The 60,948-nt window shown below is 47.5% G+C and overlaps 3 protein-coding genes and 1 long non-coding RNA gene across 6 annotated transcripts in view; 2 read left to right on the top strand and 2 right to left on the bottom strand.

Moving 5' to 3' along the window:
• The first annotated feature begins 4,725 nt into the window (after positions 1-4,725).
• Positions 4,726-15,015, top strand: Snrnp27 (small nuclear ribonucleoprotein U4/U6.U5 subunit 27). 2 transcript variants are annotated; one of them, NM_001108636.1, is made up of 6 exons: positions 5,457-5,524; positions 6,882-7,002; positions 8,131-8,243; positions 9,008-9,087; positions 13,820-13,884; positions 14,590-15,015. In NM_001108636.1, the coding sequence occupies exons 1-6, from the start codon at positions 5,491-5,493 to the stop codon at positions 14,642-14,644; spliced, it is 468 nt and encodes a 155-aa protein (NP_001102106.1). In that variant the 5' UTR covers positions 5,457-5,490; the 3' UTR covers positions 14,645-15,015. The 2 variants fall into 2 exon arrangements, with proteins under 2 accessions (XP_063142356.1, NP_001102106.1); XM_063286286.1 differs by having other exon boundaries at positions 4,726-5,524; positions 13,820-14,952.
• Positions 14,599-17,358, bottom strand: LOC134486607 (uncharacterized). Its single transcript, XR_010065859.1, has 2 exons — positions 17,223-17,358; positions 14,599-17,103 (listed from the first exon to the last, which is right to left on the bottom strand). It is a non-coding gene; the product is annotated as an uncharacterized LOC134486607 (long non-coding RNA).
• Mxd1 (max dimerization protein 1) lies at positions 17,097-41,338 on the top strand. 2 transcript variants are annotated; one of them, XM_063286285.1, is made up of 6 exons: positions 17,097-21,145; positions 21,448-21,547; positions 26,986-27,015; positions 37,027-37,087; positions 37,194-37,308; positions 38,795-38,954. In XM_063286285.1, the coding sequence occupies exons 1-6, from the start codon at positions 21,073-21,075 to the stop codon at positions 38,800-38,802; spliced, it is 387 nt and encodes a 128-aa protein (XP_063142355.1). In that variant the 5' UTR covers positions 17,097-21,072; the 3' UTR covers positions 38,803-38,954. The 2 variants fall into 2 exon arrangements, with proteins under 2 accessions (XP_063142355.1, NP_001094219.1); NM_001100749.1 differs by lacking the exon at positions 37,027-37,087 and adding an exon at positions 39,317-41,338 and having other exon boundaries at positions 20,940-21,145.
• Positions 41,339-59,803: 18,465 nt separating this feature from the next.
• Asprv1 (aspartic peptidase, retroviral-like 1) overlaps positions 59,804-60,948 on the bottom strand; it is a 1,473-nt gene continuing 328 nt past the window's right edge. The window contains exon 1 of the mRNA NM_001399078.1: positions 59,804-60,948. This exon is cut by the window's right edge and continues 328 nt beyond it. Within this exon, the coding sequence (NP_001386007.1) occupies positions 60,312-60,948 (637 nt within the window). The 3' untranslated portion in view covers positions 59,804-60,311.

Genomic DNA, 60,948 nt, shown 5'->3' with positions numbered 1-60,948 from the left:
GTTACCCAGTCTCTGCTATTATACTCAATAGACTGCGACACCACCCAGATAAACGTCCTTATCTCCAGGTGTTTTTCTTTTAATTAATCTTTCTGTGTTACCACAAATTGTCCACTGAAGTACCCCAAAACTACTACTCTCCCACCCCTAAGGCTCTACAGAGGCTCGACATGTGTCCTCAGGTGACCCTAGGTGTCACCTCCCTATCCCCCTCACCTCTTGCTCTTACCCTTAGATGTGCAGAGACCCTCCCAACCCCCAGCCCAGTTCACATTCCCTTCTTGTTTTCAGGCTGGTTCCTACTCACATCTGTTCCTTCTGGAAGTTCTCTGTATGACCCTCCCCCTTATTTGTGCCTTCCTGGTGTCCTGTTCCTTGTGGCTACACTTCTGAAGTGCGTCTTTGTCTGTATCCCTCTCACACCTAAAGCCCCTCAGACTTGTGTATTTGATATATAGGTATGCAATACATGTGAATAGTGTGACAGTAGTGATGTTTTATTTTCTGATGTTTTCACACCTCGTGCATTGCTGAGAGGTCAACAACCTTTTTTTTTTTTTTGTCTGGAGCTGAGGACTGAACCCAGGGCCTTGAGCTTGCTAGGCAAGCTCTCTACCACTGAGCTAAATCCCCAACCCCGAGGTCAACAACCTTAAAACTCAGTGCCAGGGCACCAGTGAACTCCTTCACATGCGCGTCTACACAGAGCAGCCAGTTCAAAACTTACTTCCCCAACCACTTCTTTTAATTTTTTTTAAAGATTTATTTATTTATTATATACAAATACACCGTAGCTGTCCTTAGACACACCAGAAGCAGGCACCAGATCCCATTACAGATGGTTGTGAGCCACCATGTGGTTGCTGGGATTTGAACTCAGGATCTCTGAAAGAGCAATCAGTGCTCTCAACCACTGAGCCATCTCTCCAGCCCAACTTTTAATTTTTTTGAAAGTTGATACATGTGTATGAATGTTTCCCCTGCATGTATGTGCACAATGTGTGTGCCTGATGTTGGGCATTGGATCTTCTGAATGGAATCATGAATGATTGTGAACCACCATCTGGGTGACTGGGAACAGAACCCCAGTCCTCTGAAAGAACAAGTGTTCGTAATTGCCCAGCCATCAATGCTAGCCTTGTTGTCTCTTTCAGCCAACTATCAAGCCAGGCCAGTGTTCCCTGCTTTAATCGCTAATGGACTAGGTACCAGTTGACACACATCACGTGTCCCAGGGCCTGCTATGATGATTTAAAATCTAGCTGTTCGTTGCATGACTCAATTGTCATCTTGCTGGGATTTAGAATCACTATGGAAACTAATCTCAGCAAATCTCTGGGGGAGATTATGTCTATGTGAGGTTGGGGTATGGGGTGACCTGTCCTAAATATAGGTCGTACTATTCTGTGACTCAGAGTCTTGGACTGTACAAAAGGAGGAAGACTGACCTACAGCATTCGACATTCTCTGCTTCCTGACTACAGATGTGGCTGTAACCAGCCACCTCAAGATCCTGTTGCTACGCCCTACCTGCCATGCTAGATTCTGCAGTAGAACTCTGAGCCAAAATAAAGCACCTTCTGTAAGTTGCTTGTGGTAAGCATTTTGTCACAGCAGCAAACAAAAATAAAAAAGTAATACAGACAATGAGCTGAGCAAACAGTTGAGCGCAGGTACAGGTGAGGCACTTACAGTACACCAAAGATTCTACCAGAGTCTAGGTAGACCCCAGCGGTTTCCCAGGGTTACCTGCAGGAGCATGGGTGACAGCTCAGGAAAGCACTACATCCCTGGATCCCCCTGCACAACTCACAGCCAGCACTCAGGAGACTGAGGAGGACCTGCCTCCAGTTCAAAGCCAGCCTGTGCTACAGAGTGAGGAGAGAAATACCCAGTTAAAAACCTCATAGCTGCTGATGAGATTGGATCTGCTTCCCAGGCAGAGCCAAAAATGCAACCCAAAAGGAATGGGAGGAAACCGGACCATACACACAGCAAGCAGTGGATCGTGGGGCAGCAGCCAGGATCCAGAGTCCTCACCAGACAGCCAGTGAATGAGCCTTACTTGGGACGTCCCAGCGTACAGAGCTGTAAGAAACAAATTTCTGTTTATAAGCCACCTTCAGGAGCCTGAACAGATGAGGATGGCCCGTGTTATCCCCTAACGTACCATACTTTGCATTCTGCATTTAAATCTGCAGTCGGTCCTGAGTTAAGGTGCAGTGGACAAGGTTTAGGGCAATACTCACCAAATCATTGGTGAATTTTGTCAAATGCTTTTCTACATTTTATTATTTTGGTTGTAGTTTTTCTTTGCCCTGTTTTTCTGATGAACTAGACTGAACTTGATCGGTTTGGTGTAGTTCTTTTGTATATTAGCCAGCAGCTCACTAGGATTCCTGTCCTACTCGGTACGTTGGCCTAAAACAAAAGGAATGTATTCCCTCACAGTTCAAGAGCCCCAAAGAGCCGGCTCCAGCGGCTGAGACCAGGGTGTCAGGCAGCGTTGCTTCCTCTCCAGCTCCCCATGAGGAATCCACTCCCTGCGTCTTGGCAGCTTCCAGTGCTGTCATTCTGCTGTCAGCCTCCCTGCCCCTGGAGACTCAGGACCTGCTCCCCATATCGACCTTCCTCTGCCTGCCTTTCTGCAGATCTTTGAAACAGCACTGAGGACCCTTATGGATCATCGAGGGCAGCAGCCTCATCTGTACGTCCTTCTGTCCCACAGGGCAACATCCACAGGCTCAGAAGATGAGGACCAGGCATGTGTGGTGGCCTGTCTACTGGCCAAACAGTTTTCTTTCCTCCTCAGAACCCTAGCCCTGTGAATTCTGATACTGGGCTCTAGCAGTGTTTTCATACTCTTGAACATACTTCTGTAATTTGGCTTCCTTTCAGAATTCTCTCTGTTTGAGCCAACATGTTCCCTGGGGCAAGCCTTAGTCTCCTCAGGACAAGCTTCTGATGCCTATAATTCACAAATTGCTTCCTGGTCTTTATTTCTCATCTTTCCTCCAGGTCTGTGTTCTGTCTGCATTTAGTCAACTGTCTGGCCCAAATATCTACTTGGATGTGTGTGTGTATTTGAAACAAGATCTTAGCATGTATCTGGCCTCTAATTTGATATGTGACAGGCTGGTCTGGAACTTGCAGAGGTCTCTACTTGTTAACTTCCTCGAGCATGCAAGTGAAAAGGATTTGCCAGCATGCCTGCATGTACTTAATAGTGTAACTATCAAAATAGGATTTGGGGGGCTGGAGAGACGGCTCAGCAGGTAAGAGCACTGACTGCTCTTCCAGAGGTCCTGGGTTCAGTTCCCAGCAACCACATGGTGGCTCACAACCATCTGTAATGAGATCAGATGCCCTCTTCTGGTGTGTCTGAAGACAACTACAGTGTACTTATATGTAATAAATAAATATTTAAAAATAGAATTTGGGTTTTCCTACAAGCTGAAGAAAAATCAGTTTCTCAGAATGGAATAAATGTACACAGAGGGAGCTCCATTGGATTAATAAGGTGGCACTCGGGCAAGAGAATGTCCCATGTTACTCCTTGGCACAAGCGCCCTCAAATAATAAAGGAAGCAGCCGCCCACTTTCTTCTGTGTGTCTTCCATATGGACACCATCAGTGTTATGACTGTTAGAGACAAACCCTGACTTTCTCAGTAACCAAAAGGTATATATATATATTCGAACTGGTGAGATGCCTAAGCAGGTAAAGAAGCTCGGCACAATGTTATATGCACCTATGTGTGTGTGTATATGTGTGAACAAACTTGTATTCATATCACAGTGAAGTAGGACATAGCACAGTAGGTAATCTCAACTCTTGGGAATATTATTTACAGAAACCCTCCTAGAAGATCAAATTAGGCTGAGTGGCCTTTTATCCTTCTGGAACACACTGGACACTATCCACACTGTGAAAATGTCCTGTCATCTGCTTCCATGATGAAGACTGCAAGCCTCTTGAGGCACAGACCACGTCATCCCTCCTTTTACCCTAGTGCTGCCTGAGTGCAGTATCCATCGTTCAGCAGGCACTCAGAAGTGGCCGCTAAACTAATTTCATCGTACTTCCCAACCACTTTTGATCACCCATAGCCCCCATGTTGCTTTGCTCTCTTCTCACACCTCGAACGCACAGTGCTTTGGCTTCCCCTAATTCCCCTCTTGCACTGGGGACAGTGACTTCAACTTTCTGTAGTGTTTATTCAAGATTATCCCTAAAACTGCCTTTTAAATGACGAGAGACTCCTAATGCTCTTCCACACCTTGACACACATTATGCCATAATCTCAAAAATATGGAAGTCAGGCCTCATGGTGGGAATTCTAGTTAAGTTGAGAACAGGTATTAAAGAAGCTTACAAAAATGTATGTATTTAATTGTGTTTACTTTTTTTTACATGATGACTTGTGGACCAAAGGTTTTCAAACTAAAACTAGCCTCTTCTGCCTCCTCCCAAGTTTTTGTTCTAAAAGCCAAGCCTCAGCCTTTGACTGGCATCACCTAGCATTGGTTCCATCAGTGGAGGCTGCACTTCCATTCACTCTGTGTGTGTGTGTGTGTGTGTGTGTGTGTGTGTGTGTGTGTGTGTGTGTGTGTGTGTGTGTGCATCATAAAGCCTTTCATTTGGAAAGTTATGGCAACATTCTGGAGGTTCTTTTCAGGAGTAGGATGGAGTCTTTTACTTAACAAAAGTAAAAAGGCTGAGAGATGGCAGAGTACAGTTGGTAAGAGCATTTGCTGCTCCTTTTCTCAGTGCCTACTGTCAGGAGGTTCTAAATGGCCAATTGCATGGAATACAAGCCCTCTTCTAGGCTCTAGGGACACCCACATACGTACAAAATTAAAACTTTCTCACACCGCCATAGTAGTCCAGGGTGCTATCATCTGAGAAAATTTAAAGCTGACTTAATAAGAATCACGTGCAAAAGTCAAAAATCAGCTCATGCTGATTAGAATTCATGCGACCTAAACACTGTGATGCACTCTTTTAATCCCAACACTTGGGAGGCAGAGGCAGGCAAATCTCTGAGTTTGAGGCCAGCCTGGTCTACAGAGTAAGTTCCTAGCCAGGGCTAGTGAAACCTGTCTCAAAAATCAGAACAAAAAAGAACTAGTGTGATGTATTTTCAATGTGTGGAGAAACGCTGGGGAAAACAGGAGAGAATTATGCTGGGTGGAGCGATGCACAGCTAGGTGAGTTCTCCAGAAGGACAAAGGGGTCAAAGTACTTTGCGACAAGAAGGAAGAAATCCTAACTTGAAGAAGCAGAATCCGCCACAAGTTCTTTCAGGAACTTCAGGCCCTGGGGCGACATCCGGGACAGGACCTAGGTAGTCGGTTTGCTGGAGCAGCCGGAACCCTCGCAACGCGTCCTGCTAGTTTCCAGTCGGCCAGGAAAAAAAAAATCAAGTTCCGGCTGCTCCGGAAGTTATGGAGTCGTTTCCGGGGCGGTCGGAGGAGGAGTAGGACTCCGATGGGTCGAAGTCGTAGCCGCTCCCCGCGCAGGGGTGAGTCCAGAAAATCTCGCGGCTTGGGACGGTGACCAGTGCTACCCACGTCCTCAGCCCCGAGGGACGGGGAGAATGTGGGACGGGGCGAGGCCGGGGCCTGCTCTCCTCAGCCCCGCCCTGAATTAAGAGTTCCACAGTCCTTCCCTTAGCTTCTGGGGGGACTGTGCTTAAATCATAAATCAGCCCGCCATTCTCTAGTTCAATTCTCGTAATCATCCTAGATAACTTTACCTTGAAATATTGGTGTGAGAATTAACATCACCCTCATAACATTCAGCAAGTGATTGCCTTGGCTTATAAATGCTTACTAAAAATATAAGTTCCCTGCCTAGGTCATTAGTTGAAAGTGTTTAGAGTTTGAGACAGGATATCCTAATGTCTTTTGTATCCCAGCCCCTAAGAGTACAGGACTGAGGCGGTTTAAGGTGGGATTTGGGGGCAAACTCAGAGGATTACTGTGACCTTGGTCCTGTTAAGGGATTAGAATTAGTCTCTAGATGTTTAGAACAAGGCTCACCTTCAACTGATGTATACTCAATTTTCTTACTAGGCAACCAGGGCCTCGAGCAAATTGAGCCGTCAAAGTGCTGTAAATTTTCAATAGATTGGTTTTCCTTTTGGGAGGAAAATACCAATTTTGTGTTATTATGCTTTACTTTGACCATTTTACTAATTTGTACGATAGTGGTAAATTGAACAATGCCCTCATACACAGCCATACTTTCAAAACCACAAAACTTTATGTTAAGAATATAATTCCTATTGGAGGGATAACCTAATTAGATATTAAGCCATTGTATAAGCAATCGAAATATGGGTGATTTTAAATATACCACATTGTTTGACTTTAAAGTAATTTAAGTGAAGTTATGTGTTGATGTGTTAGTAGGTTTTCGGTGTGTGTGTGTGTGTGTGTGTGTGTGCTTGTGTTGAAGAGAACCAAACCTAGTGCCTCGCACATGTCCCTGAGCAATACCCCAACCTTTGTTTCACACACACACAGCCAGGGCCTTACCATAATAGACATTAGTCTTGAATGATTACATTTTCTGCCTCCACTTCTCCAGTCCTGGTGTTACAGATGTGTGTCACTATGCACAAGAATTACTTCTTGTTTGTTTGTTTATTTTTTAAGACAGGGTTCTCTATCACTTAGATGTGGCTATTCTGGAACTCGTGGACTGGCCTTGAACTCACGAACAGGGCCTGCCTCTTCCCTGAGTACCATGCTCGGCAGACTTTTTTTTTTAAAAAACTGTTCATTGTGACTACTAGAAGTGACTTGCATTATACTTGAATAGGACAGCTCTAGGTGTTCAAATTAACCTGTAGCTCTGCTGTGTTTGTGTCTTAGAACGTAGGCGATCCCGGTCCACATCTCGGGATCGAGAAAGAAGACGCCGAGAAAGGTCCAGGTCCAGGGAGAGAGATCGCAGACGGAGCCGCTCAAGATCCCCACACCGAAGACGCTCCAGGTGAGTGTAGACATGAAGTAAAACAAGACGAGAAAAGCCAGAAGCTTGGCTACAGAGATGTCCAGAAGGTGCCCCTGACTTTGCCTTTATCCCTTAGAAGGGGGCTCTGGTTTCATGGAATGGCAAAGTTTAATCGCAGGATTCTAAAGTTGGCATTACTCTTGGCCAATGGTTTAATTACACTGCATCAGCATCGTCTTTTAAAAAAGTTATCCATCTTATTTTCTGGGTGTGAGTGTTTAGCCTTCGTATATGTTTGTACCTGGTGCATCAGAAACGTGTTCCAGACTGCCGTGAGCTGTGCTGCAGGTGCTAGAGCCCATGTCCTCTAGAAGGCCAGCCAGTGTTTTTAACCGCTGAGCCACCGCTCCAGCTCCAGGGAGTTTTCTGTAAGAGCAGCAGGAATAACGAATGAAATCCCCTTAGAATGGTATTTGGTAGAGTAAGAAATGTAAGTATGCGACCCACGGGGAGGGAGGGATTCTTCTAAGACATGTGTGTGTTCATTTGTAAATTTTTTTATTGCATTTGAAGGGATGTGCAGATGTGTAAGAGAACGTCAGGGACAACTTGGGAGTCACTTTTCTCCTTTCACTGCCTGAGTCCTTAGAATCAACTCAGGTCGTCCAGCACTTTTACCTCTGTAACCATCTCAGTGGCCCAATTTCAAACTTTTAAAATATTTTGTGTGTGTGTGTGTATGTGTGTATACATGCATGTATGTACACTTATATGAGTTTTACATGTACCACATACATGCCTGTATATGCCCATGGAGGCCAGGGGACGTCAGATTCCAGGAAGTGCTGTTGTTGGTGACTGGGAACCAGACCTGGGTCTACTGCTAAAGCAGTACTTGTTCTTAGCTACAGATCCTCTCTCTGTCTAATCCACCTCATCTTAGAAACACAGACTTTTCTAGACTTAGTCATATTGATAACTTTTGGATAAATATTTTTCTTCCGAGCATCAGAGAGCCCAGGTAGATCCTTCTTATATCTGCTCTAAAGGGGACTCTGGTCTCTGTAGCTTTGATGAGTCTTCCCTGACAGAAGCTCACAGAAGACTGTGCAGATGAACAGAATTGTCTTGCGTGTGTTTATAACATCTTTACTTCACAAACATTAGGTCTCCAAGGCGACATAGATCCACATCTCCCTCCCCTTCTCGGCTGAAAGAAAGAAGAGATGAGGAGAAGAAAGAAACTAAAGAAGTAAAGAACAAAGAACGTCAGATTACTGGTAATGGTGCTGGATAAGCAGCCTTGTTTAGATAATTTCAGTCTTGTTAAAAGTTTAAATTTGAAGCCAGGCAGTGGTGATTCACACCTTTAATCCCAGCACTAGGGAGCCAGAGGCAGGCAGATCTCTGAATTCAAGGCCAGCCTGGTCTACAGATTGTAATTTTGAGGATGCAAATATTAACCTTTTAAAGGATTCATTGTGTATGATCTTGAAATTTTATTTTAATTATACAGTAGTGAATGTCCAGTGTTTGTGTTGGTTCTGATTTAGGAAAGGCATTCTTTTAAAGATAATTTTTTTAAAGATTTATTTATTTATTGTATATGAGTACACTGTAGCTGTCAGAACACCAGAAGAGGGCATGGAATCCCATTACAGATGGTTGTGAGCCACCATGTGGTTGCTAGGAATTGAACTCAGGACCTCTGGAAGAGCAGTCCGTGCTCCTAACTGCTGAGCCATCTCTCCAGCCCTAGAAAAGGTGTTTTTAAAAATAAGAAAAAGCTTTCTTTGGAAATAATCTTCAAAACTTGATGGTGTTGCCTCTGATGTTAAAGGCTCTGTGATCACTCGATGGACACTCCGGCACGTCAGGGTTGATAGGAACTTTTCTTGTTGGATTTGCCTGCCTTTTGTCCGCTCTTTGCTGGTGAGGTGGAGCGTGCACACCTTTTGGCTACTCTTCTCATCTGCACAGATGCACATCTCTTCATCCACATGCGTAACGATAAGAGCTCAGACACTGGTTGTTTATTTTGCAGAGGAAGATCTGGAGGGTAAAACGGAGGAGGAAATAGAAATGATGAAATTAATGGGATTTGCCTCTTTTGACTCCACAAAGGTAAGTAAAGCATGGAGCCAGTGACGTGTTCGGGGTGGACTTTCCCTCACCTGTCCTGGGTTTCCGTATTCTTTTGCTATCACTAGTAACTTCTGCCAGAGGCACAACCTATTTGTTGCACAGTCTTTGAGGGGCATAAGCACATGCAGAGGAAGCTGCATTCAGGGAATGCCCAACACATTCCCTGGGCTTCAAGGGTGTGTAGCGGCAAGTGCTTTTCAAGCATGAGGGCACAAGGTACATGGTGGGGACTTCCAGTGTGCTGACCTACATAACCACTGTCCCTGAGGCTATCCGAGGTGGGGCTTTGGGGCAGTTTCAGGATTTCTCTGTCCTTATTCATACATCTGAAGGGGCAGAGCCTGAGGCCTCACAAATGCTATGCAAGTGCTCTACAAACAGAGGCAAATCTCTAAGCAAAGGCAAGGATTTTCATCAGGGGAGTGACATGAAACTGTTGCAGGAAGACGACTATGGAGGACAGATGAGAGGTACGGTAGATTGAGGACAGGGAGGGCAACTCAGTTATGCAAATAAACTATCAAAAAGAATCTACTGCTGGTCTGTGCTCATTAAGTTGTTGATAGGTGGTGTCATCTCAAGTGCTGTAAGGTTTCTTTCTAATTCCTGTGAGAGTCTGGAGCGCTCACCAGTGTCCATTTAGGAGTGCCAGGACACTGTTGAGAGACAGAAGTAAAGACCAGCTCCTCTTCCCTTTCTTTGGTGTCTGAGTAGTTGGCATGAGGGGTGGTTTTGTATGTTACTCCTCTCCCCTGCTCTTGCCCCGCCTGCCTGGCCCCTCCCCATTAGTCCCATTTGACTTTCCTATTACATATTGCTGACTTCTTTTTCCCCTTCTTCCCAAAGGTCTCTTCCTCTCTTATGATCCCCTTTCTAGTTTCATGACCGATCCACCCCCTAATACATGTACATGCATACACATACATAAAAAAATCAAAATTTAGGATTTGCATATGAGAAAACATAATTGTCTTTTTGAGTCTGATTACTTCTCTTATTCCAGTTCCATTCATTTTCCTATAAATGACTTGATTTGTTTATTTATTTTGGTTTTTTTTGATTTGGTTTGGATTGGGGGTTTTTTGTTGGTTTTGGTTTGGTTTGGTTTGGTTTTGGTCTTTCAAAGCAGAGTTTCTTTGGGTAGCCTTGGCTGTCCTGGTCCTGGAACCTCTGTAGATCCAGCTGACCTCACAGAGGTCGCCTGCCTCTGCCTCCCGACTGCTGGCATTAAAAGCGTGCGCTACCACTGGCTCCTTGGCTTTGTTTTTCGTGGCTGTATAAAGTTCCATTGTCACATTGTCTTTATCCATCTGCCTGCTGATGGACATCTGGGCTGGTTCTCTTTCCTGGCTGTGGTGAGTAGCATGGCAGTAGACATGGATGAGTTAGTACCTCTGACTCGAGGGTTGGAATTCATTGCCAAGCAGAGTAGGCTTGTAGTGGCTTTGGGAGCCTCCAGACTGACTTCCATAGTCCAGCTTACACTCCCACTAGCAACGAGGAAGGGATTCCTTTGCCTGTATTCATTGTTGTTTGTTTTATTGTTTTAAGATTGATTTTTTTCTTTGAATGTTTATGAGTGTCTTGCCTGTGGGTATACACTACTACATGCGTGTCTGCTGCCTGAGGATGTTAAAAGCCCATGCTAGATCCCCTGAAACTGGACTGCAGATTGTTGGGACTTGCCACGTGTGTGCTCAGAACCACACCTTGGCCCTCTGGAAGAGGAATAAGTGCTCTTAACTGCTGAGCCATTTCTCCAGCCTGTCATTTTGGCTTTTGTTCTGACTAGGGTAAGGTGAAGTAGTTTTAATTTACATTTCCCTGATGATTAAAGACATGGTTATTGGCCATTTGTGTTTCTTTCCTTTGGGGAATCGTCTTCAGTTCATTAGCTCACTTTTTGAGTAATTTTCTTCTTCTTTGGTGTTTAATTACTGCAGTTGGATGTCTCCTGTTGCTATGAATGCTCCGCTTCATGTAGATGGCAAGGACTCTCGTTTCTCAGCTCTGTAGGCTGTCTGTCCCTTCAGGAGAGCTTTCTGTGTCTATGCCCATCTGGCAGTGTCTTGGAATTATTTCCTATATTACTAAAGGCCCCTTTGGCTTCTGCCTTATAGCTGTATCTTGAAGTATTTTCCTCTCTAACCTCTTGCTTTTACAGTGGTTATGTAAACTCCATTTTAGAATTTAATACTATTAACGTCCCAACTTTTTGTCTTTAAATATACCAGATTCTCTGATCTGTGTCTTGTTGTTTGAGACAGTCGTGATCCCTCCTACTTCAACCTCCCAAGTCCTGTGATTCTGGGGATGTGGAAACACACCCAGCTCAAGTCTTCCTTTTATTCAGAGTATTTATAATATGTATTGTAATCATTATTTATATGTATCTAACAAATGTCAATACTTAGAGAGTGAAGCTATCATGATCTTATTGTTCTTAGAATAGTAGTGAAGGAGCTTGGTTTTTGGACTTCTCATTGCCTGGTTCATATTCGTAATTCCTTAGGGCTGTAAAGGTCTCCAGACGCTGGCTTACTATAGTCAGAAGAGCTTTGCTTGTAAAGGAGACATTAAGTAAGCATTCTTAGATGCTATAAAATGAGAGCAACTTGGGTCAGGGCTCTTCATCGGTCTGGTTTGGCTCAATGCATGATGGGTCATTTATGCACCACAGAGCCACAGCCCGACCCACATGTGGTTATTTCCTAACCACTTCACACAGGTGCTAATTTGGTTCATGTGCATTTGGCTTCGTGTCTGTCAGTTAAAGCCTCTCGGCCCGCTCATTTTTCTTTCTAAACATTCGTAGTTTCCTTATGTTTACTAATGGATAATTTTCTCTCCCCACACGTGGGAACAGCATAGTAACGCACAGCTCTGCACACAGTGAGGAGATGAACGTGATGTTCCGATGTAAGGCTGCTCTTCTGAGGTCTTGCAAACTGCCTGCTCTTGGGAACTCAAGTGACAACACCTCAGGAGTTTGTTCAGTGTCACTACTTTCTTGAAAAGTTTAGTGAAAATAGGAGTCCAAAATTAAGTCCAATGTGGGGCTTAGGAGCTGGTTCAGTTCATAAAGTGCTGACTGCAAGTGCAAGGACCTGAGTTGGATTCCCAGCAGCGACAGAAAACAAAACAAACCAGGTTCTGAGGCATAACATGTGTGTCCTCAGCAGCGGAGCAGGGACAAACACGAATGGATAGGGAAGATAGATGGCTGCATCGGGCTGGCAGCCACTCGAGCAGGTCTGATGAGTTCCAGGTAGAAGTCTCATCCCAAGTAAGGTAGAGAGCCAGTGAGATGGCTCAGCGGTGTGTATGTGTGCACAGCGTACAGGAGATAAGTGTAAAAACCTTTAAAAGATGGAGAGCAACTGAGGAAGACACCCAACATAGAGCTCTGGCCACTGCATAAATGCATGCACATGTTCATGTACACCTGCATGAGCATACCTGCACATGAGCACGCACACACACATAATTCCATGCACAAAAAGGAAGAACGAAAATTAACTGCAAATATTTATCTTAACTCCCATTTCAAATGTGTAGGCTCAGCTTCAGTGCTCAGAATCCCTGGTTTTGTCCTAATGCAGATGTTTAGTGACACGCCACACAGATAAGCCACATTCCTAGTGGAGGAGGGCTGGTCACTCATGCCAGCGTGTTTTGTTGCATTGGTTAGTGACATATTAAACTGACGTCTTTGTAAACTTTTGCAAGTAGAGTGACCTAGGGCCTGAGAGTACAGCCTCCACCAAGAAGCTAGCTACAACCTCAAGCCACATTTGGTGGCACATGCCTATAATCCTAGCATTTGGACAGAGGAAATCGGGAAGTTCAGGTAATCCTCAGTTACGTACTGAGGCTGGCCTGGGCTGCTAGAGTCCACCTAAAAAAAAGTCCATACAAGCAAAAAGCCACAGCCTGCAGTTAGGAGAAAGCACAGTATTGCAGGGTAACGTGTGGTGTCCCAAGGAAGGCACAGTTGACACTGATACTATTCAGGGATTAGAAAAGAGTGATGCTGACAGCATCCGGATCATTTGAATTAACCTCGACCAGTGGACAGCACCCAGATAGCTAACGGCTGGGTAGGGGTAGGGAAGGTAAGACAGACGTGAGGGACAGCATAGCAGCAAGTGGCTGCATAGAGTCTGGACCACAGTGAGAAGGGAGATAGACGTTTGGAAAGCCAACAGCACCAGCTCATCTTGTACCTGCTCCAAGTTCCACTTCCTGATTTAAGTGTTGAGTCAGTCTCTGCAAGAGATGGGAGTTAAACATAGAGAAAATTGACCCAGCTTGATTGAGAACATTAGGAGCCAAGGTTACAGTGTGTGTAAATGAGAACCTTGATCTCATTTCAAAAGAGGTCTTTGCAGGAAGTTCGAATCTGTTTCTGTGCCTTGCACATCATGAAAACTGAATGCATATTGTTTCTGCTTTGTGGTGCTGAGGTCCTCAAGGCAAACGCCCTGCCACTGAGTACCTCCCAACCCCAAATGTTTGCCTGTTGGCACATTGTATTGATACTTAGGTATGAACAGAGTTGCAACACTTGAAAGTTTGTGGGGTGTCCTCGGGGGCTGACTACCTCTCCTTCATTGGGCCTTTTTCTTGAATGGCTTTTGCCACCCAGGATGTACCCGCTGGACCCACTCTGTGAGCCAGGTATTTAATATGACCTTCTGTCTCTCTCCAGGGAAAGAAGGTAGACGGCTCTGTAAATGCCTATGCCATCAACGTGTCTCAGAAGAGGAAATACAGGTATGCACGTTCCAGGCCACGTGTGCTTATGCTTGGAAAAGAGAGTTATTACAGGATTATTGTGTTTAGGAATGTTTTCCACAGTTTGCACATGTGTGCTTGCTACCTCACTTGCGTACCCCCCACACCTCATCTTTTGAGCCATAGACGAAGATAAACATGACCCAGTCCTCGGGCCTCTGCCGCCCAAATGTTGGGATCACAATTATCCATCCGCCAAGATTGGCTCTATGAGGTGTACTGTCTTTGTTGTCTGCCTTCTGATGTATCACAGTGTCCTTCAGTTTACATGTTAGCAAACGAGCTCTGCCCATTATGCCATGGGGTGGGCTCTCTGCACGGGAAGCTCATAGTTCTGGCTGGACTGGTCAGTGAGCTCTTCTCCAACTGCTGGGGTTATAGGCTAGGCAGTCATGTCCAGTCTTTTACAACTCTCATGCTTGGAAGGCCGCTCTTACCCACTGAACCATCTCCTTGGCCCTGCTTTTGAGAACAGGGTCTCTATGTATTCCAGGCTGAGCTTGAACTCAAAATCCTTGCACCTCCACCACTGCAATACCAATGATTCTAGACACACACCATCACACAACAGATAAAATATTGCCATTTGAAAGATGCTGTGAGTTTGAATTCTTGAAATATGTTTTTATTATACTTTTAAAATGAGTCCAAAATTTAAAAAATACTTTTCTCTTTTTATCGTAGGCAGTACATGAATCGAAAAGGCGGATTCAACAGACCTCTGGATTTTATTGCATGAGCCTAGAGGTGTTGGATGGATGATTTTCCACCCCTCGTCTGGGTCAGAGAGTATTTTATATTTTGTATTTAATACACATCAAAACAGGATCTTGATTTTTCCTTCTTATAAAGTAAGAAAGTCTTATTTATGACACTCACCTTACTTACTTTTCAAGGCAGTGTCCCTGGGGTGGCCACCAGCCCATTTGTCTGTCCTTGTTCCTTTGAAACTATGTGTGCTTTCTTCTTGGATGCTTGCTAGGTATTCTTAAAAACTGAAAGTAAATTACATGTTTCCCCAATAAAACAATGTTTCTACCCATTTTATATTTATTTTACAAACATCTTTATTACTAGATTAAAGAGGCCCCCCCCCCTTTTTTTTTCCTACACATAGACTGGTTTTGTTTTGAGACAAGATCTTGTTATGTAGCCTGGATTAGCCTTGCAATTGGGACACACTGCCTTCCTCTAGCTCTGTGCTGCTGGGATCACCAGTATGTCCCCATGCCAGCTGAGACGGAAAAATGGAAAATACATAGCTTTGGATTTTTATACATTCTTCCTTTCACCCCAAAGTATCATTTACTATGTTCAGGAACAGAAGCCACACATGTTTGCTATAAAACTAATTTAGGAGAACCAGACAGCAAAAGAAAAGCCCAAGTTTCTTCCCTGCAATGTATAGCAGAAACATTTTGTGTGTCTTTCCAGGCTCTTATGGATGTATATTTCTTACCCACCCAAGAGATAGTGAGTAAAATATACAGCCCTCCTAACCTTCATTTACCATTAACATTGTTTGCTTGTTTGTTGTTTATTTTGAGACAAGGTTTTTTTGTGTGACCCTGGCTATCCTGAAACTCACTTTGTAGACCAGGCTGGCCTCGAACTCAGATCCACCTGCCTGCTTCTGCCTCCCAGTTCTGGGATTAAAGTCCTGTGCTACCTCTGCCAGGCTTTACAGTGAACATTTTTATGTTTACATTGTTGTTTAGAGATGTGGCATCTTGTGGCTTTTTAGTTGTACCATAATGAATCAGCCATTTCGGATGCCTTGATATTTAGTAATGGGTTGCATGTCGACTCAGAGATAACCTACAAGTGCATAGACAGGTCCTTCTATGCATCAGCTTCTGGTGGAAGTTGGCTGTGCCACTGCTCTTAGCAAAGCCTTCACTGGGCAGTGTGGGTTTAGTCCCTCTATTTTGTTGCAGGTGGACTGTTGTTTATCATAGCCCCCACTAATGCTAACATTCAGATTATTTCTAATCTTTTAGAATTTTAAACAGTTCTATAATTAATTGTGTCTCATGATTTTTTATTTTTTGACTGTATCTTTAATGTCCTTGTTAACTTTTTGGTTAGCATGCATGGAAATAGGTCTTTTTGGACATTTCCATGGGCTGTACCATTCTGCCTTGTTTTTATTCACTCACCCCATTTTCCTCCTCCTGTGGTCTCTATCTTCCCTCTGCTTAAGTCTAGAAAGAGAAAACATGGAATATCCAGGTAGCTTATTTCACTGAGCATAGTCATCTTCATTTCCATTTGGTTAGATTTTTTAAATCTAAGAGGAAATTGTGGGGAGCAGGGGAAGTATGGTTAGGACTTTTTCTTCTAATAGGCTGCTCTCTACCAGGGGCACACTTTGTGTCCAATCTTCTAAGAATCCGTGTGTTGGCATGCCCAGGACTTTGTCCTTTGACTCGCTATCTCCAGGGGCCATTAAATGTCTCCCACATGGCCTTGGATATGCATGCCAGTTGGACCTTCATACTCTAAAGCCTTGCTTGTGTCTACAGCATCGGGCACCCCAAATGTGAGAGCCCCCGCTTCCCTCCTGCACTCTTTCCTGAGGCTTCCCCGTTTTAGTAGATAGCTGTTTCATATACTCCTTCATTCAGACAAATTTTGGGGTCAGTCTCAACCTCTCTTTTATGCCCTGTGTGTGATTCGCTGGGAAATCCCTTTGACATTTATTTGACCATTGCTCACCACCACCACCAAGCTCGCAAGTCCAAAATTGCACTCTTGTCTGTACTGCTGCAGAAGCTCCAGATACGTCTCCTCTTTCTGCTCTTGTTGCCTACTTCCTCTCTACCCAACAGCACGCACCACCACGTTTCCCTGGTTTCAGTGATACTGTTAGAATAAAGTCCACGTGGCTGCAGTCTCCTGTGTAAAGCACACGGCTCCTGTGTGGTCTGTACCCACCCTGTCCCCATGCACTTGGTTGGACACATCTAAATTCATCATCTGTGCATATTGCTAGTCTTTGAGGCCAGGCTAGTTTTTCCACTTTCCTTTTCTTCCTTTGGAATGTTCCCTCTCCTCTAGATCCTTCTCATGATCCTTCTCTCTATTGAGATAAGAGTCATAGCTCAGAAAATATACTCAGATAGAGTTAACAGTAGTTTTAGTGTTCAGGCATTCATCTTAACATCTAGTGTCTTTTCATCATCCGAAAAAAGAAACCTTGAACTCTTTTTTTTTTTTTTTTTTTGGTTCTTTTTTTCGGAGCTGGGGACCGAACCCAGGGCCTTGCGCTTCCTAGGTAAGCGCTCTACCACTGAGCCAAATCCCCAGCCCGAAACCTTGAACTCTTAATGGTCTATCCCCAACACCTACTCCCACCAGTCACTCACATACACCATGTCTCTAGTGTGTGCCTGTTGTGGTGTTTTGTATAAGTGGAGCTGTGTGCTGTTTTGTCTGGCTGCTCACTCAGTGTCATCCACACTCTGGTGTGTATTAGTGTTCCCTTCCTTTTTACAATCCACTAATTCTCCATTCTGAGGTTATACCTTGGTTTTGCTTATACTTCAGCAACAGCAGATGGCATTTAGGATGCTTTGGTTTTGTGAAAAATAGTCCATGGATACTAGTGCATGTTTATATAAACACATATTTAATTAATTATTGAGACAAGGTCTGTCTCTGTAGCCTGGCAGTCCTAGAACTTAAACCCACAGAGATCTGCCTGCCCCTGCCTCCCCAGTGCTGGGACTAACGGTGTGCCCTACTACACCCAGCTACAATGAACACGTTTATTCTCAGTCCCTGGCCTGTCTATGTAAAAGTAAAGGACTGGGCTGTAGAATGATCTGTTTACGCTCGTCCATTCCCGCAGCGTAGGAAGGTCTCCTGCTCCCCATGCCTGCCTCTGTGTCTGCCAGCAGCTCCTCTTTCATTCTGAGACGTGGGTCTCGCCATGTTTGCTACTGTGCCTCCCACCCCACGGAGTGCCTGGTGCCTTTTGAATTGAAATGTAGTGCTGTTGGCCACTTCTGGTTTTTGTCTTAACCATATAATATTTTATTTTGGAAAGTATTTTAACATTAATTGAGATAAGACTGATTCCTTTTTAAAAGTTGCTGATTTCCAAGTTGTATTTATGTATATGTGACTGTGTTTCTGTGTGTGCACCATGTGATACAGAGACCAGAAGAGAGGCATTAGGTCATCAAGAACTGGAGTTACAGGCTGGTTTACAGGTTGTAAACCAGCTGATGTGGGTCCTGGGAACTAACCCAGGTCCTGTATAAGAGCCAGCATACTCCTAGCTACTGAGCCTGCTCTCCAGCCCCTAGTCCCCTTTGACATAGAAGTCACAGGCCTGTGCTGGCCCTGTGCTGAGTGCTGGGGTTACAGTTGTGCTTTCTCAGACCCCACTTATTCTTTGTTTTTGTTTTTTTTTAAACATGTAGAGATCATTTTACAGCTGAATTAATATGGAGCCTTGTATAACTTTCTGTGCCTGTGTAAGTTAAGTCTACCTTTAAAGAGCTCCGCTACCCTCTTCTGCGTCCTGTGCAATATATATTTCTCTATTAGAAAATTTGAAGATTCTAATGTCATGGTGAGAGAAGCCATGACACTGAAGTGTTTAAAGTGACAGCAGGAAAGGGTTGATATTAAAACAGAAATGTCCTCTTTGGATATTTGCTACACAAAGAAATGATATCAATTCCTCAAAAACATAGAAGACAAAATTCATCTCATAGTGGCTTTACAAACTTGGTTGTGAAGAGGGTTTCAGTTCCCACAGCCTTAGGCCTTTCAGGCAGTCAAGTGCTATGGAGGATCAAGTTCTGAGGTGCTCCACAAAGCAGCAGCCCCTTGGGTTCCTTGAGATGAGCTCAGCATTGGCCATGACCTTCCACCCAGCCGGAGCCGTGGGAGGGAGAGAGCCAGGCTGTGGGACTAAGAGACTAGATAACTATTCATCCCTTTGTGTTTCTCCATTTAACTACTCAGTTCCGAGTTTTATCTTGCATGCTGAAAAGCATCTTCCTTTGCTATCACATGCAGCTTTTGTATTAAAATTCTTGCCATAGAGTTGGGGCCCAAACATTTTAGAACTCTCATGTTTGGGAGGCCAGGCCTACTTACCAGTTCAGGAGAAGACTGAGCTGGAGCACCCTTTGTTTTTCACTGACGGCTTCACTGCCAGTAGATGGCGCCAGATACTCTGTTCTAATGTGGAGTCCTAGTTGGCATAAGCAATCTATTTCTTGTCACCAGGAAAGGAAATTGCCATATTTCTAAGTCTTACTCTCTGACGTTTATGTAATTGGGTATTTTTGTTTGGAGTTGAATTTAGACTTGTTGGTGCTTAACTTACTTGCTTTATTTATTCTCTCTGGCTTGGGTTTCAAACTCTGACCACCCTTTTTAAAAGAAATGTGTGGCTTTTCTGTTAGAGTGATTGTAGGGGTAGAATTATAATCCTGAAATAGGATTGAGTTGAAACAAATTGTTGACAGCAAAAAGGAAAGACTGAAAAGATGTCAGATATTCACAGTAAACTTGGGAGGAAATATGAAAGTGTGAAACCCATGATGTTAAAAATGGCTGAAACAAAGCATTTTATGAATATTAAGTTGGTTACTTTATAATGATCACATACAATACTTTATTTTTAAACTTAACAAACAGCATACAATTTAAAAATATTCCAAATGGTTCTTTTCCCCATTCTCATTTCCAAGTTCCATGCCTTCATGAAAAACTGCCTTCAGTATGTGTGTCAGCATAGGGCCCTTGATTGTATCCCTGGACATGCCAGGCAACATTGCCTCTCCATTGCAACCAAATCTGTTGTGCGATATGGCTGTTTGAATTGTGTTCTGTGGCTGTCTGTAGTTCTGTATACCTGCCATTTTGTTGTTGTCATTGTTGTTGGGATTGTTTGCTTTGTTTTTGTATAACTGTAAGTCAGAGGATTCCCTGGACAGTTGTGGATGATGACGGGTTCAGGTCTTTCTCCAAACTAAGGGGAACCAGGAAAGTTATTTGTCTCTGAGCCTCTTTCTTCATGTGCAAATGTAGCTAAGGAAGACAACTCTTGGGGTTGTCCCAAGGGATGAGAACCCTCTAGGTAGATTACATGACATATTCATACAAAGAAAGCTAAAACTATACTGACAACACTCATAAGTTTTATTTAAAAATACCCTGCTCATTTCAATTTTCAGGCCCTTTAGCTTCATTTCTGCCTTTTAAATTGGGCATGTTGACATTGCATTGTAGGTCTCAAATAAGCTCTCATTTCAAAAATCGCGATGCTCAAGGATCTGTGTTTACAAAGTGAGCTTTCCTTTCCTGTGGGTGCTTGTGGAGCACAGTTTGTGGCCTCTGGAAGAGGCCTGCTCTGGAGTGTTTTCCTTTGGGGTGGAAGGGGCGACCTCGGGTTCAGCCTTACTCTCTATGCACTGCGAGCGTGGTATAGGGGAGCCGGCTGTTTTGCCCCCAACCCCTAGGGTGGGAGCTAGGTGCCACCATCTGCTGAGGTCCCTAGCTAGGCCTGAAGTTCTCCCCAGAGACAGTGGGCAACAGGTCGGCGGCCAGTGGGCGGGCGCCCGCCCTGCCCTCCTGCCTTGTAACCAATCAGCGGCCCAGGAGTGGGCCGCTGCTTGGGCAGAGCGGTGACGTCATCGTAGCCGGGAGGTTTCCGAGGATTAGGCCAATGAGGCGCGGGCGCCGCGGCATTCCCTGTACTGTACTTGCCCAATACCCGCCGAGCCCAAGGGGGCCCGACTGTCGGCGTGGAGCCAATGGGAGGCAGGCAGAAGCACGAGGCGGAGTTGCGAGTCCTTCAGCCAATGGAGTGTAGGGGGCGGAGTCCGGGCCTTGTCAAGCCCGGCCAACCGGCAGGAGAAGCGAGCTCCTGGGGCGGGGCTGCGGGCACTTCCCCAATCGCGACGGGCCAGGGGCGGGCCGGGCCGCGGGCGGCCCAATGAGGCACGTCGCCGCCGCGGGCCTGTCAAGGGACGGGGCCGGGGGCGGGCGACGGCGAGTCGGGATAAACACTCGGCGGTGGCGGCTGGGCTCCGGGCTCCGTGCTGTCCCATCGCTGCCCCTTCTGGCTGGCCAGCGCGGCAGCTCCTCGGTGTTCCCGGCCGGCCGCCCGCGGGCACGGAGAGGCAGCCCGCCGGGTGCAGGATGGCGACAGCCGTCGGGATGAACATCCAGCTGCTGCTGGAGGCGGCCGACTACCTGGAGCGGCGGGAGAGAGGTGCACGGCGGGCTGCGGGCAGGGCGGGCGGCCGCTGGGGTGGTTGGGGCGCGGGCCGGCCGCGAGCGCCAACCCCCGGGCCCGCGCCCCAAAAGCCGAGCGCGGGGGGCGGCGAGCAGCTGGAACCTTCCACACCTGCTCCGAACCGAGGGCGTCCACGCCAGGAAAGAGCAGGCATTGTTCTCAGAATTCCGCCTGCCTGCGCCCGCCCGGTGTCCCGGACTCCGGCAGACAGACGGACGCGGGGACAGGGTGTCAGATGCTCTGGGCCCAGTTATTAATGGGACCCCTCGGTTTTCTAGAAGCTGAACATGGGTATGCCTCCATGTTGCCATACAGTAGCAAGGACAGAGATGCCTTCAAACGGAGAAACAAGCCCAAGAAGAACAGCACCAGTAGCAGGTAACTGTTCAATATTCTCCTTCTCTGTAGCGAACACGAGATGAAGGCTGATTGTTAGTTACTTACAGGATTCTAGCCCTATAGATACATTGAAGGTTCAGTAATGAGCACATGGTGCCAAGCAGCCCTTTTTAAGTTGAGAAAACTGAGGAGAAAAGCAGGAATATCTTACCTTTCATTGTGACTTTTAAAAGCAAAATTAATTCTACATTTTACCCTCTGAACAAAGCAGAACTCTGTAGAAGCTCCAAGAGGGGCTGGCAGCAGGGTCATTACTTTTGTCTGCCTTAAAGCAACAAGAGTTTCCACGTTTCCTTTAACTCAAAACGCTGCATGTTATCAGTTGATTTTGCTTGTGATAGAGACTCTATAAATGAAGTATCTGGCCTGACACAGGTGGTAGAAATTTATATTTAATGTGTACATTAAATGTAGTAGTTTGTCTGATAACCCAATTGTGACCTCTCTTCCTGATGGCTGAGCAGAGTGATTGAGGTTAGAACCCACTTCTGTAAGAAGATGCATGTTACATTAAGATGTCAGCAAGGTGCAGCCTTTTCTTTTTAGCCTCACAGATTTACCTTATAGTCCTCAAGAGCTGTGAATTTCACCACAGTGTTTAGTTAATGGCTGAGAATTCACAGTCCCTGATCCACAGTAGCATTTCATCTCTGCTACTGTCCTTGTGTCCCCCTCTTTGCTCATAAAATACTCGTTGTAGCTAGGGATGGTGGTGCCCATCTTTAATCTCAACTCTCAGGAACACTCAGAGACAGGTGGATCTCTGTGAGTTGGAGGCCAGCTTGGTCTACCTAGGGAATTCCATATGAGCCAAGGCTACACCGTGAGACCCTGTCTCAGAAAACAAAAACAACACTGCTAACGAGCTGCTAGGAGTCTGTGTATCTAGGGCCATTTGACTAAGTCTTTCATGCCTATCAACTAAAATAATTGACATTTCATCAGTTTAGAATCCTAGTCCCTCCCCCTCATGAATAACTTCCCACAAGCACTATATGTATAGCCTCTGTGGCTTAATACAGACCACTAAACCCCAGGAAGTTCCCACTCAACGCCTGAAATTGACCCACCTTGTCCTTGGTTCACCCCGTACCTAGTCCTTAGTGTTGGGATCACAGAATTGAGCAGCACACTTGGCCACGCTCCTGACTAAGGCACCGGAAGGGTGGACCTGACCTGGTAATTACCTGGTGGGTTTTCCTTGTCCTCTCATCTAGCATATCCTGGTAGTGGTAGTCAGCAACACTGTACACGGACACTGCAGCCTTGAAGGAGCATAAGCACACTAACGTGAGTCAGACAGGGGGCATCAGAAAAGGTTCTGCTGCCTTTGTAACTGTGTTGTTTGCACACAGAAGGACTTCAAAGGCTTGGTGTGTTGTCTGTTGTCTCTGTACTACTGTATCCTCTTTTGCCATTATTATAACCACTCCTTAAAGAGACTGTAGTTCCTGAGTTTTGGCAAAGCTGCAAACTCTTCTCTTCAAGGCTTGCTTTCCATTCTTAGAGACTAGGCTGTCGAAGCTGCTCATGTCCTTCCCTACCAGTGAACGGGTGTGATACAGTCAGTGGTCGAAGGGTCCCTCAGGTTCAGGATTAAAGTTTGGGCAGGTAGTTTGATATAGGTATGATTCCTTCCATGGCTGTTGGCACATCCCTCACCTGAGGAGGAGAGTGGCATCAGAGAGTGTCTGCGTGTCAGACACAGCCTTCTGCCCAGAGCTATGAGAACGTAAATGTGAAGTGAGAAGGCCAGGGAGACACTCCTACTTCACTGAACTCTTGGAAAAGTAACGTGTTCATATTCAGGTTAAAGTATTATGTTCTTTGCTTGTGGAGTCTGAGGGAATACTTTGCTTTGAACAAGAAAAAAATAAGATTCACCCATGATATCGAACTTCTTAGGAACGGAAATGCAGTGTGTTTTAAAACTGCTTGGGAAGAAAGAGAAAGAGAAAGAGAAAGGAAGAAAAGGGTGGTGGATGTCAGTTGCTTTGGGATCATCCAGATAACTGCATTACAAAGGGATCTTTCTTTCGGTTTTTAAGATCACTTAGCTATCATTTAGAATTGAAATTGCGACCTTTGTTTTTCTTGGTTTTGTGTGCTATTGTTTTTAAAGAAAATCTCAGGGCACAAGCTGCACCCCAGTGATAGAGTGCTTGTCTAGCATGTGCAAGGCCTTGGATTTAATCCCCACATTAAAGAAAGGAAAAAAAGGCAAAAGTCTTACATGGTTACCCCCAGACTCTTGGGTGCCAATGATCTTCCTGCCTCAGCTTCTTAAGTAATTGGAACTGTGTATACATGTCTCTGCCTGTGCTATTTTCTAGAAGTATATTTTGTTAATGTGAGTAAAACAGGCTCTGCCACTGATGTGAAAGAGGAAGTCGGGCACTTGGCCACTGCGCTCTTTTATAAGGAGTGCCTGTGAAGTGACCTAACATGTGGAGCCCTTTTTGACGTGCTGCATTAGACTGAGTTATCATTTTATAGTGTTTGCTGCTATAGGGTACAATTGACCTTATTGGCCATCCAGGATTCCCGAGTCCTCAGCGATTGCATGGAAAATGGTTTGACCCAGGAAGGTATCTGTGCATTCTTCCAGGCCTTACTTAAACCTCAGTGCTCACCTGGGGGCGGCTGCTGCTTATCAATGGCTCAGTTTCACCCAAGTCTCAAAAGCGCACTTCACTTACACTGTTAGATGGCTGTCCCCTTTTAAAAGGCACCACAGGTTCAACACTCCTTAAGTAATCAACAAAGCCTGTCATTTCTAAAACTTGAGTTAAAAATTGGAAGAGTTATGCTTCCTATAGGATTCGTAGATGAAATTTGTTTCAGGGGCTCGTATTGTTTAAATATAGATACAAATTGTCAGTTTGTCTGTAGCTCTTCAAAGAGTGGAAAAGTTGCTGTAGGAGTGCCCGGGTGCTTTTCCTCCTCCCAGCCTTCCACATCAGGGTGGTGCTCCTCTGTAGTTAAACAGGGAAGTCTTTTTTTTTCTTTTTAAGATTTATTTATTTATTATATATGATACACTGTTGCTCTCTTAGGATACACCAGATCTCATTACAGATAGTTGTGAGCCACCATGTGGTTGCTGGGAATTGAACTCAGGACCTCTGGAAGAGCAGTCAGTACTCTTAACCACTGAGCCATCTCTCCAGCCCAACAGGAAAGTCTTAACCACCTTAATTTATTAAAAACAAAACAAAAACTGTCAGACTTTGAACTTAGAATGTCCGGTTAAAGGTAAAATACCACGTGTTGAAAACCACGTTTTTTATTTGTCCCTGCCATTCCCTGAAGGATGTAAACCAGAAGACTGACGGAGAGCCTAGTGAACCAGCCAACAACTGGTTTGGAGGTCCTAGAGACAAAACGTAAAGCCAGCACTGTTTCCTCATGTGTAACAGAGAGTAATCTCCCAGGGCCTTATAGAAGAAAAGGTTGCCTTGATTACATTTTTACTTGTGTGTGTGTGGGTGGGTGCACACGAGCCATGGCCTGCCTCCCTGTGGATGTCAGAGGACAACTTTCAGGAGCTGGTTCTCTCCCTCCACCAGTGGGTTCTGGGTATCAAACTAAGGTCATCAGGCTTTGTGGTAAGCACCTTTATCTGCTGAGCCTTCTCACCAACCCCTAGAAGAGAAGTTTCAGTGCTGGGCTAGAAATTTCTTGTTTGAAGACAGCCCTCTGCCCCCACACAGGCCCAAACTATCCCTGATCTATGCTGTGAGTAAACGTGGCTATGGCCATTGCTGCCATATATAGCTGAACACTTGTCATGTCCACCATAAGGCTTTACCTCCTGGGTCACAGAATTCACAACCAGAGCCAGTTAGATTCCAGAGAATTCAGATTGGTACTTTTCCAAAACAGCTTCCTCACTGATGCCTGGTCATGGAGAAGCTGCTCTTAGATGTAGAAGGAATCCTGTTGACTTCCATAATTATGGAAACCTGTCCATGAAGTCCAAGGCAAGGCCTGGTCATTAGGATCATCTATGAACACTAATGCCTTTCATCTGAACCTTGCCAGTCACGTTTATAGCTGTTCCCTCATTGATCCTTGCTTCTTTACTAGATTATTAGCAACTATTTGTATTCCTATTTAACAGAGGGGTTAACCAAGGACAAGATAGTACACTTATTTCATCTACAGTACCAGAGAGGACAAAGCTGGACTTTTTTCATCTCAACTCCTGCTTTTACAGACTGCTGCCTTTGTGTTGAATTTGCAAACCCCTGCTTTACTTCACTGCTGCGAGGCAGCAGCATCTTTCTGGAGGTTGTGCCTGAGGCATTTATTTCAGGGAATTGAATTGGGAGGGATTTATTTTACCACTTAAATAGGGGGTTGTAATCAGACATCATGTGTTAGTATATGCTGCCCCTAGGAGGTAGGATGGGGGTATGTTGCCACCCCCATGCCTTTACAGATAACCTAAAGAAAGCTTCATGAGGTTATGCAACTGCAGTGTACATCACACTGTACAAGTGTGTGTTGTAAGTGACCCTCTTCCTCTTTACAAAGGAAGGCTGCATGCCTCTTAATAAGTCACTGGAGTTCCTTGAACTATATTTTTTGTTTATTTTATCTTTTAACAAGTATGAGTGTTTTGCATGCATGTATGTCATGTGCATCTTGTCTATAGCTGGTGCCCACAGAGCTCAGAAGAGAGGGTCAGATCTCCTGAGAACTGGAGTTACAGACAGTTGTGAGCTGCTATGTAGGTAATAGGAATAGAACCCTGGTTCTCTGAATGAACACCAAATGCTCTTAATCACTGAGCCATCTCGCCAGCCCTTGAGCTGTATTTTAGACACTTAAATTATCTGACTCCCAGGGAATCCCTATCCCCCATCCCCTAATCCCACCCCTGCTTATCTACCTTCTCCTACCAACTTTGTAGAAAAAAAGTTAAAATGGAGTTCAGGGAGATAGCTCTGTAGGAAATGTGCTAACAGTACAATCGTAAGTCTCCAACATTTATATAAAACTCAGACGTGTGAGCTCACATCTCTGACCTCAGCACAGAGGCTATAGAAACACAAGTCTCTCTGATCACAAGTCTAACCAAACAGAGCTTGAGGTTCACTGAAAAGTCTCTGTCTCAGAAAGTAAGGTAGAAAACATCTGCATGCTCATGCATGCCCGTGTACACACACACACACACACACACACACACACACACACACACACACACACACACACGCTCACATGGAAGTCTACGTCTCCTGGAACCCACTATATAGACCAGTCTGGCCTTGAACTCACAAAACTCCACCTGCCTCTGTCTCCGAGTGCTAGGATTAAAGGTGAGAGCCCAGCTAGAAATCATGGTGTAAAACAAGAATAATTGATTTTTTTTGAAAGACAAAACCAATCTTATTTTCTTACATCTCTTTCAGATCAACTCACAATGAGATGGAGAAGAACAGGTGAGCAGGGGGACCCTGGAGGAGGTGCTCTGGGAGTCTGGGGGGAACTTGGAGGAGGTGCTCTGAGAGTTTCACCCATATTTCTCGTCACATTTTCAATCCTCCCAAACCCACCCCTGTTCTCAATGGAGAGACCCCTGAGTTAGGAGCTCACTCAGACGGGCTAACCGGTAGTGCCCATGCACCATCACTGGGCAGATGAAGCACTTGCTTCCCCTCCCCAATCCACTCCTAGAGAATACCTTCGGAGGACTCCTGCAGACAGTGAGGTGTGCACATTTGGGCTCTCTCTGCAGCCCTGCCTTAGTTACGTGTATGTGAGTATGTGCAGTGTGTGTGCACATGGATATGCACCTGCAGTTACCCTGTGGATGGGAGTCTGTTCAGGCAGCTGTGCATATGGAAAGTAGGGTGCTGTCTGTGGCTGGAGGGGCCTGCCACCTGTGCCTCACCTTGCCGCAGCACAGCTGACTCTCCTGAACTGCTGCTGCTCATGACGTAAGCCTTTAGTTTCCAGATCAAGCTGCCTGTTCTTCAGTGACAGTGCCAAGTAGTGCTCAGCTCTGTTGCACTCTAGACTCACTGGCAAAACTTTTAATTATTTCTTTAAATATCTTAGATGTATTATACAGATATCCGTGTGTTTTCTGGGGCAAAGAGCTGATGTTTATTTCTACTGAGTCTGTAAAATAAAATGCTAGTGGGAAAAATTTAAATGTACAAAGGTAAATCAAATGCAGCAGAGTCCTGTGTGTCCCACTCTGCCTCCTTATGGGCAGCACTGTGCCATGTTCCTGCACTCCAGTCATAGCTACCCTTCTCCTTCTCCGTGAAGGGTTCAAAGCTAAGTCCTCAGCTCTAGTAAAGATTTTTTTTTTTTTTTTGGTTTTTGGTTTTTTGAAACAGGGTTTCTCTGTGTAGTCCTGGCTGCCCTGGAACTTGTTCTGTAGACCAGGCTGACCTTGAACTTACATAGATCTGCCTGCTTCTGCAGATACTCCAGAGGTATTAAAGGCATATGCAACTACAGCCAGGCAGTAAAGACTTCTTTAAAGGAAAAAGAAACCAAAAAGCAAACAACTCAGGTCTCTACGATGCTATAATTCTTTGAGGAGCTTTAAAACAAAGAGTATCCCAGCCCTTGTGGCGACTCAGACCTAATAGCTTGGCTAAGGCTCTGCACTAGAATTCTTTTTTTTTTTTTTTTTTTTTTTTTATTGGAAATGTATTTTTTTTTTTTTATTAACTTGAGTATTTCTTATATACATTTCGAGTGTTATTCCCTTTCCCGGTTTCCGGGCAAACATCCCCCTCCCCCCTCCCCTTCCTTATGGGTGTTCCCCTCCCAACCCTCCCACCATTGCCGCCCTCCCCCCATAGACTAGTTCACTGGGGGTTCAGTCTTAGCAGGACCCAGGGCTTCCCCTTCCACTGGTGCTCTTACTAGGATATTCATTGCTACCTATGGGGTCAGAGTCCAGGGTCAGTCCATGTATAGTCTTTAGGTAGTGGCTTAGTCCCTGGAAGCTCTGGTTGCTTGGCATTGTTGTACTTTTGGGGTCTCGAGCCCCTTCAAGCTCTTCCAGTTCTTTCTCTGATTCCTTCAATAGGGGACCTATTCTCAGTTCAGTGGTTTGCTGCTGGCATTCGCCTCTGTATTTGCTGTATTCTGGCTGTGTCTCTCAGGAGCGATCTACATCCGGCTCCTGTCGGTCTGCACTTCTTTGCTTCATCCATCTAGTCCAATTGGGTGGCTGTATATGTATGGGCCAAATGTGGGACAGGCTCTGTGCACTAGAATTCTTCAGAAGCTCCCCAGTGACTCTCACATGGGGGGAGACCATGGAACCGCTTCATTCTGTCCCCTGAGCGTCCATCCACTTGAGGTGCGGGCCACCCACTGGGACAGTGGTCTTGCTTCCCTCAAACCCTCCTAAAGGACCCCGACCCTGAAGATCCAGTCGGAGTTGTGTTTTGAGTTTCAGCCAAGAAAAGACAGGCCAGACCTTTACCAGGCAGGCAGGAACTGGGAAGAAAATCAAACCGACAGCTCTGTTGCCTTGCGGAACTCGGTGTGAGTGTGACATTGTGTGGGCCTTCTCACCTGCTCATTGCTTCGTGGCTGTGGCTGTTCTAAGTCAGAGCAACCTTTATGCTTTCAGGGTTCACACCAGTAACTAGGAACTCAGAATGCTCTTTGGATAAAAGATGATGGCTGTGGGCTCCCTTCTTCATCCATAGTCTCCTTGTGTCTGCCTCAAGTTCTTCCAGGCCTTTAGGTAGGCCTCTGTTTGCATTATTCAGTCCCAGCCCTTTAGGCCAGGGCTTCATGCTGGAGTGCTTGCCTGGCGTGCACAGCCTTGGGATCCATCCCAGCTCTGCAAAGGAAAAACAGACTGCATCCTTCCAGCAAAGACTCCCCACTCTTGACTACTTTATTCCTTTTCCCTCTGTGAGAGTGCTACAGTGTGTGTGTGTGTGTGTGTGTGTGTGTGTGTGTGTGTGTGTGTGTGTGTGTGTGTGTGGTGTGCGCTCGCACAATTAGTTTTTGCTTGCTATGGTCCAAGACCTGAGCCCTGTGTTGGATACTAGACAGATTTACACTTGGATATGAAACCAGCCAGACCCATGCCACAGAAGTGACAAATCTAACAAGAAAGACTCAGAAAACACCTTGTTAGTCCATAAAGGGCTGCTGCTGTGGTCCACGAGGGCCATGGAGACAGAGTCCCAGAAGGTGACTTGAAGTCATCCCTGGCGGCATAGACCACAGACTGCTCCCATCTGCCCTTTGTCTTACTTGAGGTGGGGAGTCGTTTCTACTTTCTTGCTTCCTGTTCTTTTCGGAATTGGGTCTTGCAGAGTCCTAACAAGTCTTTGCCTCATTTAAGAGTATGTGGTCTGAAAGGGAAGGAAGTAAGGCCTCCATCGCTTAATTTAGCCAAACCTTGCTTACTTCAGTCCAGGGGAAGAGGATACCATTTTTTTTTTGGGGGGGGGGGTTCCGGCTCCCTTGTTAACATTTAACAAATGATTTAAGAAATTCTTGAGTTGGGGTTCAACTCTTATAGCTACTTGGCTTTGGTAGCTGACTCTTTAGAAGAAAAACCACCCTGCTGGCCCCTAGTACATTTGAGCCTTTTCTTTCCTTATTTTGAGACAGAGTTACATACATCCCAGGCTGGCTTCACACTTCCTGTATGGCCCAGGATGACCTTGAATTTTGCTCCTCCTGCTGGGGCGCTGAGATTACAGGAGTGCACTGCCACACCCAGTTTATGCCACGCTGGGCTCTAACCCAGCAATCACCCGACTTGAGTTAAACATTCCCCACTCCACATAGCCACATATAAAAAGATTGTGAGGGCTCTCAAAATAAAAGCAACCCAAAAAGAAATTCTAAAGTGGGTTTTCCCCACTTTGGTATTGCAGAGGTGAATGTGCTTGGGTTTTGGTGGCACCTTAGACATTTAGAACGAGCCTTAACCCCAGGTTGGGACACAACAGTTAAATACCTGGTGTCTACAAGAAGAAAGCAAGATGTGTAGAGCGGAGGCAGTGTTTGTTGAGCATCTACAGCTCCACAGGTTCGAGGACAGGCATAAGCAGCACATCTGCCATGTGACTGTTCAGGTCATCAATTTACCTTCAGGAAACCAGTGTGCTCACCGATGGCTGTTGCCCTGTGTGTGTTAGATCCCTTGGAACTGGAGTGAGACAGTTGTGCTGAGGTACCACATAAATGCTGGAACTGAACTGGGTCCTCTTAGAGGAGCAGCCAGTCTCCACCACTGAGCCTTCTCTCCAGTCCCCATGGCCACGTTTTTTTTGTTTTGTTTTTTTTTGTTGTTGTTGTTTTTTTTGTTTTTTTTTTCTTTTTTCTTTTTTTCAGAGCTAGGAACCGAACTCAGGGCCTTGCACATGCTAGGCAAGCGCTCTACCACTGAGCTAAATCCCCAAACCCCCACGGTTTTTTTTTAACACAATTTTTCTTTTCCTTTTTTGATACAGAGCTTCCTGTAGCCCAAGTTGTCCTAAGATTCGCTATATAGCCCAGACTGGCCTTGAACTTGTGTGTCTTCCTACTTCAGCCTCTGTGTATCGGGACTTTGGTTACCTGTCAATCAGTCCTCTAATTCCTCATCTCCCAAATTCTTAAGATTTCAAAAGTTGTAACTGTGTAATTCCAGTAAAATTACCTTTAAGAGTATATACTAAGCCAGCATTTACAAGGCAAAGACAAGCAGATATCTGAGTTTGAAGCCGGCCTGGTCTGCAGAGTGAGTCACAGGACGTATGCTAATATGCTAAGCTATAGGTCTTGCCATCCAGGACTTGGTGTGTTTCTTAGTTTACTTAGACCTCTTTTCTGTCTCTAAGCAAATTTGCAGCAGTCCTCCATAAGGCTTACACATTTCTTGCAAAAAGTGTGCAGGGCTTGTGCAGTTTTGGATGCTGTTGGTTCCTGTCGTTAACGGCTTGATGATCTTTGGAACACAGGAATCCTTTCCATCTCTTGTTGCATGCCATGTGTTGGTTCTGCTCTCACTTGTCTGGGAACTACTTTGGGGTGAGAGCATTTCAAGAAGCTCTGTGGTCATGGAGATGCTGACCCATAGCCATGGTGAACAGGTCGGGAGTCAGTGCTCTAGCTTCTTCAGTAGCAGACATCCATGTTTTCTGGGATGGTACAGGTGTGGGATTTGCCAGAGTCAGTATCTTCTAACCTTGTGACTAAAGATTTTTGTGTGCTCTGTGGAATTTCCAGCCTTGGTCTGTGCTATATTTTCATTTGTCCAAAAGGATTTCAGTAGTGCCTGGCCTGGCATGAGAAACCTTTCTAGTAGTTTCCCTAGAGAATGTTCCTAGAACTGTTTTCCTGGGTTTCTGACTTTTCAAATGGCCAGAGTCTTTCTATCAAAAGGGTCAGGCATGGAGTGTATAGGACCAGAGCGTGGTGTACACTGAGCCTGGGTGTGGTGTGCACCGGGCCTGGGTGTGGTGTGCACCGGGCCTGGGTGTAGTGTGCACAGGGCCTGGGTGTAGTGTGCATTGGACCTGGGTGTGGTGTGCACAGGGCCTGGGTGTAGTGTGCATTGGACCTGGGTGTAGTGTGCACAGGGCCTGGGTGTAGTGTGCACCGGGCCTGGGTGTGGTGTGCACAGGGCCTGGGTGTGGTGTGCATTGGACCTGGGTGTGGTGTGCACAGGGCCTGGGTGTGGTGTGCACAGGGCCTGGGTGTAGTGTGCACCGGGCCTGGGTGTGGTGTGCACAGGGCCTGGGTGTAGTGTGCATTGGACCTGGGTGTGGTGTGCACAGGGCCTGGGTGTGGTGTGCACAGGGCCTGGGTGTAGTGTGCACAGGGCCTGGGTGTAGTGTGCATTGGACCTGGGTATAGTGGCACTGGACCTGGGAGTGGTATACACTGGGCCATTCTCACTACTTCTGTATACTCTTTACCACATTCAGAGAAGCCATCCATCTACCACAGGCATTGGCTTTGGCTTTGCTGGCAGTATGCTCAAGTCCAGGGCCACTAGAACCATCTTCCACACTTAACCTATGGAGTGAGTGCCATCTGCCTTTGGAGGCCATGGGAAGAGACCCATGTTGTTTGCTTATCCAACTTCCAGCCCCCCTGCCTGGGGCCCTGAGGGCACCTCTGACTTCATTGCAGAATTAGTAGTTACAGTGTGGGATAAACCTAGCAGGTACTTATTAGGATATATTTTATATTAAAATCAGACCCTGGAAAGGAAACACTAAGGGGGCACAACTACATATTTTTTATTTTAGTTAACAATCCATGTCTTCTGCATGGAGATGAGGCATGATTGTTTCTGTGCCACTGGGTATGTTTGCCGCCTCAGTCTCTGTAAGATTTGTCCACCTGGTGCTGAGGGCTCCTCCAGGGCGTCAGTAGAATCAGTGATACACTACCGCATCTGATCACGACATCACTGTAGAAGAAAAGGAGAAAAGTAATACCTTCCCCTAAAGCATGACTTCCAGTCTTCTGTTTAATTCACAGGCTTTGTTCTCAACATAAAACCAGTTGAGACCTTTACTCACTCTCAAGGAGGCTTTGATTTCTTGGTAAGACTTGGTTCTTCTGACCTCACACTGTACAGCTTGTGTATGCCTAGTGATCCTGAAGGGGTCTGTACTATTTAAGTAAGCCTGTGCACACACCATGGTAGGAGAGAAAATACTGAAGGCCCACCCTCTCCTTTTTGGATAGAAATCACAGGCACCTTCTAATGGAAAAAAGCCAGTGCTAAGCAAGATAGAGCTCATCATGCTTTACTGAAGGAAGGCCAGGCTCTCCTGGACAGGCACAGTATGGCCTCAGGGCCAGTGCTTGAGAAGTAGAAGACTTGGTGTCTTTTATTTTTAGTAGTGAACTAGGCAAGTTGAAAGTTCAGTGTGAGTATATGTGACCAGGCAGAGAGGAAAGCAGCTTATCAGAGGCTGCATGCAGGGAGCTCTCTGGGGCCTGTGTGTGAGGAAGAGGGCAAAGGGAACCCATTCAGGAGCACTGGGTAGGGACTCGCTCTTTTCCAGCATCGCCCCATACCCAGGAGGAAAGAAGCTCTGCAGTCCCTGAGAAACTCGTATCAGGATAAAGGGTGGAAGAGTCAAGCATTTGCAAATGGTGTCCACGCCTTGCTCAGATGTCTGTCCCTTGACCAGCAAGTGCTCCAAATGTTGTACGGTTCATATTTAAAAGTTAGACCCCCAAAAGAGAAAGGTATCAACAAGCACGCAGGAGCTTGGCATCTTCTAAGTCTAGAAGCTCAGGGTTGGCACTGGAGTCTGGAGCTCCTGCCTGCAGAGTTGGTCTTCACACTGCGGTTGTTCCCGGATCACCAACGTGCGAGGAACCGCTTGCCCTAGGCTCGTTTCTCTTCCACTTGGCAATTTGGTTTCTCATCCTTCACACCTGAGGAAAGTTGAGCAAAACTAACTCCACCACAGCATGTGAACATGTCTTACTTTTAGACCTTTAATCTGTTGGGTTTGCTTTGATGGTGACCTCCCCACTCCCAGGCCAGGTCCTACATACTCATCCCAGGATCTGCAACGCTGTCTTTTGTGTGCTAAACTCAGCTCTTGTCTGAGCATCTGTTCTGCTCTTGATGTGTGTGCTGCGATGCCAGTGCTGTCTTTAATCACCACAGCTTCTAACGGTTCAGTATCTGTGCAAGCGCACTCCTCTTTTTCCAAAATGCTGGCCGTCTCACACACGTATTCTTCTAGATGAGGTTCAGGCGAGTTTTCCAACATTAAAGAAAACTGTTGGGATTTCGTTTTTGTGGACTTGTATTAAATTTGAAGACTGCTGGCATTCTTGCTTTGAGGGGTCATCGCCAGGAATGTGCAGATTTTTTCCATTCACTCAGATTTTCCTGTCCTTCAGCAGTATTTGATAGTTTTCTTCCCAAGTTGTTTTAATTTCACTCCTAACTCTGGAACCGTTTCTCTTGCTGTGGGAGGGAGGCGTTGTAAGCTCTGCACGTGTGTGTGACTGTGCATCGGGGTCTGAGTCCACCTTTGCCTTGGGGGTGGGGGGTGGCTTCAGAATGCCAAAGCGCCTGTAGCCGGGAAAGTGAGGCACATGCCTCCCTCCTGACCTGGATCCTGCTGCCACATGAGACACATGACCTCAGAGGGACTTCATTACCCTCACTAGCTTAAAAATGCTTTGTTCATAGTTTCCTTCCACATAGGCGATATCTGTATTTCCACAGAAGGCTTAGCTTGTTTACTAGATGTTTCAAGGACAGATGTCCATTCTCTCTGAGTGTTTTATCGGCCACCCCTGCCTGGTGAGGACCGTGAGCTTGCTGTGGCTTGAGAAGAGACTGAAGCAGTGTTGTTCCTATCTGCTACCCTTGTGTAAAGATACAATGTATCAGACCCTCTGCTCCTGTACCACAGAGGCTAGCTAGGGTAGGCTCTGTCTCACCTTCTGCAGATAAGGAAACTGAGGCCATGGACCTAGGAAGCTGTTCAAAGTCACATGGGAAGTAAGTGGCCTAACAACCTCCACCCTGCCCCACTACGCTAATGTTGAACTGTTTGGCAATTGAGTGGTAAAAGTAATTTAAAAAAAAAAAGAGCTGGGGGTTTGCTGACGGAGAGGAGTGGGGTTGATATGTGTGGACTACCAGTTCCAGACCACTCATGACCTCGGACACCATGGCTGCAGTGCACGTGGAAGCATGACTTCTGCAGCAGCTGCTGTAGACCCAAGCCTTAGATGTGCCAGTGACAGCACTCCTCTGGAAGAGGGGCCTGCAGGGTTCAAGTGTATTACCTAGGTTCAAGGCAGTGTGGCACTGCTAGACACAGGCTGAAAGGGCAGCAGGAGCCAGCGCTTGGCACCACTTTCTCCTACTGGAACAGGAGCTAAAGGCCACTCTTGATAACAGAAGACAGTCTAATGTGGCAGTAAGATGGACCAGGGGGACAGTGACAGGTATGACCACATCACAGGAGGACAGTGTGACAGACTTGTCCCCTGTAGTCTTTTCCAATAATGAGCAGACCAATAAATATCTCTATATAATGTAAAAAGTCTGCAGACTTTAGAGAGGTTAACCAGTGCAAGTCAGTCAAGTTACTAGTTGTATTTTTTTCATATTTTTCCTTTTTAGATTTTTTTTTTTAAAATATTAAGTGCCTATGTGTGGGTGTGTGCATGTAAGTGCATTTGCCTGTGGAGATCGGAGTCATCGGATTCTTCTGGTTGTAAGTTGCCCAACATGGGTGCTGAGAACCAAATCCAGGTTCTCTGGAAGAGCAGCAGTGCTCTGAGCCACTGAGCTGGCCCCAGCCCTCACATCTCTTTAGTATTAATTTTCTAGTATGTGAGTTGGCCAGTTTCACATGTTCATGTGTGTGGATTGTTTCTTGCTTCTGCTCTTGTGGTATTTTGATGCATATAGCTTTGCTCCTCCTGACCCCAATGCTACTGAGTCTTTGTTGCGGGCTCTTCCGCGGGGCAGGACTTCGCAGCCAGCATCCAGGTCTTTCCATTTGCCAGCTCAGGATGATGTGCTCACTGAGCTCAGAGGCCCTCAGCGCTGAATGAGATCCAAGCCACATTTCCCAGTGCTGCCCCAGGAGGCCCTGCCCTGTTTCCCCTCGGAGGCGCTCAATCTAGCTGGCCGTGTGTGGGAATGGGCGTTGTCCAAGGCTGAAAAACTCTGTGTAGATGTGAGGAGATGGACTCTGTCTTCAGGAAGCTTAAAGTCCACTGGAACAGCTGACGCAGTCGTCCATGCACAGTGAAAGAGGTGGCTGCAGCCCTGCTCCCCACACAGCTTGAGTGAAGGGTTGAGAGACCCGACACCGAGTCCTGTAGGGAAGGAAGCCCAGAAAAGAGGATTCCCTGTGGCTCAGGAAGGCTTTAAGGAGGTGGTCGATCTACACAGGAGCTCTCAGAGTTGCCCTGGGATCTCTTCCATCCTGGAGCGAAAACCAAACCTAGGTTTTAGTGAAGTGTGAACGTCCAAAGTTGTGGGGATTCCTATGCTTCTGGTCATGCTGTGGCCCTCATTAACCTCTGTCCAGCACACTTAAGATCCAAGAGTGGTCCTCCCAGCCACATTTATTAGCATTGCCTGTGATAAACTTGTCCCATATGTGAAAGAATATATTTGTGAGAATAAAGGAGATTTTGTACAGTCAAAAAACCCAAACTTAAAACCAAGAATTTTTCACTACAAATGCTCCCTGCTGCCTGCCTTCTCTTCCTGAAGACTCATGTCCACAGAAGCACACAGCGTGTGTGTGTGTGTGTGTGTGTGTGTGTGTGTGTGTGTATCCTCAGTGAACAATTCCAAACTTGTAAATTCTGTGCATAGCAATGATATAAATTCAATGACTTAGAAAGAGAAATGCAAGTTGAGGACTTTCCTCAGGGAAAGTCATCTTCTGATTTAGGAGAACCTCACTTTAAAAAGTACCTAACAGAGCAGATTTTATTTATACCTATGTCCCCAGAATTACAAACGGAATCAACCTAGAAGCCCCGAGTTCTGCTTCTTACTGGCTTCCAGCACAGGTGCCGAACCTCCCACACTGGCTCCATCCTTGGCAGCGCCGGGCAGTCATACACTTCAGAACCTGTGGTGAGAGTCTCAAGTGCTGCTATGGTCCTGTTTTCGCAGGCGTGCTCACCTCCGCCTGTGCCTAGAGAAGCTGAAGGGGCTGGTACCGCTGGGCCCCGAGTCAAGCCGACACACCACCCTGAGTTTGCTGACAAAAGCCAAATTGCACATAAAGGTAAGTGCCTTGACCTGCTGCCCCACCCTTTCTGGCCTGGCAAGGGTGTCTCAGCTGCATAAGGGGCAGGTGATAGTGTAGCTCCAGGATGGTCTCTGGGCTCCTCCCACCTGCCTCCCAAAACCCAGTTAAAGGGTCCAGTCAGAAATTCAGGCCCTGGTGCCTCTAGCCACTGGTATCCCCACCACCAGGACCTAAGCATTTTACAGCCTGACCTGCCCCACACGCACACACACACACACACACACACACACACACACACACACACACACTCTCTCTCGTCTGCTGTACCCTGGGAAGCAAACCCATCTCGTTGAGTTATTTAAATGCTTTGGGGACTTGGGACAAACTGTCACCAGGTCTCTCCTGCCCTTGCAGCTGTATGGCAGGGTATGCTACCCACTGCAGCCCTCTCCATTCCTGTCTTGTGTTCTAGAGACAGGGCCATCATACCTGCCCTTCTGTCTGTGGTACCTTGCTCCCACTTCTTTATGGCTAGCCTTTCCTCAGGCTGCAGATCTCTGCACAGGCTCCCAGTGCCAGAAGGTTCTGCTGCCCTTTCCTTTCATGGGATCCCTGACGTACTGACTGACAGGGTCTACATCTATCAGTGTCCTGTGTGGTTGGTGGCTGGGCGTTTCCAGGATCCTACTGTAGCTCCATGTGGGAACCAGGTCTTCGTGAGTACATGTGTCCCAAGCACCTCTGGATGTCTCTTTGTTCTGTCTCTCTGTGCACCACCGAGTCAGAGCCAGCACCACCATTCAGCTATAGCTTGGTGAGACAAATACCAGTTTACTAACGGTTAGCAGCCTGCATACAGACAGCCCTGGGAGAGCCTCAGTTGGAAGCAAAACAGCTACAATTAAACACCCTTATTAATTATCTGCCGAATATGAGGAACTGGGGGCAGATTTGTAATAAGTTATCTGTAGAATTGCACTTCCAGATGCTTCTGGACAGTTCCAAGTCAGGACTTTAAAATGGCTCTGATCTCCTGCTAACAGCAGAAGTTAATTGGGGTTTTCGTGGCATGAGAATTCGCTTTCTTTTTTTTTTTTTTTTTTTTGAGAATTCGCTTTCTAATCAGGACTGTACTGGGGTAAACCTCTTTTAAACAGAAGTGCTTTGTAGCTCATGTACCATGTGGTTTTCCAGTTCTGAGAGGCGGTCACATGGTTGGTGCGAATATGAAGACCAGGTCAGGGATCTGTTGTATTTAACTTAGCAGGTCTAAGGTGGGAGATTCAAACTGTCACATTCTCCCTGCATCTCCATGATGCCAGCCCCACAGCTCATGGCTGCTGACATTAGACAGAGCCCAAGGTAACTGGCCAGCCAACCTCTGCTCTAGGAGAGATGCTTGACAAGGGACACGACACCGGCCTCCCAGGAGTACATAGCACACTTTCCTGCTGTCGGGGCAGGTACAGGCTCTTTGTATAGAACACCCATTGACTCCAACAACCACCCCTTTGACTTGCAGAAACTTGAAGATTGTGACAGGAAAGCTGTCCACCAAATAGACCAGCTTCAGCGGGAGCAGCGGCACCTGAAGCGGCGGCTGGAGAAGCTGGGTGCTGAGAGGACTCGGATGGACAGCGTGGGCTCTGTGGTGTCTTCAGAGCGCTCCGACTCTGACAGGGGTGAGTCTCAACTACCAGAGGGGCTTCAGGCAACAGAGCCAACCCCAGAGCAGATACGATAGGGCTCATAGGGGCTGTTGAGATGGCTCAGGGGGTAAAGGGACCTGCAACTAAGCCCAGGTTGGAACCTGGGAGTAATGGTGGAAGAGAAAACCAGCTCCTGAATGTTTCTCTCTGACCTCCACCTGTGCGCATACACAGCAAATAAAAATACAGTGGAAGCCATAAATAGACAGGCTTAGGCCTTCGGGGGTCTGAGCACAGGACTGGTGTAGCCTCGCCTCTACAAGAGTTAGGTAGCAGTGCCCAAGGAGGGATGAGGAAACTCTGAGATATGCTGAGGGCTGTGTCTCATCCTGCAGAAGAGCTGGACGTGGACGTGGACGTGGACGTGGATGTGGATGTGGATGTGGACGTGGAGAGCACAGACTACCTCAATGGGGACCTGGGCTGGAGCAGCAGCGTGAGTGACTCGGACGAGCGGGGCAGCATGCAGAGCCTGGGCAGTGATGAGGGCTACTCCAGTGCCAGTGTCAAAAGAGCCAAGCTCCAGGACGGCCACAAGGCAGGTCCCGGGCTATAGGAGAGGGCCCAGCCGTCTCTCCACCTCACCTGGTTAGGTAGTGTACCAGACCTGTCCAGATGCCCTTGCACGCAAACCTCATGTACCACCTTGACCAATATCAGCTCTGTCCACTTTGCAGAAAGCACATAGGGTTGTGGTCTTGAGTGTGATCAGTAGCTTCTCTGTCCATACATGTCGACGCCGAGAGACTGTACATCCCAGTCAGTTCAAAGCACCCAAGAGTCCTTAGCCCAAGCGAATCTCACCTCTCAGCCGCCCCCGTGCACTGTCCTGCAGCTGACGAGGTCTCCTTAGTTTTCTGACTCCCGATGGTACTCGCCCAGGAGAGAAGTACAAGCTTTGTCTGGTACATAGGAAACCGCAGCAAACAACTTCTCAAAGGGAACTCAGTCTCACGAACCCCACAGGAAGCTTTGGAAGCCAAACCGAAGAGCACTGAGAGGCCAGGAGCCCCTCCAGCCCTGCCTCGGCCCAGCCGCGTGCGGTGCTGCGGCCCTGCTTAAGAGCAGGCACTCGGCAGCTCAGGAGAACCGTGTGCCCTGTGTGCTGCTCTGGGGCCTAGCCATGTGCCCGAGTCTGCTGATGCTCCTTGTCTCTGGAACATTGTCCTACCTCAGAGATAGATGAGATCTCCATCGTCCACGTAACGGAAGTGACTGCTTCTTCATCCCCATGGTCCCCTCCACCCGCATCCCTGTCGAATTCCCAGCAATAACTGAGTTTTGGCACTGGCTGAGCTGGTAGCCACTGTCTGTGAGAGAAAGAGGCCACATTTCTTCTCTGTGGCAAGTGAACAGGAGGGTCTCCATGTCACCAGAACCTTCCTGCTAAGGTAGTTTTGAACACCCTAGAAGTTTCCTTCTGGAGACTTCCAGGTCTACAGCTTAAAAGGATGATTTTTCCCCCCTTGTGGCATTTTTATTTAAGGTAAACCAGAGCACACACGTATGTAAATAAGACACACAACACCTATAAATACTATTTATTCATTTTATATAAACTAACGTAATGCAATATAAATTCCTATGACTGCTTTTATAGATGTTCTAGAAACTTTGTACGTAGCTGTCTACAAAATTCATTCCCCTGAATATTTTCGCATTCGGATTTTGAGGTTTTCACACTCTGGTGAGTCTTTTTCACGAAGTCTGAACCATCTGTAAATTCCTCGCTCTGCGGCTGAGCCTGTGTCACCAGGTAATGGGACACTCCTGAGACTCACGGTGTCACCTAAGGGCTCCACAGCTGACTCGGCAGCACGCAACTACACAGTCACACTCCCCCTCCTCAAGTCCAAACACGCCTCGGCAGAGAGAGCGGTCCCAGCCCCACAAGGTCACCATGGACGCCATGTGCTCCTTGATGGCCCCAAAGTCCTGTTTCAGATTTTTCGTTTTTTCTTTTCACTTGTTGGAGTGTTTTCCAAATACCAGCTGGAGATTAGCACAGAAGCACAGCTTGGATTGGATGCCATTAGCATTTGCAGAACCCTTTCCAGAGTCTGACAGGGCTGGTGTTCCGTCCCCTTGGATCCCTACCTGCTAGACCTCGAGGGCATCGTATCTGTTCACTGCACCCAAGGCCATCGGAAAGTCAGGACCACGGGAGAGGCTGTGGGCTGCACAGGGGGAGGGAACAAAACTTGTACACATATTTATTTCACTTAGAAGGTATCTGAAAGATGCCATCATTCCCTGTGTTTTCATTGTTGCACCTTTGAGTTAAACTGCTTTTTTTTTTTTTTGGTTGAAATATGAAGTGTACTGTCCCAACATAAAACAGTGATTATTTGACTTTTGCCCTGTTTGTCTGGTCCTTGCATAGATGTGTGGTAGATCTCTGTATTTTTAGAGCACTTGACAGGCTAACTGCCAAGGTCAGACCTGACTTTGGAAGTTGGACTGAGTCACTGTGGTAGGTAGGCTTTTCTCTGACCAAAACTGTCGCTTTTAGGGACCTACAGGCTTTACCCAGGGCAGCTAATTCCCATCTAGTCTCTCCTTCACTCAACACCAGCATGTCTGCCAAGACTTAGACTCCAGAGTGGTTTTTGTTTTCTTAAGCAAAATGAAAAGCCTTTCTATGAAAGTTGTTAGGGGGTGAGGAAGACACAGGTATGAAGCCCAGCCGTTGAGACTGACAGGATGAGAAGTGTGTCAGCAAAGCACGTGCTCATTTCTATGTGAAAGTTCCTTCTGACGCCCAGCAGCACTGTCACGGGACAAGCGGGAACACAGGAGCTTGCTGTCAACTCCATTCCGTGCCACAAGGAAACATTCGCATCGAACAGAAAACACCACCCTGGCTTTGGACGCCTGCCCAGCACCCAGCAGGTTTTGATTTGGGTTTCTTCTGCTAACCAGGTATCTTGAAACCGGTAGCAACTACCAGTGTCTCTGCCCTTGAAGAACTGGTGCTGGTTTGGTGAGGCCATCAGGGGTCATGAAAGGACCAAGATTTTCCCTCTTGACCCAAAGCTAGAATGTCTCCAGCTGGGATCCCTGGGTTGGGCAGGCCCAACCTTACCGTGGCGGCTGGAACAGGTTTATTGTTTGTTTTTAAAGTAGCATTTTCATTCACCCCTGCTGTGTTCCTGTGGCACTTCTCCCCATCCTTGATGTGGCCAAGAGTGTTTGGGGTCTAAGATCACAGGAGATGGCATATGATACTCAAAACCTTCTAGCAATATCTGGGGACTTGACGATGAGTTTCGTGGACTTTCTCCCTCTTGCCTTCTTCTCCCTGTCCCTTCGAGAGAAAACTTATATTTTTGAAGAGCATATATAGACACATTAAGGTTTTATACCATGCTGTATTGGCAGGAATACCACTTTTATTGTGGTCTGTAATGTATCACCCACATCCTGCTGTCTCTTTCCTGGCTACAGTGTTTTGTCTCCCGCTTTACCATCCCTGTGTGTCCTGCCATTTTTCTGTGTCTCTCTGGCATTTCAATGGCTGCTCCTCCTGACTCAGTGCTTTCTGGGAGAGGACAGCCCAGCACCGTTTGCTGTGTGCTGGCCTCTCTCATGCTGTGTGCACAGAGCGCTGTAGTCTGCAGCATGTTTTGTTTTCCAAGATCCTGGGTTGAGGTGGTGTGAAATGTGATCCATCAATACTTGTAATGCTTTTCTTTAACTGTGGTCTTCTAAAAGAAAGGATTGACTGGCACCATTAGGTTCTGCTCGTGGATGGCCAAAGAAATTAAGTGTTTAGCCTATCTCAAAATCAAATGGTGAGAATCAGGGAGGCGATCTGTGCTGAGAAGTATCTGGATTTCTTCCTCTGAGTTCTTACTCTGTCTAGGAGGACAGTGGGTTGAAGAGGGCATTCTGCATTTTAGCTTTGATCTAAAAGCCAAGCTTGCCTCAACTGCTGTCCCTAGAATTGGTGCTCTGTCATGTTGCTGCGAGTGGCTAGTTTGGGGGACCCTCTTTCTAAGGGTGACAGCCTCCACAGGAGAGCCACAGGTGAAGAGTGGGAAGCGTGTTTCCAGATGTTTCTTTATGTAAATATGGTGCCAATGTGAACCACTTCTGAGACTGTGGAGAACGGTGCTTTGGGGGGGAGGGGCTGCAGTTAGCACATGTGTTTTTAGAAGCCATCATGATTTAGAGACTCCTTGCTGTGTGTACAGTTATGTGTCCGTCCATTAACAAATAAATTATTTCATTATTAAACATTGGTCTTCCTGTGTCCCACTTCTCCACGAGAAGGGCTGAGTTGATGAAATTTCTTGTTTCTTTTAATTTCATAACAAGTTCACTCTGGGATTCTGTGATGATGACTTTGAAAATGTGGCCATTCAGCACTCACTCTTCCCCTGCCCCACCTCTGTCCCTCTTTCTTCCTCTTCTCTCTGTCCTCTCCCCTCTCTGGTATTTTGAGAGATATATCCCCAGCTGCCCTTAGATTTGCCAAGTAGTCCAGAATAGGGAGGGCTGGAGAGATGGCTCAGTGGTTAGGAGCTCTGATCCTCTTCCAAAGGACCCAGGTCCAATTCCCAGCATCCACATGGTGACTTATAATCATCTATAACCTCACTTCCAGAGCATCCAACATCCTCTTCTGGCCTCAGTGGACACCAGGCATATATGTGCCAAGCAGACAGAACACCCATACGCATTAAAATAATTAGAAAAAAAAGAACGACCTTGGATTCCTGATCCCCTGGCCTCAACCTCCCAAGTGCTGGAGTGACAGACGTGTGTCACCACACCCAGTTCAGTGAGTCATTTGTTAGAGTTGATCATAGTTCAGTTCCTTGGCACTGCCAGAGCACCCAGGTTCCCTCCCACCTGCCATTCCGTGCTGTGCTTTCTGTAAGCATCTGGTGAGCTGGGCACTGTGCTGAGGCCACAGAGCCAAGAACTAGGAAAGCACCTGGGAGATGAGAGCTAGCCTGAGACAGTGGTGCCCACTGAGCCAGGAGCTTCACTTAGGAAGAGTCTCTCTACTGGGCTGGGCACCATGGAGAACCATGGGAAAAACTAATGGCTTGGCTAGCCACAGAAAGAAAAGGCACTCAGTTTACAATGGCAATCTTTCTTTAAACAAACAAGCATTTATTGCCAGGTGTGGTGGTACATATTTTTGATCCCAGCACCCTGGAGGCAGGTGGATCCCTCTGAGCTTTCTAGGTTAGCCTGGTCTACACAGACAGCAAGGATACATAGAGAGACCCTGTCTCTAGCAAATTCCTTCATTTGTTCTGTATGTATGTGTGCCCAGCATGCACATGGAGGTCAGAGGATGCCTTACAGGAGTTGGTTCTCTCCTGTCATGTGGGTCCTGGATCAACGTCAGGTCATCAGGCTTTGAGGCAAGCTACTTTAGTAAATTGTCTTGCTGACCTGCAATGTTCCACTGAGGGTAACACCTCTTGGTAATTTACATTCCTCACATAAACACAGCAGACCTCTGGGCCCGGTTCTGTCCTACAGCTGAAGGCATGACTTGGAGCCTAGCCCTCAGTCGATGCCCTGCTACGGCCCCTGACCTTGAGCCCGACTCCTCCCGCTGAGTCCTTTCTCCCTCAGTGGCACCTGTTCAGGATCCTGGGTGAGGAAAACAGGTCTTCCCCTACCCACCCACTCCACCCTCCCCTTGTCTCTCCATTCCTTTTTTCTCTTGTAATCCTGGGGATAGAACTTGATCTGCACACAGACTAGGCAGGCACTCTGCCTCCAAGGATATCTCCAGCCAGCACTTAAGAGAGTTTTTATTTTGTTTTTGATTTTTGTCTTTCCTTTTAGCCTCACTCTGTGCTCAGGTAGGCCCCCGAGAAACTGGGATCGATAGGTGTTCAACACCTCACCCAGTTTGACCTTTAACTTCTTATTCTTTAAAAAAAAAAAAAAAAAAAGCACCAAAAAATTTAGAAAGGTATTTAGGGTTCCCCAGAAGCCTCTAGAACAAGCAAGAAAGGGAGTTTCCTGCTATTTCTCCTTTGGGAGGTTGGCCTAGAGTGTGAATTCTACAAAAATTACAACCTTGACTGTCACTCTAGGACCACCTCTGATCAGTCTTCTGCATTGAACACAGCACCCTCAAAAGTGGGCTTACTGAAACCCAGGAGAGGACTCTGAGAGCTGGAGATGGCTGAGGAGCAAGGTTCACCCCAAACATCCCCCCAACATCAAGACACATGCACCAGTGTGTGCCGCTCTTCAAGGGCGCTCAGCCAATCAAGCACTCAAAGCCCATCTAGGGAGGAGGGTGCTGCCCCTCTCCCCATTCTACAGATAAAAAGACCTGGGTGAGAGAGACATCTGCCCCCACGTGCACAGCAAGGTGACAATGAGAGGAAGCGTAACATGTCTCCCGCCTGCTCTGTCTGGGTCCACTGTCAGCAAGTCCTCAGCAGAGCATCTGTCCTCACTGGCTTTCAGCAAGGAAGCTGTTCTCTCTCTAAGGTTCCTACAAATGAAGCAGAGAACCCAGAAATCCCCAGGAGCTGGTGTTGCCCTCCATGAAAGCTTGGTCTGAGAAGACCCTACCAGGGCCGCTGGCACTGGAAACCCATGGCAGGGGAACACATACCAATTCAAGCCAGCTCTACCTCAGCTTCCACAGCCTTGGAGTCACCATTTGCAAGCGCTACCTTGGTCTATTCTAAGATATCGCTGTGGCCCTTCTGAGGAAGGCTCTGGAAGGCTGACCCCTGTCTCCATTGCTCCGGAAGCTGAGAGTTCACAGTGGGCTCTCCCAGAGTGAACAGGTGCCGATCCACACTGCCCACACACAGTTCTGGTTATCATTGGGGAAACCGAGGCAGACGACTAGCTGACTTTAAAGGAGCAGTATGAACAAAGCCAAGAGAAAGGAAGCCTGAGATACTGGCCACATCAACTTTGCCCCTCAGGGAAAACAAGAGAGCCAGACTGATAGACTGATGGACGCCTCCCCAGAGCAGGTGAATCCAGGGTCTCTGGCAGAGAGAGACCGGGGACCAAGTGGTCCCTGGACTGACCAATCCAAAGGGTCTAAAAGGCCAGAGCCAGTGCAGAAACTAAGGCCTCCCCAGAGCTTACAGAAATGGATTCGATGGGTGTATGACTTCCCATTGCACAGAGGGAAGGGTGACAACAAAGACTGAGCTGTCAGGGACACTAGGAAGGGACAGGAGGAAGGTAGGGTGCTATCCCAGGCTGAACAGCACAGGAAGGTCACCCCAGCCACACACATGGGCCAAGGCAGATGGGAGTCTAACATGTGCAGGCTGGAAAGCCCATGTGTGTGAAGGCAGGACACTGAGGAACCGTCACCTCACCTCCATGGTAGTCCCATGTGGTGCACTGAATCGAGCCAATCTGACCTCAGGGACAATACAATCAGGCAGGCCAAGCCATGGAGAGATTCTCAGGACCCACATCTCAGACATAAGAACCAGGTCTAATATGACAGTCAGGTGCACAGACTTCCAGACCCCAAGACCAGCTCTGCCTTCCCCACTGGGGCAAGGCAGGAGCCTTGAGTGCTGGCCTCTTCTGTAATGTGGGGGTAATAAGGGGCTCTTTTCAGACACTGGGGTTATGCAAGCTGAAGTAGGTCATGGCCTCACCTCTGTGCCTCCACATAGACAATACCATGACCCCGACCAAGGAGAATCTGAGTGTGGCCACACATGCCACTTCAGGTTTGGGGGTATGTTGCTTTCATTTGAGGTGCTAGAGAACTTAGCCTGGAGCATATGCTGAGCAAATGCTCTCCCACAAAGCTACCCCCAGCCCACTTGAATTTTCAGAAATGAGCTATGTCAAACCTTGGTGAGAAATAGAATGTAGGGGAAATTACATGGTGTGTGTGTGTGTGTGTGTGTGTGTGTGTGTGTGTGTGTGTTGGAGGGAGGGGTGTTCAAATCCACCACTGTGACTGCTATTTAGGTGGCAGTGGGCAGAAGGAAGTTAAACTGAAGAGGAGTAGACGAGAGGGTGACTGGGGGACAAAGTGAGCACTGGCTGTGGGGAGGGGAACAGTGTCAGTCTCACCTCTGAGACTCAGAGAGGCAAAGGAAGTCTCTCTCCACTAGAAGCCAGGCAGTGTAGCACACTGGTGGTAAGGAAAGGGTGGGGTGAGGACAAAGGCCTTCTCAGAAGCCCACTGTAGGTGGCCCCAGATTGGAGGACTGTGCCAGCGGGGGCCCTGTCTCGCCCTGTCTCACGGAACGCCTACCCCTGTAGGCTGCATCTCTAGGTGGCTGGACTCTCAGGAAGTCTCTCGCGCCCAGATATGTGCAGCTGCAGGGGCCCGAGATGAAGCCAGACTGAAGGTCGTAGCCAAGTCAAGTGCAAACGGAAGGAGCATCATGGGACCTAGGGGAAGCAGCTATGGAAACACCAGCTAGACAGGGAGGGCCTGAGGAAGGAAAGGAAGGTGCTTTTCCGTACCTGCGTTCAGGTTCCTCAGTGTTGGGGCAGAACTCAGTGTAGAAATGCTGGAGCCTCCCTGAAGAAAAGGTTTATGTTATCAAAGAAACTGACTCAGGAAACAGATCTTTCTCCTGTTTTGGCTTTGGCTGCCCAGAAGCCGAGGATCAGATCCACACCTCTTCTTTAAGAATTGTCTGGGGGCTGGGGATTTAGCTCAGTGGTAGAGCGCTTACCTAGGAAGCGCAAGGCCCTGGGTTCAGTCCCCAGCTCCGAAAAAAAGAACCAAAAAAAAAAAAAAAAAAAGAATTGTCTGAGTCCCTGTGATGTGAATATTTTCCCTTGATCTTTTCTCTAAAGTTGGCTTTTTATTTTGAATTTTTCCCATTTTAATATATGCATTTTTAAAATGTATTTTTAGTTAGTTTTTTGAAGACAAAGTGTCATTATATAGTCTTAGAATTCAGTATATATACCTGGTTGCTCTCCAACTCACAGAGAGCTGCCTGTCTCTGCTTCCTGAATGCTGGGATTAAAGGCTCCACTGGCTTAATAATATGTAATCTTTGAAGTTTTAGATCTTCTCTTGTGGAGAGCAAGAACCCCAATGTCACGTAGGATCTCTGTGTCAAGGAGAACACTGCGGTCTCTTTTTCTACTCAGCTGAAGACTATGAAGGATAATTTGACTCAGTCAGGATCACGTGTCTGCCAGGCACAAGGGAGGCCTTTTGTTGTTTGTCTCAGTGTGGTAGGGAGCTTTCCTGGAAAAGAAGTGCTCTGGTTCAGCTGTAGGGCTCGGGGCTCCTGAAGGGTGGGATTCCCATAGAGAACAGGAATGTGGCCAAGTTAACCAAGCGGGCAGAGCCACTTGTCAGAAGCAAAGGGGAACCACCCCTGGCCCCACCCCAGGAGCTGCAGGATTTCTCACTGGACTCTGCTGTTAGAACTGTAAGGAAGTCACTTACGTGTGGTGACATACACCTGTAACCCCAGCACTTGGGTGGGGAGGCTGGAGGGTCAGGAGTTAAGGCCAGCCTCAGCTACATTGGAAGTTTAAGGCAAACTTGGGCTGCACATCTTAAAAAGTGAAGGAGGAGAAGGCAGTGCCAACACGTCTTAACATCACCTGTGAGGCAGACGTCTTCAGGAAGGTGCACAAGTGGGGTCCTGCTCCAGCCCTGCCTTGATCGAAATCACCTTGGAAATGTGGTACACTTTCCTGTGTCAGCGACCCCAGGTCGGTCAGGTCACATCTCCAAAACCCCAAAAGCACCAGGAGCCTAAGGTTTTATCCTTTTCTTACGTGTGTGCACACCTGTCCGTGTGGGAGCCAGGGGGGCACATCAGGTGTTTTCAGTTGCTGTCCACCTAATCATGGGGTGGGGTGAGGGGTAAGGCTGGTGTTGGCTCACATGTGTGTATATGCAAGCGTGTACGCATGTGTGTGCTCATGTGTTTGGAGGCCAGAGGCCCATTTCTGATGTTTGTGTCTCCCTGACAGGGTTTTTCCCTGAACAAGGCCCTCACTCACCCATTCGCTTGACTGGCTTGCCAGCAACCCTGGGGATTCTCCTTCCTCTGCCTCACTGGCACTGGGACTGTTAACCCTGCCTGAATTTTTTCTGGATTCTGAGAATCTGAACTTAGCTCCTAATACTCGTGTGACAAGCAAGCACTTTACCAACTGAACCATCTCGCGCCCCCTTACAAAGTACTTGACAGGACACAGTGAGGGGATCTTAGACAAGACCAGAGGAGGTCCCTGTGGCATATGGGGGCCCAACAGAGAGAGACTGCTTCTGTGTTGCAAGTTCAGTGCCCATCTCCAGAGAGAGAACAGATGGAGCCCTTGGCTCTAGGAAGAGACTGGAGTAAAGGGGTCTGCCAGGAGCCTCGAGGCCACATGCCACAGCATAAGACCAATTAGTCTTTCCCGAAGCCTCTTGCTGGCCTCCTTGACTCTGCCTGGGCTTGTCTACTGTCTGGGGTCCTTCAGACCAGGCCTCAGATCTTATTGTCTAAGCCTCCCAGAGAATGTTGTCCACTTGGCAGAGCAGACAGTGTCTTCAGAGGCAGGTAGCCACCAAGCTTCCCCCTGGCCCCTTTGTCTCTTGTCCATTTTATTCCTCCTCCCTGGAATTCCCAGCATGCCTCACCACAGACCTTCGCACAGCTGCCTCCTCTACGCCCTCATTTTCTTTGAGTGCCAGTACAAATGTCAACTCACGGGCTTCCTGCCTGCCCATCGCTGTCTATCCGCTGACCCGTGCTCTGAGTCACGCTGCCCTCTCTTATCGTCACATGCAGCTTGTATTTTTCTCAAGTGCCCAGGCTGTGCTCAGCAACACCCACCCTCAGAAAGGGACTTTAGGCTCAGCCCTGAGACAGGCAGGCCACAGTCTCCAGCACGTGGCCATGCGACCCAAACAATGAGAGTAAGTGAGGCTTTTACTAAAAACTCATGACTTGCTTGGCATGGTGCACACCTGGGATCCCAGAGCACAGGAGGCTGAGGCAGGAGAGTAACCAAAAGTTTGAAGACAACTTGGGGGGAAAAATCTAAAAGCTAATATTTAGTGTAATGCCCTGTGCATGCGGAAAGGAAGATACAGCAGGGGAGAGACCGAGACTCTGCTGGACCTGAGGCCTTCTGTGCTCTGCCCACAAGGGTTCCACCAGCCCAGCACTGAAGGACACACGGGCCCACCAGAGAGTGGCTATCCTTCCTTGCCTTACTGTTTTGTCTCCTGAGGCTGCAGCTCTATGCACTGTGGTTTGATTTTGCATAAGTCTTTTGAGAAATTGTGTAAGTGGAGTCATCGTGGCCACTTTGTGTCTAGCTTCGTCCACTTAGCATGTGAGCTTTGTCTCTGTCATAGTGGTTGGGGACACAATCCCTCTCACTGGTCGGAAACAGCAAAGTAGTGGAAACCACCTAAGTGTCCCCAACTGAAGGATGGGTTAAAGGGTGAGCCTGAAAAACAGAAAGTGACATAGGACTTTTGTGAAGGAAGAGTAGAGCAAAGAGGAAAGGGAGGAGTGAAGGAGAGGGAGGGAGAGAGAGAGGGAGGGAAGGAGAAGAAGAGAGAGAGGGAGGGAAGAAGGGAAGAAGGGAAGGAGGGAAGGAGGAAGAAAAGGAAGGGAGGGATGGAAGGAAGAAGGGCGGGAGGGAGGAAAAGCAGGCAGGTTGATTGGGTGTATTGTGTTCCTATCACCAAAGCAGAAGAATCAGGAGTTAAGGCCAGCCTGATCTATACAGTGAGTTGTAGGACAGCCTGAGTTACATAGTGAGACCCTATATAGAAAGAAGGAAAGACTGACAGGCGAACAGACAGACAGACTACCATGTTTGACCTACAGAGGGTGCATGAATACGCCACTCCTCATAAGCTTATTCATTTATTTTATTTATTTTGTATTTTGAGACAAGGTCTCACTCTGATGCTCAGGCTAGCAACAGATTCACAGCTATCCTCCTGCCTCAGCCTCCAAATGCTAGGAACTCCTTTTTTTTTTTTCTAGTTTTCCTGCGATAAGCACATATGACTCCTATCACTGAAAACAAAGAAAGAAACAACAACAAAAACCCACTAAAAGGAATTTAAACCTCGAAAGAATTAACACAGCAATAAAAAGTAATAATTAGAGGAAAAGATTTGGAATTTGGGGGAAATACTAGGATTTTTCCCCCTATGGGTTTATTTTAAAGCCAGTTATGTCTCCTCTACTTGGTAGAAATTTTTTTTCTATCTTCATAAGTTAATTAGAAACAAATGTTTCCAACCAGAGTTAACATGTATCTGAGACTTACTGGCCAAGGCCTGTCTGTTGCCTAAAGCAAGCAGCCGGAATTCATGCTTCTCTGTCCCCATGTCCCCATGGATTGAAGGCTGTGGGGTCCTTGGAATCTGAGCAGCATCAATCACAGTAGCCCCTGCTGTCTTAGTTTCCCCAGTTGTTGGTGTGTGTGTGTGTGTATGTGTGTGTGTGTGTGTGTGTGTGTGTGTGTGTGTAGGTAAAACATCTCCAGAGGTGTTTCTGTAAGAGTAGAAATATTCTCCAGCCAGCACATCCACTGATATGTTAGGGAATTCCCTCAGGAGCCACCATTGCCAGGACCTCGCCTCCTACAAACACCCTGAATGCTCTTCCAACAGTCCTCCCCACTGGCTGCCAGCCTTTCAGCCTAAACCTGAACCAGCACAGAGTCCCCATCAGACAGCCACCACCATCAGACAGCCACCACCATCAGACAGCCACCACCATCAGACAGCCACTCCCCCCACTCCCCAGAAGGTTTCCTTCATCAAATAGCTTCTTTCGTCATCCTGTCTCTCCCAGCAGACTATCTGCCTAAGCAGATGGCCTCCATCAGATCTTGTCTAGCCTCCTATCCCGAGCATTTGGACTACACAGTGGAATGGGACAGCAGTGAAGAGGAGCTGATGCTGCTCCTGCCCCTGTTTGCTTCAGTGCAGCAGGCAGCAGAGCCTTGATGGGCTCTTATCTATTGTGCCAAACGCCTGTGCCGTCTGGAAGATAAAGACACTTTCCTTCCCCTGCTGAATAAACTGGAGGCTGAGGGCAGGACCTTTGTCCCCACCCCCATCTCAGTGTTCCAGGTCCCTTCTTCATCCCCTCCCCACTCCACACCTTACCACTTCCTGGGTCACTTACCACTGACATCTGCACTTATGTACCAGTTTTGTTTTTATTTATGCCAAAAAAATTTCAATTTACCACATCCATTTTGTTTGAATATCGTCTACCTCCCTGGCCACCTGGAACGTCCTTACAGGACCCAGGAGGTCCTCTACACCAGCTTCTGCCCTTCTCCAGTCACCTCACAGGCCCCAGGAGGTCCTCTACACCAGCTTCTGCCCTTCTCCAGTCACCTCACAGGACCCAGGAGGTCCTCTACACCAGCTTCTGCCCTTCTCCAGTCACCTCTCAGTTGGTGGCAACTCTAAGGAGCCTCAGGTAAGAGCGGGGCCCTAGCTGGTCCCCAACCCTCACACAAAGGTGGGGAGCACATGGAGCCTCACCAAGGCTTGTGTTTCCCCCCTCTGACCCAACTCCCTGAGGGCAGATTAAGTGAGTGACAGGTACAGTGGTCCCCTCACAATCTGGCCAGGAAGGTCAAACCCAAGGCTGCTTGGCATCAGTGATTTGCTGGCTTCTGCCATCTCTGTCAACTACCTCAGGGTCTTTTTGGTGGCAGAGGACCAGACAGGCCAGGCCAGGCCACACTCTGGAGTACCGAGGCCAGCCACTCCCTGAGTACCCACTGGGGAAGAGAAGCACTTGTGCCCTTTGGTCTGGCTCCAGTTGTCTCAGAGTCCTCTGATAAGGGACCTCCGTGGGCTGGCCCTGAAGCAAGCCCTGCACACGTGAGGCCAAGCTCCTGACTTGTGACTTCGTTCAGAGTCTGTCACCCCACCTCAGGTTTGCTGCCAAGGGCAACCCATGCCCTGAGGCACCGAGGAAGTGAAATTAATTGCTTCTGCCTTGGTTTTTTTCACAGACCAGGGATGAGCAATCTAGAAACTCCTGTCAGTGTTTCAGAACTGAGCAACCTGGAACCTGGTTCCTCCCTGTAAGCAGACGGATCTACAAAGACGGAAACAAAAGAGTTAGAAGACGAACCGGTGCTGGAACTTACAACACTGGGTCAGTGGAAACCCACAGTTCTGATGCATACAGAAAGAAGTTTAGAACTATACCTACACCATGGGAGATGCTAGAACAGGGGCTCACTGCTCAGCACCACTTGCTGCTCTTGCAAAGGACCCAGGTTCGGTTCCCAGCACTTGTGACACATGACTTTTAACCAATGTAGCTCACGCTTTTGGGGATCTGATACCCTCTTCTGCCTTCCTTATGCATGGGAACATACACATATGATCACATGCCCACATAAAGACCCAAATACACACAGTTAATTTTTTTCCTCATTATCTAGTCACTTTACATCCTGATCACAGACCCCACTCCCTCCTCCCCTCCCAGTCCCACCTTTACAATTCCCTCCCCCATTACCCTCTCTCTTTCTCCTCAGAGAAGGGGGGCCCCCTGGGCTACCACCTCACACTGGGACATCCAGTTCTAGCAGGACTAATCACATCCTCTCCCGCTGCCCAATGAAGCAGTCCAGTTAGGGGAAGGGGATCCAATGGCGGGCAACAGAATCAGAGACAGACCCCCATTCCAATTGTTCCGGGACCCACATGGAGGCCAAGATACAGAAACCCACAGCCAAACATCAGCTGGAGCTTGGAGAGTCTTGTGGAAGATTGGGGGATAGAAGTGAACAAGCTAGAGTCATCAAGGACACCACAAGAAGATCCACAGAGTCAACTGACCTGGGCCCATGGGGCTCAAAGCCAAAACCAAAGAGCATGCAGGGCTGGACCTAGGCCCCCTTACACTTTTGGAGCAGATGCTGTTTTTGGTTTTTGAGTGTTTCTCTATGTAGCCCTGGCTGTCCTGGAACTCACTCTGTAGACCAGGCTGCCCTTGAACTCCGAGATCTACCTGCCTCTGCCTTCTGAGGGCTGGGATTAAAGGTGTGCCTGGCTAATAATAATTTTTAATTCATAAATATGCCATGTTGTAGGTTGATATCATTATGTAGGTGAAGGCAGGTATGGAATAGAACAAGACCTGTTATTGGATGAGAAGGGAGATAGGCGGGAGAAAAGTTTCAGAGAGGCTGAGGAGGCAGGAGTGAGGGGGAGAGAGGCAGCCAAGAGAACATGGCGGCAGACGTTAAGATTCCTCTCTGCACATTTACAGGTTGTTATGACTGTTCTTAAGGGATGGATGTGTACAGGATTTTGTGTTGTCTGGATGGGTAAATTATATCTTATCTGGGGGGGGCAGTTTATATTCTTATCAACTGGTTGTAAGTTTATTGTGTGGATGTATTGCGGAATGAGAATTTAACATGTAAATCTGATCATTGGCTTACAGTTTGTTGAGTCTTGATTTATATCGGATGGCTGGAACCAGAGAGTGCGCGGCTAGCAGAGACTGGCCGGCCGGGAGAGATACTATTCTGAGATAAATTAGCGCTAGTTCCCATGGCCCACCAGAGCCAGGACTAGCGAGAAAGTGTGACCGCCAGGGTACGCTCGGGAACAGTTCCACCGCTTTTTTTATTTTTACTGCAACACGATGTGAATTAGGTGTTTTTCTTTGGCGTTGACCACTGAGAAGACCTAACGGAAGACAAAAAGTAGCTGACCCTAGATTCTGGCTTCTGAAAACCAGACCCTAAGAAAGGAACCAAGCCTGTTAGGAAAAAATGGTGCAAGGCAAGAAAAACTGGGAACATTTTGTCCTGAAAGATAAAGACTCAGGGGTTGGGGATTTAGCTCAGTGGTAGAGCGCCCAGCTCCGGGGGAAAAAAAAAAAAATAAAGACTCTGGTTTTCCTTTTGAAGCAGCGTCTCATATATCAAAGGCTGGCCTTGAACTCACTAACTAGCAGAGGATGATCTTGAACTTCTGACCCTCCTACCTCTACCTACTAAGTGCTAGGATTAGAGACTTACTCTGCCTTGTCCTCCGTTAGGCAGTGCTGGGGACTGAACCCAGAGCTTTGTGCGTGCTAGGCAAATTCTCTACCGTCTGAGCCACATCTCCAGGACCTTTCTTTTCCTTATTGTTTATGTATATATTCTTTTTATACTTTTTGAAGCTCTCAGGCAATTTTATTAATGTTTAAAAATCACTCCAAAGCAGGCAAAATGGTGCATCTCAGCAGCTGACCCGAGGGGAGAGAAGGAAAGGCTGCACTTTTGGAGTTAAGCTGTCATGGAGGTCATGCTATGGAAAGCATGCTCTGACCCGTTAGGCTCTGCCCAGCATCTGGAAGAAAATGGCAGAAGGGGAGGAGCCTGGGGACAACAGCAAATGTGTATAACTAGCACTAGGCGAGGTGGGCGAGGCCCCACACAGACGCTCATGGTAACTCTGGGACAACAACGGCCTGCTTTTTTGTTAAGAAAAAGTCTTGCTGTGTAGTCCCGGCTGGCCTCAAACTCAGAGACATCCTCCTGTCCCTGCCTCACCAGCTAGGCTTATAGGTGTGTTACCACCACCCAAGAGGGTTCCAATTGCAATTGGAAGATGTCCCAAGAAGACAGAGTTCAGTTTGGAGAGAACTGACAGCCAAATTTGAAACCACCGGGACATTAAAATCAACAGTGATACCCCTAAGGCTAAGTCCAGCTCAGACAAGTGCAGCTGAGCAATAGCAACGAGTGAATCTGTCAGTGAGGAAACCCAGTGCCATCGAGGAAAGGAACTGGAAAACCCCACTGGGACGTCCTCACAGAAAGAGTGGCTCCACTTGCAGTATCTAAAGAGAAGCATTTACAGAGCCTCGGGTGGTCTTTATAGGGTACTGACTCATTACAGGGAAAAGTAGTCATCCGAGGGTGGAGAAACTTGGCTGACAGTACCCTGAGCAAGCAAACGAGGCAGCATCCTCAGCCCTCGGACAAGTGAGCATCTACGTCCCTGACGCGATGCCTGAAGGCACACCATCTCTCCTGGGTGTTCCCGCCAAACTCAGAACGATGAGAAAACGGTAGACTTAGCCAAGGCAAAGGCCATTCTTCAAAGGAGCCAGCCAGGGATCCTCAGACATTTCAAAGTCATGAAAACGGAGGTGACCTGAGCAAGCGATACGTTATCACCAGTGCAAAGATACGGTTATGACCTCCAAGAGAATGGTGAGGGAGGTTATTTGGAGCTAAACAGGAGTGGGGAACACAGGTTCAGGTTGCCACAAAGTCCCTGTTTCGGTGTGGAAGCAGTTTCGTGAAGGTTTCTTAGTAACAGAACAAGGAAAATCATAGATCAAGAGCCTTCACGTACACTGGCGGAAACCTCCGGCAGAGCAGAGGAATCGCAGCGATCGGCCTCGGATGCTGTCTGATGAAACTCTTAGCCCTTGGATTGGCAGGAAACTGGGTAAGTTAATCCATTCCAAAAGCTGTTTATCCGTTAGTCAGAGGATTTCTGTCTGACAGGGGAGAGACGAAATGGCTATTTAGTAGGCAAAACATACCCAAGATAAATCTTAATTAGGCTCTGATCCTACAACATTCCAACCACCCCTAGTCACTGAAGTTGTGAGCAGTCAGTTGGCCTTTGCGGACATGGCTTCTTTTCAGGAATTCCCATTCACAAGAGGAAAGGTAACCTGAAGGCTAGAGTTGCAGAGCGCTTGACTAGACGCCAAAGCTCTCAGTTTGATCCTCAGAACTGCATAAATCATACGTGGGGTGGGGTGAGGGGTAGAGGCAGGAGGACTGGAAGTTCTTGGTCTCCTTTGTGGGCAGCTAGTCCAGCTAATGGACTCTGGGTTCAGTGAGAGACTCTGTGTCAAAAAATAACGTGGAGTTGCTGAGATGGCTGAGCAGGTGAAGGCGCTTGCCACCAGGCTTGATGACGTAAGTTCAATTCCCAGAACCCCATGGTGGAAGCACTAACTCTGGCCACCACATGTGTGTACCACACACACACATACAACATTTACTGACTTTGGTTAACTGTTATGCTTATATTGGAGAAAGTCTTTTTAAAATAAACAGATAACAGTATTTTTTTTCTTTTTTCTTTTCTTTTTTTCAGAGCTGGGGACCGAACCCAGGGCCTTGCGCTTGCTAGGCAAGCGCTCTACCACTGAGCTAAATCCCCAACCCCTAACAGTATTTCTGATCTGCAGTTTTCCAATGGTTCCTCTATGTGTGGGAGAATCATAAAGTTAATTCTAACTATTAACATGAGTAACAGTGTGAACTTGTTTTATTGCAGCTTTTCTGTTGGCCTGAAATTATTTCAAAAGTTCTACAATACATTAAACATACACTAAATAAAAGCACTCAGCATGATCTCTGAAGTGTTGTGCTCTGACCGGCCTGGGTATGAATAGGGCCCGAGAGTCTATGTTAGCCAAGATGCCAGGTAAGCCTGATATATGTACCTGCTGTGACTGACGCACGGGCACACAATGCGCCAGTGGAATTTGTCCAGGCAGCTGCACACTGAAAGCAGGTGAGCCTCTTGTCAGTCTTCCCATGAGAGTCTGGTGTGCCAGCGAGATTCAAGCTTCTCCTCATCCCAGCACCTCCGATAGCCTCCAAATCTCAGCCTTCCCCTTCCTTCCACACGCCATCCGACACTGGGGAGCCAGTCATGTCCAGGCTTGGACACTACCTGTAAGTGAAGTGTAAATGCACCTCCCAGGGTTATGGCCAAAGCCACTGGCTTTTCTCCTTGCTTTGGACACATGGGTCCCCATCCCTGGAGAGCAGCCCTGGAATTTTGCCCATGAAAATAAATTGGTTTTCTTGTAGTCTTCTGAGGCACTGTCTCATGCAGCCCAGGTTGAGCTCCAGATTAGGTAGCAAGGCTGGCCTTGAACTCCTTATTCTCCTGGCTCCAATTTCGGCTTGCTGTGGTTAGAGGTGGGTATCACCACACTCAGCTTATGGGATACTGGCCATTGGGCCCAGGGCCTCCTCCTGCGTGTTAGGCAAACCTCTATAGCAGAGCCACAACCTCTACCATCAACCACATTTACTCAGTCCCACGCCCACAGAACATCTGCCTTAGTCCACGTCGGCCTCCTGCACTACGTGGGTGCTACCTTGATGTAGCTGTACTAAAGGCCCTTCCTGGGGAGGAGGAACGAGGAGGAGGTCTCCATTCCTATAGGAGAGGCACCTTGTTGACAGTTGCCAGCCCAGGTCTTCCTTACTCAAGGCCAAAGTATAGTGTCACACATTGTAGGGACACCCACAGGAATTTACCCAGCACAGGGCTCAACCCCTTTCTGGGTAAGAGAAGGGCAGGGACATTTTGAGTTAGCGTCCTAGAATTCTGGCCTGGCTACTCAATTCCTAGGTCCACTTCTCACCTCCACCCACTCTTCACCCACCCTCCTTTGGCCTAGAAAGAAGCTAGTAGGATCTGAAGGACCTAGAGAAAATTAGGTCACAGGGAGGTGCCACTGAGCTTATACTCTAGAGAGAGGGCTAGACCCAGGGCAACACCAGCATTCTTCAGACCTCCAAAGAGATAAGGGGACAGGGTCTAGGTCCCCGATGAGACCAGCCTCTGTTGTCCAGGCTTCCTGTCCTACTCAGCCATGCCCTGGGGCTAATTCCAGTTAATTCTGGGCTTGGTTGCCCAGAGTCAGGCTTTAGTGAGCCCTAAGAATTAAATCCTGAGTTAGGTTGGTACCAGAGAAGAGAGGCCAAAGAGAATGTCACTGCTGTTATGGTTGGTTCCCAAGTCCTCAGGCTTCTCAGGAAGAGGGGTCAGCCAGGTTTCCTGCCTCCTACTCAGAGAGCCACAGGTGATGGAGCCGTCAGCCACTCCTTGGGCCTGGAGGAAGGAGCCTGGCAGGGACACACAAGCCAGGTGTGCAGTACAGGCGTGTTTGTCCAAGTACTCAGGAGACTCAGGCAGGATCACAAGTTTAATGCCCATTGGAACTGCGGAATGAGTTCAAGGCCAGCCTAAGCAATTTAATGAGCCACTATATCGGAATCTAAGAACTTAGAAGGGAAGCGGGAGGCACAGGGCAGTAGTAGAACAGTTGTCTAGCATTGTGTGAGGCCCTAGGTTCAATTCCCAATATCGCCAAGTGAAAGAGAGGCTCCCCCAAACTCTGCCCCCAATTCCCTGCAGCCAGCAGACCCTTTGCATGACTCAACTTCTGGCCTTGTGCCATCTTCCTGGGCTCTGCTTGGAAGGCACGGGCCTCATAATTCAGGATAGATCTGCTCCTCTCTGGAGTTTTCAATCCACTCCCCTCAGCCTGATGAGTTTTCAGATTCGCAGAGGAGCCAGGAAGTTGGCAGAACACCCAAGCTGGACAAGAGATGAAAGCCATCCCAGGCTTAGGAATGCCCTCCCCTCCCGCTCTTCCCCTCCCCCAAATGAGCTACCCCATGGCCAAGCTGCCCCTAGCTGCCAGAGCTCCAGACCTTCCCAGGGTCCCCCCACAGGCCCCGCCCGTTTTCTGGCCCTATTTCTACCTCTAAGCCAGGTTCCCGGGTACCAGTAAGAACCTGCTTGTTTGGCAGAAACTTCTTGGTTCCCAAGCCAAACACCTCACAAAATAGCCTTGGTCACTTTTGAGCATAAGGGACAATCTGTATGCTAACATATTGTAGATTAAATCGGAGGAATCAGAAGTGGTTAGAAAGGGATGAGAGGAACTAGAAGTTCAGATGTTTGAGGTGAGTCCACCTTTGAAAACGCAAGACCCCATTGACCTGCCTGCTTCTGTTTGCCTCCCAGGCCACACATGCAAAAAATGCTGTTTCCCTGTCCCCTCCATCTCTATCACGACCATTGAGCACATGACATCTTTTTCCATGAACAGATCTTTATTGGTGTTTTGAAATAATTGAATTATTGACACAGGCTCCGTGAGATTCAAGGCAAGTGACAGGCGGGAGCATCCTTGTGCAGGTGGGAGGACTCGGTGGGAGGACTGACTCCAGAGCAGCTGCCAGTCTCCTCCAAGGATCTGCATCTCGAGGGGCTTAGCCAGGAACCAGGCTCAGCTCAGCAGGCTTGTGGATGTGAAAGTGACTGAGGGCATCTAAAAAGGTCCCCAGCTCTCTCTCAAGATAGATATTCCTAACCTCCTTAGAAGCTTCTGCCAGCCTTAGAAGTCTTTGAAGACTCTGGGGGCACTGCTTTAGGCCACCAAGCTGGCTTCCCTCCCCAGACAGAGGCAAGGCAAGTCCTCTGTAGAAGGAGGGAAACTGAGAACAAGTGTAAAGACTGGCAAGGCCCCACAAAACCCCAACATCTGCTTCCCCCAACACAAGGTCTCCCTGCCAATGCTGGGAACAAGGAAGGGAGGTTTCTTAGTGGGAGGCCTCTGGGGCAGAAGACTCCTCCTCAATGAGCTCCAGGTCAAACTCATCCTCCAAGGAGCCCCCGACAGGAAGCAGGCGGAACTTCTTCCCCTTCAGGGTGCAGGTGCGGTGTTCGAAGTCCAGCACGGCATTGTGGTCCTGCAGCACGTCGGTACCAATAATGGCCTCCTCTGCACTTGCATTGGCCACCAGAAAGTGGGCCTCCAACTTCAGCTTGCCCAAGGCCACTTCTGTGTCCCACACACCCAAGATCTTCATCTCTGCCCCGTTGGCCACTTTGACCACATTGTCAAAGGGACGAAGGGTATCCAGGTCAGCGTCAGTGACCTCCTCCCATAAGGCTGGGTGAACCACAGACACCTGAGCCCCAGAGTCCACCAGGAACCTCACAGGCACGTGACCGATCTTCCCTTTAAGGTAGTAGCCCTTACCCATACTGTTGGCAAACACAATCTCTTTGGGCTTATTGTGGGCTGCCCCAAGGCCCCCGAAGGACTTCAGGAGGGCTTCCTTCACAGTATTGTAATCGCCCTGGGCCTGAGAATCGAGTCCGTTGTAGACATCCAGGGCATCTCCCCTGAGGGACTCTTTCAGGAACCTCAGTTTGGTGGCATGGTCCCAGTGG

This window comes from Rattus norvegicus, chromosome 4 (assembly GCF_036323735.1).
Source record: "Rattus norvegicus strain BN/NHsdMcwi chromosome 4, GRCr8, whole genome shotgun sequence".
NCBI classification, from domain to species: Eukaryota; Metazoa; Chordata; class Mammalia; order Rodentia; family Muridae; genus Rattus; species Rattus norvegicus.
The sequence above is the reverse complement of the archived record's forward strand: the minus strand, read 5'-3'. Positions and strand labels throughout refer to the sequence as shown.

What these genes read in the sequence shown, in the direction of transcription:
- Snrnp27 (XM_063286286.1), top strand. Translation starts at nt 5,491, where the DNA reads ATGGGTCGAAGTCGTAGCCGCTCCCCGCGCAGGG. An exon ending in TAGCCGCTCCCCGCGCAGGG is followed by an intron (nt 5,525 to 6,881) that starts GTGAGTCCAGAA and finishes TTTGTGTCTTAG; the next exon opens with AACGTAGGCGATCCCGGTCC. An exon ending in CAAAGAACGTCAGATTACTG is followed by an intron (nt 8,244 to 9,007) that starts GTAATGGTGCTG and finishes TTTATTTTGCAG; the next exon opens with AGGAAGATCTGGAGGGTAAA.
- Mxd1 (NM_001100749.1), top strand. Translation starts at nt 21,073, where the DNA reads ATGGCGACAGCCGTCGGGATGAACATCCAGCTGCTGCTGGAGGCGGCC. An exon ending in CCTGGAGCGGCGGGAGAGAG is followed by an intron (nt 21,146 to 21,447) that starts GTGCACGGCGGG and finishes TCGGTTTTCTAG; the next exon opens with AAGCTGAACATGGGTATGCC. An exon ending in GCGCTCCGACTCTGACAGGG is followed by an intron (nt 38,955 to 39,316) that starts GTGAGTCTCAAC and finishes CTCATCCTGCAG; the next exon opens with AAGAGCTGGACGTGGACGTG.